This window comes from Argopecten irradians, chromosome 12 (genome assembly GCF_041381155.1).
Source record: "Argopecten irradians isolate NY chromosome 12, Ai_NY, whole genome shotgun sequence".
In the NCBI taxonomy this organism is placed as follows: Eukaryota; Metazoa; Mollusca; class Bivalvia; order Pectinida; family Pectinidae; genus Argopecten; species Argopecten irradians.
Window position 1 is genome coordinate 2756022 of NC_091145.1, and position 72089 is coordinate 2828110.

At 35.4% G+C, this 72089-nt stretch overlaps 4 protein-coding genes and 1 long non-coding RNA gene across 5 annotated transcripts in view; 2 read left to right on the top strand and 3 right to left on the bottom strand.

Annotated features, from left to right (window-relative positions):
* Positions 1-6378: 6378 nt before the first annotated feature.
* On the bottom strand, positions 6379-11111 carry LOC138336139 (transforming growth factor-beta-induced protein ig-h3-like). Its single transcript, XM_069285458.1, has 6 exons — positions 10471-11111; positions 9429-9667; positions 8875-9061; positions 7620-7721; positions 7015-7134; positions 6379-6696 (listed from the first exon to the last, which is right to left on the bottom strand). Exons 1-6 carry the CDS (start codon positions 10628-10630, stop codon positions 6581-6583), a joined length of 924 nt encoding a protein of 307 aa, XP_069141559.1. The 5' UTR covers positions 10631-11111; the 3' UTR covers positions 6379-6580.
* Positions 11112-17406: 6295 nt separating this feature from the next.
* LOC138335980 (carbohydrate sulfotransferase 1-like) lies at positions 17407-21363 on the top strand. The gene is made up of 3 exons (XM_069285207.1): positions 17407-17954; positions 18289-18529; positions 19944-21363. Exons 1-3 carry the CDS (start codon positions 17837-17839, stop codon positions 20764-20766), a joined length of 1182 nt encoding a protein of 393 aa, XP_069141308.1. The 5' UTR covers positions 17407-17836; the 3' UTR covers positions 20767-21363.
* A 61-nt stretch (positions 21364-21424) lies between these two features.
* LOC138335979 (uncharacterized) lies at positions 21425-28825 on the bottom strand. Its single transcript, XM_069285206.1, has 7 exons — positions 28197-28825; positions 27008-27266; positions 26319-26512; positions 25650-25985; positions 24321-25457; positions 23992-24083; positions 21425-22759 (listed from the first exon to the last, which is right to left on the bottom strand). Exons 1-7 carry the CDS (start codon positions 28380-28382, stop codon positions 22486-22488), a joined length of 2478 nt encoding a protein of 825 aa, XP_069141307.1. The 5' UTR covers positions 28383-28825; the 3' UTR covers positions 21425-22485.
* A 12110-nt stretch (positions 28826-40935) lies between these two features.
* The window catches only part of LOC138304687 (uncharacterized), a 32303-nt gene continuing 1149 nt past the window's right edge, over positions 40936-72089 (bottom strand). The window contains exons 2-4 of the mRNA XM_069244892.1: positions 45099-45263; positions 44557-44712; positions 40936-43879 (exon numbers count right to left, since the gene is read on the bottom strand). Of these exons, the coding sequence (XP_069100993.1) occupies positions 43776-43879; positions 44557-44712; positions 45099-45263 (425 nt within the window). The 3' untranslated portion in view covers positions 40936-43775. The remainder of the gene's footprint in view (positions 43880-44556; positions 44713-45098; positions 45264-72089) is intronic.
* Positions 59860-61880, top strand: LOC138304618 (uncharacterized). The gene is made up of 2 exons (XR_011205606.1): positions 59860-59988; positions 60733-61880. It is a non-coding gene; the product is annotated as an uncharacterized lncRNA (long non-coding RNA).

The window sequence follows — 72089 nt, forward strand, 5'->3', positions numbered from 1 at the left end:
TTTTTTCTTCAGAAAATATAACAGAACAGATTCACACAAGGCTTAATCAGTTTTGAAGTTTATTGTAACATTTAGATTATTATAGGTTACTTTCCATGTGAATACATATAATTCCTTAAAGTGAACAGTCGGAAACTGCTTTCAACTTTTCTTTATTTCAATGGTCAAAACTGGGAAACGTAAGCAGAACTTGACCGTCGTATTAATATGTGAGAACTTTTGGAAGGCCAATGAACGCATTTAGACTGGTTGTCTTTGTCCGACTATTCACTTTAAGTGGAAGGAGCGTTGACAACCCTGGAAATAACACATCAGTGGTATTGATCTTTTTAATGCGTCTACAAAGATTCGCCCGTTGTCAGTATATATAATGTGACCGGGTGGGGTGTGTTGCTTGGTGTCTTCGGCGGCATGCTTCAGTGATATAGCACTATAAAAAGGGCAACAGTTCCACTATACAAGAAGACACAACATGAATATACTGCAATATCCCAAAACACACACCTCGCACAACATACACGCAACACACCGCATACATGGGAGGCCGTCCTTACATGACCGTAGATATTGATAGGACGTTAATTAATCAAACAAACAAACAAACAAAGGTAAAATGCCGTAACGTTTATTGTTTGCACCTTGAATATTTTGACCATATCACATTTAGTAAATTGAAATATTTGCATTAATTTTATTTTTTTTTTCTGTTTTTGGAGATATAGCGAGTTATATCTCTACAACATAAACTATTTATTCAAGTTAAGACTTAAATGATACACAACACTGTAAAAAAACGTACGGACTAATGAAGACCAATCTATCTATTTATTTATAACATTGTGAGTATGACACTACTTCAATCTGCCCAGCAACTTGCTACGTGTTTGATTATTTTGTTTATTTAAAAAAAAGACAAAAGTGTACAATTAGACGTATACATATACACGTATATAGACCAGTCAAACTAGGTTTCAACGTCAAACTAATTGCAACAGAAATTATTTTTGTTGGAATGTTTTTAGATTTCGACTATAAGTAACTGGTAAAAATTCCCAAAAAATCCCATAAGGGGAAAGTGGTTAATTTTACCTATTTATAAAGCCATCTACACCGCCGGTAAATGTGTCCCGTATGGGCCGCCGTAGATAGGAAGAGTTCCACAAAGGAGGCGGAAAAGAGCTACAATGTTGGCATGAGTGGACAATTCACATAAACAAAAGCGCTGATTATTGACAATCGTGCATCATTAGCAGATTTATGATAGTGTGAGCTAAGTTCATGATTATTTTAAGTAGTATTATACATAGTACCATGTACTTCACAGATGTCTATAAGTGTTGAAATGGTTAGCGATCGGTGACGGTAACCTACCCGACGGAAGTACAATTTGACGACGACATAATATTGTATTTATGTTAAATAAAACATATCTGAATTTCGATATTTTGTCAGTGTATGCTTTAATTTATCTTTAATGAGTAATGGTTCTGTCATTACGATGTATTTAAGTTTTAAAAGTTTGCCAGTTTTGATAACCCTGTTTCATTGACGAAAAAAGTATGGAAGCCTGTTTGTACTAGCGCGATATTGATCAAAATTTCCATTTTACACATACATTTTGTATTTCCGATAAAATTCAATATTTCATACTTATTCCGAAGAGTGGTTTGGATTTTTGTGACCTCATTATTGTTTTTGTTTTGAACTGTGTATTTTATATGTACTATTTTCTTTTATTTTTGTAATTATTTTACTTTATTGCCATTTCATTTCTTAATACGTGTCATAGCTCTACATATAACAGATACTAATGGTCAGTTAGTTCCATGTATTTATTTATCTGGGGCCAGTTGTTCAAACGTCTATTAAAAGTTAATCGAGGATTAAACCTTCATTGAACCGTCATTAACTTGATGACGTCATTTCCAGAAAATATGATGTTGCACAAACGTCCATTAAAGTTAACGGAGCATAAAGCTCTAATTAAGCTTTATTAAAATCTGCGACATTTAATGGACCTATGGGGCTCCTTTAAACCACAATTAAATATTAATTTGTATGGTAAAACTTTTGTATAAACTCTTTTAGCGGAGTTCGGTTACCAAATTCACAAAGACGGTAAAACAATGTCCAATCAGAGCATTTATATATTTGAGGAAATATTTAGAAATGAAACTGGAAGAAGCAGAATTAAAAAGTGAACTTGCCGGGTTGGGGATGTACATGTATGTTTCCAATTAATCTATGTATATGATAATCAACTTCTACATGTTCTTTATGGATACATATTGAAAAATGACTTTACAGTGAAAACTAGTCATCATGTTATAGACTTTTACACCTTCTTATTAATAACAGAAACAACAATATCAAGCAAATGAAATAAATATTGTAACAAACAAATGTCAAAGGGCATATAAATGTAGCTCTGAATAAGTAGCAAATACACACAGTGATGAATAAAGTCAATATACAGTAAAACTTCCTTAACTGAGACGAATTTGCTTGATACGCATTTTTATTTATTACGGAGTAAATTCAAATCTTGGGTTTATGGCTCCTCTTTATTTATACTTCTTTGAGAAATGTATAGCGGATTTCCTTATAACGAATTATCTTTTGATAGGAGTGATATCGTGGTCCCTTCAAGAAAATGTTTGCTCTATAACAATTTTTTCCCAGAAAGTGTTGGATGTAGCATTGTTTAAAGTGAAACTTGGGGTTTAAAGAGGGAGTTAATTTATAGAAAATCAAATACGATCAAACAAGTGTACAATTAATTGTCGATAATGGAAAATCTGTCAAAGAAGACATTGTTGCTGGCTTCGGAATTAGTGAGTTAGCTTGATAACTATGTTGATCCGGGGTGCAATCGGCCTATGACTTTAACTAACTTATAGTTTCAGAAACTCTATATCAAATTTTTGTTATAACGAATTATTTCCTCTGGTCCCAAGTCTGATTGTAATAAGATTTGATTAAAGTTTATTTTAAAGTATAGATGAAAATTGAACTTCGCTTTTCTACACACATGTATATATGGAAGTCAACGTATAATGTAACCAGTGGGTTCCCGCCAAAAATATAAACTGTTCTTATTTTTTTTAGAATATCACTTTATACAACGTCAACGTAATGTTGTAGACCACAACCAATCCCCATGACACAAACCATAATATACATGCATATATGAGGCTGTATTATTTGAAGGTAAGCTATTGGTACAAGGACAATACTGCCACATCACTCCGCTAATTACATTTTAAACAATTTGACGTCATATATAGGTTCCACTTCTTAATCATTTTAGTTCTTTATATACATGCTGTATTCGCCGTAATTGGCGCCCCCTCCCCTCTTCTGGAGGAATTGATTTGTTTGTCTGTTTGTTTGTTTGCTTGCTTGTTTGTTTTATTAAATTAACGTCCTATTAACAGCTAAGATCATGTAGGGATGACCTCCCATGTATGCTGTGTGTTGTGTGTATGAAGAGCATGGTGGCAGCTTTGGGAGACAAAAAATTAGACTTGTAATTCCGTTTCCACTACGATACTCTACGTTACGCTTCAATACATAAATCGAAGTATGACGTCATTGCCAATTTTTCATTGGACTTCAAATCTAGGCCAGGGGTCATGCTGAGGTGACCCCGAACGGGGTATCGTTAGATCTTGTATTGAAGCGTAACGTAGAGTATCGTAGTGGGAGCGGAATTACAAGTCTAATTTTAATTAGATTGCTTTGGGAGACTGTTGTATATTCGTGTTGTATAGTGGAAGTCTTGGCCTTTTTATAGTGCTATATCACTGAAGCATTCCGCCGAAGACATTATACTGACGGGTGAACCAGTCGTCCCACTCCCTTAATGCTGAAGTTAATATAAATGCCCCCATCATCCAATGAATTTAACGATGTGATTGGTAGTTTGAACGATCCGAAAAGCAATTCTGGACGCTTGAACGCAGTTCACTGTACAACTGTGTGATGCTTACAGGCATCGTATTCCATGAACTTGCGAGTTTTCCACATGTGAATCATTACGTACTAATGCGTAATCAAAGGAAAGAAGGCGTATGTATGTTTACTGTGACAGATTAATGTGCCATGAGTGTGGAAAGAGTAAAAATGGGCGCTAATTACAGTGGATATGGTCATTAATAAATAGATATTCTGTAGTTGATGTTCATTTTTATGTGATTTTAGTTATCACGCCACTGAGGTCAATTATATAAACAATGACAACACAAAGATGTTCGAAGTTTATGTGCGAAAGGCTGGGAAAGATACAACCTTGGTATTAGACTACATTCATCAACGAAATGCCTTTGGCCAAAGTATAAAATATAGCAATGTCATTATGTAATTTAACCTTTTGGTCCATTGAGCCTTTTGAAATTATCAAAATCCAGCATTTCCCTCTTTAAGTCATTGTCCATATACCACAATTATAAACCAAAATTATTGCAGAAATAAATGTCAGTTCTGACATATGACAGTATTACATCACTTGCACCAAAACCTTAACCTGCCTACTTCGGCCAATTGGGCCTCTTGAAATTATCCAAATCCAGCATTGTCCTTCTTTAAATGCTTGTCCATACTTATCATAACAATTTTAATCCAAGTATATTGTAGAAATTAATGTCAGTTGTTAAAAATAGCAGTATATATTACAACACATAACCAAAACCTTAACATGGGATTTCTAACACCGACGCCGACACTGACACCAAAGTGATTCCGTAAGCTCCGAGTAGCGAGCTAACAATGTAATGGGACATTATATAGTTGCCATGGTTATATTTTGTAGTGTGTTTGAATTTATTTTTTTTGTGCAAAGATGAAAATGGTATAAGTGATATAAATGCATTATAAACCTACAAGAGAGTAAATCTGAAAGCACTGCTGGTTTTTCATCATTTTTTCACCAATTCGTCAGTTTTGACCTTTAATTGACCTTCATAATAAAATGATTTTTACAGAAACAAATATCATAACAAAGTTTAATCTATCTTTATTGTAATATTGCAAGTATATACTGTATACATATAAATACTTTCCATGAAAGAATAATTTTATTACCCTACCCCCTTAATCTACAGTGCTTATCTGCGAGGCTATATAGGTCTTAGAAAAGCTGATATTTTTCAATTTTCCCCTTTTGGGATTATTTGGGAATTTTAATACATCATTTACTACATATCAGGGAGTAAGAAAAATGCATAGTTGCTTCTGTTGCAATTAGTTTGAGGTTCAGCTATTTTTACAATTAGACGTATACATATACACGTATATGTCGCAGTCATGAAGTATTGCGTTGAATCTTAAACGTCACGCCTATTGTATGAGAGTTATCTTTCTTACTTCAATCATTCTGCTATGAGAGGAGGTAATACTATTATATGTATGTATGTTGATGTATGTATGTAAAGTTTTATGTATATACGTAGGTATATTTCTATGTATATATGTAATTTTTATGTTTGAATGAAGTGAAATGTTAAGACAGCAACAATATGTTGAAAAAAATACATGGGAATGATCAACAATGTGCTCACAGCAGTAAGCAGTAAATATTTTCTTATCTGAGTGAAAGGGAGAAATAATATTTTAACCAAACTGTTTTTATAATGATATTCATACACTTGTGTTGCTTCCGTGTCCTGATTGGAACCAAGTGGCACATAAGATGTTTGCAGCGACATTAAAAAAATTAAATGTTAAATGTCGACAATATTTTGAAAGCTTTGGCGAGCCATTTAAACAAAATAATCGCTGTTCTGCCTTGTTTGTTCCGTCGCGTGTGTACGCACTAAAGTGCAAGGAAGTAAATGATAATAAAATTCAGACAACATATTCATTTCACAACTACCAAAAAAAACTCAATTAGTCATTACAGAACTTAAAAGGGAAATACCAGACTGAAGGCACATTCCTTAAACTTGCCTGTACTTCTTAAATAAAGGCATAAACAAGAAACTTTCAAAGTCTACAAAACATGACCCAGATTGTATTGACATATGACAAAATATTTCTATATTTGATTGCATTGTATAAATGATTTAGATATTTAGATAAACAATTTGTGCCAGAAAAGGCTTAAAATATGTTGATATGACTAGCTCAATCGGAAAGTCCAGGTAATGTTTGTGACAAGCTAAACTGACTTATTTTATGAACAACATTAAGTTTTAACTGGGTGTATTTGAAGACAGTTTACTAGTCATAATCAGGGAGTGACGTTTGGATAAAGTGTTTTACTTTGAATAAAATGTCCGGTTATCATCTATTGAATAGAAAAGACCACTTTGTTACCAAAACATAACCAGCATCACCGACACATACAACAAAAGATAAAAACAACAATTGAAACAAAAGTAAAAACATCAAAAGCATCATTTAAAATATAATATCATCCGTTCACATTTTTTTTGTTTTCCTACATGCTTCTCTGAATTAAACAATACATGGAGCATGTAAAACAATTCCGGCACTTAAATGATGATCATGCTATCAGATAGGTTCAGGCATAGCGTGACATATCAATCCTCATGCTCTTCGAGAACATTTTCATGCGACGTCATGTACCATATTGACGCTTGTGAGGAAGTAAAACGGTGTCCATTCCATGCACCACACCGTTGCTGGCGTTGATGTCAGGATAGGTGATTTTGATGTTGTTTACCATGGCATAGGCTGCAAAAAGTATATGGTATAAGACGGAAGTCATCATAGTACAGCTAGATTTCTCAAGCATTCATAATACCATTCAGCTCTTGTTCTGTTAATCACAGATACGAAAACTAACGAGTTACAGTGCAATGCTGCACCTCTGGGTTTTAAGTTCGAATATCACGTGGGGTGTTGCCATATAAGGATCGTAGGTCAGTGGTTTTCTGCAGATACTCTGACTATCTCGCACCTTCTACATATGACAAGTTTTACAAGACAAAAATTTAATAGGATATGTGAACAGAACAATTACAAACGCAACATTCAAAAATATACACTTACTCTCAGTGACGTTAACGGTTACGTAACCTGTTGATAGCGTTTGAAGTCGGTCAGAGAACTGATTGGCTAGAAACCCCTGGGTAAAATGGGTTCCCACACATATGTGGTACGTTAAAACCTCTGTAAGGAAGAGACAGAGAAGTAAGATATTGTATTTTTTGTCGTTATCTCTGTATTTCCAATTATGTCGTTGACAAAAAGTCCATAGAACTATTTGTATGTATAAGGTTCATTACGTTATGAATATTATAATGATTGAGAGAGTATACCACCGTACTACTGAATGGTCCTAATGTTATTTATATTTGAAACTGTAATGTCATTATTGACATTTTATGGTTATGATGATTGCAAGAAAAATAGATATGGTCTAAGGACGCCGCCCTGAGGAATACAACGATCACGGCTAGTGATTTCAAATATTGTCTCAGTAGGTTCTGCCGTCATAACAGTATATGTGCAGTGTATTGTTAATTCGGTGTTTCTAAAATTTCTCAATATCATCACCACGTGACCACTGTATTAGTCAGTGAGAATTCTGGAAAACCAGAGCATGTCTAATTCTAAAGGTAAGTACAACTGTTTTAGGCTAGTACACTGTTTACCTTTCATAGCAGTCGTATTAGATAACAACTTTTGCAACAGATCCGCCGGAAGTTTGTTAAATGCCGCATTCGTCGGGGCAAATATCGTGAGTGGTCCATCACCTGTAATATGAGCGAATACAGATTAGGTGTTATATAGAGAGAAAACGAGAAGAGTAGTTTTATAAGTCGATATAACCGTTGAAGGGCTTTTAGTTAAGTTCATTTGAATATTGAAGGAAAAACATCTTTGTCGGAGTCGACGGAATATGGGTTAAAATAATTTATGTGATCTGTATATAGCAAAACCAATAATGAATGGAAACGCTATGTCCAAGTAAAAATTTGCTGTATTAATAATAATAAAAATTATTTTAAATTATATATAAAATAAACTGTCAATGAAGGACTTTTCTTCAAAACCCATTACTAAAGATGTCTATACATATGCAAGCAATCCGGATGCTATTATCACAATATCTCGTGTATTCATACTGCCACATTCCATCGACAACCCTGAGTAAAAAGCTAAAGACCCATTACACAAGGTACAAAAGATACGTTTATACAAAAGTAATTAACCTAAAATTAATCTATGTTGACAGATACCTGTCTGTCGAACACTTACATGCATTCCTCAATATCAAAAGGATTTTAAGATAGTTTTAAGAGTTTATAAATATTACAATAAAAGGTTATATTTTTAAGATATTCGTACTTTTTATAGCTCCCTACGCAATGTAATCGGGAGAGCTTAACCTTTGATTACGGATTATATATGCGTATTTTCCATTTTGTTCAAACGCAGCCTACACACACACTGAATATTATATATAATCTAAAATTAACACGCCATTTTATGCGTTCATATCATGAATATCACTTACACATTGCTACAAGTTTTTATTTTCTAAAAGGCATTTGGTACATATATTAATGCTTCAAAAGATAACTAGTATTTCATCTTTCGAAGATTTGCAAATGAACAACATTTCACAGAGTTTAAGGGGAACCTAACTTGTGAATGACAAATTAATAAAGAAATGTTTATAAAACAGATGAGGATAGTCATTTATCTGTGCAAAATTAAATTTGATTTTCCTCATGCGTCTCGATTGCTCTCCATAAATTAGTTTTAGTTTTAAATGTATAATTGTTGTTTAGATGACGACTATACTTTTAAATTAGTATCCTTTGTCTTGCAATCATGCTATGACCACAACGTGTCTCCGGCGACTATCATGCACTTTCCACGTGAAGTAGGTGAGCTATTTACCTTCCAGCATATCATTCAGCCCTATATCTATCAGACCTTTCGTCAGTATGCTAAGTTCCGGACATTTCCTTACTGCTGTCATTATTGTACCAGGTGGCGGGAATAAGACGCCATCAAGCACGTGCAGGATTCCATTGTCAGCCTCGTTATCAGGACTAACAACCACCTTCCCGCAGACTGTCGTAACCTTAGGTAAATAGGGAAATATATTCAGTTAGATCGTGAGGGCAGAATAAATATAGTATAGTTGTCATCTTCTTAAGGCGCTTTCCGGTTACTTCCTTTTTATATTCTATATTTTGAATTTGTATTGAATCCAAATAAACATATAACTATCGCGGCTTTTTAATCTTCTAAACTATCTTGCTGATTGATCTCCTAACTTGATAAAGCATGATTTAAAAAGTATAAAAAACATGATAAGCGTAGTATATCAACTTATATTCATCATGGCATAAAAGATGTCACATTTTAAAGTCATCATCGTCATGACCTACATACGCGTACATTTACTTAAAGTTGTATGTTATGGAAACATTACTCGTATAACCTACGTTATGGGTGAATTTTCTGTTTTTGTACACGGGGTATACGTTGATCCGGATTGACGGTCCAGCCAGGGTACCAACCAACATATCGTTTTCTGTGTTATTGTCAATCCTCAGCTCCTCATTCAACACGTGGTATAATATCACATTGACAATCTCTGTAGTATTAGTGTCCAGTAACTTTATCACAGCAGGTGACAGTTTAGAAAAGGCGCTGTTATTGGGAGCAAACATTGTCATGGGGCCTGAAACAAACAAGTTTCTCGTCAGTTTGAGATGAATTCAATGATGTTTTGCAACCAAAAGAAAATCAGAACAGTAAATTTGAAGCAAATCTGGCAAAAATAAAAAACAAAATAATTTACATTTTGGCTCGAATCATAATAATACCGGTGACTAATCTATTGAGAGTGGAGATGTATTTCGATCGATCATTTCTAGTATCTACATAATGTACATAACCGGAAGTGGAAAGTGTATCTGATGTCAATAGGTAACCACAGACACGCTTTAGTACGTCAATCGTGGAACCATTAAAGGCTCAATATACGTAATAGGTGGTTAGGATTTTAGTGAGAATACATCTATAACATCCTTTTAACCTATCTTTTGAAAAATAAAAAAAGCTTCACTGTTTGAACTGAAGTTTACACACTGACATAGGATTATTTTATCCGATTGCAGATTGTAAAGTAAACCTTAATGTATTTGTGGTGCTTTAAGGAGATACCAGCAAAATGCTGACTTACTACAATGTGTTGTGACTTTTGGAATTGTCTGTCAAAAACGTGACACGGTCACTAGTCGTTTGGTCTCATTTCGGCAAGGATATTAATAGTAGTTTAAACTATTTTTATTGAATTGTATTGGAACCAGGAGTGAAATCAAACGATAAGCCTGTCTCAATCTCACAAATATATTTCAATCTTAAACTCACTAAAACTAACACTCCTTCAATTTATTCAGATATTCACTGAACATGATATCGCTACAGAGATATTACAAATACTTGATGTAACTGACCAGATAGGTCAGTTAGGATACTTACCAGGCGAAGAAAGTGGCTGGCCAAGACTGGAGTTGTAAATGAATTCAGCAAAGATCGTAGCACCAAGCTTGGCCGCAAGATCAGGCAAATACACATCGTATTGTCCATACGAGAAGGGCAATAAACAGAGAGTCAGAAATACAATAGACCGTGTGGCCATGATGATAGGCTAGTCTATACAGATATACAATACTCATATATAGATAAGAATGATGCCATTTACATAGTTATCAGTAGTTGTTCCATTTACATGGTTTGATAAGTTACTGACCGACCTTCTTATTATATCTAGAAAAATATAGATTTCGATACGAAAACAACCATTCTAAGCTTAGTAATACCTTATAAAAACACTTTTTTCCTGATATCATATATTTAAAATCATTTGAGTGACCATTAAGAAATACAGTCCAGAAGAACAAATGATATAGGGACGATATTAAAGTATGCTGTGTTATAGTCCAAACACGCGTTATATATGTACTTACTACACTATATAGCGGAAAATAGGCCAAACCCATAGAATGTGTGCTGGATGGTGGATTTTTTAATAATGCATGCATTCAAATATACAAGAGCTGTATTTGAATGGTAATTTTGTTTACCATTTTGTTTGATAATTACATAATTCCAACAGTATTTTTTTTTAAACTCACCAACCCTTCTGACCTGTTACGGAGGATATGGTAATATACCTAAGCGATCCACCATGAGACAACCGGAAGTCAACCGGAGTGCAATGGAAGAATCTACTTACTGATCACTGTATCCGCAACACAACAGTAGAGCCAATACAATGGGGACAACCTACGTCACAGGAAGTGAGATATCGGGCACACAAAAAACATTGAAAAAACGCCCGCTTCAAGATGAAAATCGGCTGAAATTATGACATAAAAGCAACGCATCTTCTAAATCTATCTCGCGTCAAAGACAGTGTATTGTTAGAGACTCTGTGAAATTATTAGATATCGTCAAACTAGCTCAGATTATGCAAACACCTCGACACAATATTTTCCGACAGCAGGGATATCGGTCACATTTTATTCACTAAAACGTTATAAATTTCAAATAAATAAATTTTGCTGCCACAAAACTGTCCCGTTTACTAATATGTAATATATGACGGTTGGAAGAAAATATTTCATTCATTATATCTGCTAGTGGAGAATTATATACGGTGCTTAATTAGAAATTATGAAAGTGATATCGGTCACACTTAGAACTTTAGGGGTAACGGTCACATCCAAAGTTATGAAAACTGTGGGTAAGACGCCAAAATACTTTTATTGAATTTATCTGATCTTGAAAGACGACTTTTTAACCCCCTCCCCTATCAGCAAATGGTTAACGAGCTATTGAAATCGCTTTTCGTCTATTGCTCATCATCCGTCCGTCTTTTTTTCCAAAGCGTGGCTATTGGTCACATTATATTCACCGAAAATATGTCAAGTGTATTTTATTTAACTTTTTTGTTATTTACTGATATAAAATACCTTATATTTCAAGTAGTAGCTATCGTTCATTTTATCCGCTACAAAAGTGACATAGCTGTATAACCTAGTTGGTGGTTTGTTGTTTTTAAAAAGGATGTCGTTCACAGGGTAACGGTCACATCCAAAGATTTTGAAATGGTTTGTCGCTTCGTAAAGATTGCTGAAATATTGCAGCGTTGTTTCCCCTAACTAATCATTCAGGTACATTCAGCACACTGATCTATAAGCTACAGAAATACGTGAATACATGATACACAGGATCACTGAGGGTTTTTAGCTGATAGCGTTAGTACGGTTCTACATGTCAATTCACTAATTATTTCTCCACAGATAACTTAACAATAATAGCACAAATGATCATATGCAAAAAAAAATATAAAAGCAAATCAATTGATAACATGCAAGAGGGCCAAGAGATATCGTGACGTTTATCATTGGATTTACAAATCGGTCAATTTAACATGTTGGTCCAATATCTTCAGCGCTTCATGTTGAATTAACAGATGTCCAGTTGGCATTCATACTCCCCTAATTGTCAACTGAATGCAATTTAATGAATATATTTTCATTTGATAACACTTATATGATAACATCCGAAGATATTTGTATCTATAAAGAAAAAAAATCAATATCGTCAAGGACGAAACAGCCATTTTCTGTGATCGATGGCACAAAAATTATGACATCAATTGAAAATAAGCGGATAGCAGATCATGCACCCCTGAATGTCAAATGCGCTTGGTAAGTATACATATTAGGGTTTCAGTGAAAAAGTAAATATATGTATATGAATGCTATAAAGCACCGTGGTAGTCAAATAATTTCAAGATAGCCAAATATTCATTATTTTGTAATCTTGTCTGTCTAAAAAAATGAGCATTAATAAATACATTCCTATCTTAAAAATGATTATCAAAATGTCTATATCGAACAAGATATTTGATAATTGTATGTCTACATGGTAACGAACTTCAAGTTGTCGACTACCGCGTTTTCCAATCGGTGCATTATACACAACAAGAGTAAAGAGAGAGAGATACATGTTGAACTTATAAAATTCCAGAAAGGTTCATTAAGTATTAAGCTCACATGTTGAATTTGAACCACAGCAACAAGTCCATCTATTAGAATCAAGAAAGATGACTTTCTAAACATGAAATTTGAAAATTATCCTTAATACTCTCTGGCAAATACATGTAACGGTATCGAAATAAATCGATTTCGGATTGATTCCGAAATATATTATACAAAACTGGATCTACATATGAAACCCCTCCAGTACTTTCAGAGAAATAACAGAAATAAAAGACGGACGGATGACGAGCAATGGGGGAAGGCTATTTTTATAGCTCGCCAACCATTTGCTGATAGTGGGGTTTAAAAGATAAATCCAATAAAAGTATTTTGACGGGGTATCCATTGGAGTTGCATGAATGCGTAAATAACGATTACATGTACAATGCTGTAATATTCAGTTTTCGCAACTTTGGATGTGACCGTTACCCCTACAGTTCTAAGTGTGACCGATATCATTTTCATAATTTCTAATTAAGAACCGTCTATGTTTCTCCACAAGCAGATATAATGAATGAAAATATTTTCTTTCAACAGTCATATATTACATATTAGTAAACGGGACAGTTTTGTGGCAGCAAAATCTATTTATTTACAACTTTTAACGTTTTAAGTGAATAAAATGTGACCGATATCCCTGCTGTCGAAAAATATTGTGTCGAGGTGTTTGCATTATCTGAGCTAGTTTGACCATATTTAATAGCTCCACAGAATCTCTAACAACACACTGTCTTTGACGCACGATAGGTTTAAAAGATGCATTGCTTGTATGTCATAATTTCAGCCGATTTTCATCTTGAAGCGGGCGTTTTTTCAATGTTTTTGTGTGCCCGATATCCCTTCCGGTGACGTAGGTTGTCCCCATTGTATTTGTTGATCAAATATTAATCAAAAATCAAGTTTTTCATAAACATTATACACGTATAAAACACTTAAATTATCTTGGAGTTATATTTAGATAAGTGAACTTAGTCCACAAAATGGGCGAAGGTCGTTTACACCATGGTGTCAAATATTCGGAAAAGAGTTATCATTCCTACCTCATTTTATTCCATTTGTGATATCCTTTAGCTAAAAAGATATGATTAAAAGTATTTGAATGTCCGCTACAAAGAGTACGAATCATTTTCAGAACGGCTATTAGTAATGTGTCTGTGTAGCTCATATGGTTGGTGCGTTGGCACTATGTGCTAAAGGTTCGGAGTTCGAATGATCACGAGGTCTGCTTTTTATTTTAATTTTTTTATTTTTTTTTTTAAAATTTTGTCATGTCAAATAGATATTAAGAAATGTATGTCAAATCAAATAAATGTACTCAAAGACAAGTGTATGAAATAAAAAAAATAATAACCGTATTTTAAAGATGTCCTTATAATAAACGAAAAAATGTAAATTGTAGACAATGTGTCACGTCAACTTTGGTAATACAATGTACAAAAATACTTTAATTTCACATGGAAATATATATCTAGTAAGTGTACCTGAGTTTGCCGTTTATTATGCGATAGGTCATGGCAATTTATTTTGGATATAGGAGATTCAAAATACGTCATATGACATTTTACCTATAGTGTATTTTTTAGCCCTAGAAACAGTTGTACTCGGCCTAGACAACGGCAGGCGGAAATTGGACATTTTGGCAATCGACGGCATCGTTACATTTAGGATATAAAGTTGTGTTGTTTTACAATACATAATTTTACCAATCACATCATAAATTATATCAGGTTTACCGGGAAACTTCAGTTTTAAACAACATGAAACGTGATCACACATTCATTAAATATAGTCTGGTTTTTACTAGATGTCGTTACAATGAGCCGTTATATTTAGTACATATTACCGAGCACTGGTCAGAATTCAGAGTGGTGATTCCGGTAAAAGAGAAATCAGTTTGGATATCGAAAAGGTCATTAGGGCGTGTAATGCGACAATAAGGTACTGGTTTGGGAGCTTTGTTTCGAGTGACAACCTAGACTGGCTACGAATATCACTCTTGGTCTTAGTACAAATTTCAATCATCTGGTACATGTAAACGACGGCATCGTTATATTTCGGATGAGTTGTGTGACCTGGTGGTGTAAGACAAATATTATTTACGGATCAAAACATTTAATTTGAAAACGTGATAAGAGACATGCAAATTAAAACCCACCTGATTCTTGGATTTCAGAAATGCTTTATAGCTAAATTACCCAAGTGTGTATGGTGGGGAATGTCACCAGAAATACAATTAGTCGTTATTATGCCCAAATTGCATGTCACATTTAAATGAGCAATTTGCATATGTAAATGACCAGTAAATTTCATTTTCATTTATCGATCACAATGATAATAAAAAAACCCATATCGAGTAAATAGGCCGTTGAAAAACGATCCTTTCTTCAATTCGCCTTGTATATATAACCCTGAGATAGATTTTAAAAAATAAAGGAATTCCTATGGATACTAACTGGAGAAATAATGAGAAAAAGTCGAAGTTGGACATGCTGTTAATAGGCAATGTTTGATAAACACATTTCATATTAAGAAAAAAGATATCATGAATAGTATATCATTGATCAATGCAGCAGGTTCAAATATGGCTATCATTCTAAGTCTCCTGAATTAAAGAGGAAGCTAAATAATTATCTTGCTTTATATATATATTACATATTATCAGAGTTTAACGGGACTCTTGAGTTTTTTAAACTAAAATAAAAAACTAAAATCCTTTTTTGATCATATAGCACATCGGAGGATAAACGTATAGCATGACACATTTTATTAAGTGTAACAAAAAGAACTTAAACCCTGTTCTCCAAAAGCGGTTCTCAAATGCTTTGGTATCGAAAAATGAGAAAAAACGTGTTTGATAAATTATTTTAATTCAATGTCCGCTAAAAAGAACATGTATCACTATCAGAACGGTTATTTGTAACGTGTCTGTGTAGCTCAGATGGTTGGGGCTTTGGCTCTATTTGCTAAGGCGGAAAGTGAAAAGTTGTGTTGTTTTACAATACACAATCTTATCATTTACATCATCCATTGTTTCAGGTTTACCGGGAAACTTTAGTTTTAAACAACATAAAACGTGATCACACATTCATAGAATATTGTCTGATTTTTACAAGATGTCGTTTTAATGAACCGTTATATCTAGTATATATCACCGAGCACTGGTCAGAATTCACAGTGGTGATACCGTTCACAGAGAAGTCAGTTTGGATATCGAAAAGGTGATAAGGGCTTCTAATAGGATAGTAAGGTACTGGTTTGGGAGCTTTGTTTCGTGCGACAGTCTAGACTTTTTTAACTTTCATAAAAAAAATTCAAATATTTAAAATAAAAACGACACAGGACATACCCATTTGGCGCCTGGTTGAACTGGACAACTGGTAACCCTGGTAATGTGCAATTACCCCACGAACTAAAATGTACAACATATACTTTTGAGTTTTCAGAAGTGCTTTATAGCTAAAATACCCAAGTGTGTATGGTGGGGGAGATGTCACCAGAAGTAAAATTAGTCGTTATTATGCCCATATTGTATGTCACTTTAATATTAGCAATTTACATATTGAATAGTGACCATATTTTTGCGATTTCCCATAATACGCAAAAATGTGTCGCACGCGAAAACTAGTTGTTTACAGCATTATCGAATGTCATAGGTCATATTACAACAACTTAAACTCTAATGTGATGACATTGAATTTCGTAGGAAATAATTAGACTAAGTTCCGTATCACTTGCATTCATTGCTGACACAAATTAAGGAGTGATTTTGAACCTCTGTATAGTTTCTAGTGCCAAAATGCCCAAGATATAATAATTTGAAACTCAACAATGATACAAGATTATAAAAACAAAATAGAATTAAAATTTCCAAAACAAAATAGAATTAAAATTTCCACCCAAATGTATCTTATCATAATCTCAAAATCTGCATTAATTATTTATGCTACTTTGTAGAAATAAGTGTATTTGATTTAACGGACATGCTAAATTGAGATGAACAACTGCTCTCGATATCGGTTGACAAAAATACATACTACATTATATTGTATGTATAGTAAGATACAAATATTTACATTTAAGACAAACTTACATATTGCAAGGACAAAAGGAGACGTCAAGCTACATGTGCATTGCAAATATTCATCATATAATTTAGATAAGGAATGATTAAAAACAATGCAGTAAATATAGACTTCACAGAGGTAGTCAGTTCGAAATCTATAATACCCGACCCCTTTTATTGAACTTAACAAAATCATTCTTTCTACGTACAAAAACCACTCGGTATCTGTCGTTTAAACCTTGATCACTGCTGATAGGCATATCTAAGGACCGTTACAGATCACTGATATAGGTCAGGCGACTCGCAAGGTATACAATATCGATACAAAATCGATACAACACGATATAACACGACAGAACCATGCTAGTCCCGCAATGTACTTGTACGTGTACTTAGTGTAAAGCTGCCAAGTGTTCAGTGAAATAAGCTTACTGACTGAAGATAGTTCTTTGAATTGTTGTTTTTGAATTTTCGCATTCTGATGGAGGAGGTGCACGAATCTGAGACAATTTTAGTGGACAATATACTAGAGTAAATTGAATTCACCTTTATAAACTAAAAGAGGATTTAGGATTTAGATTTTTACAAGTGTCTGTCGCTGAATGAAACATTACTGGTTATTAGGATGTATTTTCACATCAGCTGATGGTCAACTGATTTTAGGATTAACGTGCTACTCTATGGTCTGACAGAATAAGTGACCTATTGCAGGGCAATATTGACCAGTACAACAATGAAACGACCACGGAATGTACACGTGGTATTTTGGACGATATTCATTATATTACCTATTATTTTCATATTTACACGCTCCATTGAGTTGTTGAATAATCCAACGCACTACAAAACCCGTAAGTATCCACACGTTTTACAAACATACAATCCTGTTCTGTTAAATTATTACATTGTTGATTAAACAATAAGTATATTCTTACCATTAAATATGAATAAATATAAATTTTTACATGAAATAAATTAATATGGATTACAATAGTATATATGCAATAAATCACTGTGGATTTCTTTATCATTTTTATGAAGTTCACGAGATCGCTGAGTCACATTTAAGTTCATTTGAACATAAGAATGAGTGTATTTCCCCATTACATGTGTAAATAACATTTTAAAATCATATCATATTACATCGACTGGTAGACATTCCATTGTATTGTTTTGTTGTTTTAGGAAAACATCCGCAGCTCACGGATATTACTAATATAACCGTACCTACCCAATCACTGCGGCAACAAAAACGGGAATCTGATATCATGATAGTCGGGTACATCCGCGGAGGATCAACATTCTTAGGAGAGCTGATGGGGGTACGGGAGGGCAGCTTTTACCTGTACGAACCCTTGTACGGACTTAGCAAACTAGGTTACTTTAAACCTGGATATCATTGTAACACCATGGATACCTACTGTAGGTAAGATCAGATCATATCTGGGGACACAAGAAAAGAATAAGAAAGAACCAAGCAGATGCTTGAAAAAAAATGTTCACTACTACCCCGTTGGGTTTAAGGATATACCTTTGTCTATGCTATGTAGATTAGTCTGCACACAGGCATTATTGCCTGTCGCTAGAAATAATTCACAAAAAAACCAGAGCATTTATCTTATGAAATTGATTCATTACATTGTTTCCTCATGTGTTTCATTTTACATCCATCGAAATATTCACAAGTATATGTACAGAAGTACTGAGAATCCCCTACTAACTGCACATATATTTCATATACTCCCGTTTCTTTTGTTAAGTTTTTGTTTTGCCAATTCGGTATGGTATTGCATGCGCGCTATAAAGAACATTTATACAAACAGGAACGGGGTTGCTATTATTTTCTTTGTGATAGAATAGCTGATTATATGATAAAAGCTTTCTAGTTGAATGAATTTATATTTCAATACAATCTACATGTAGCTGTCATTTTGCACCGGGTATTACGTTAATTATGTCCCTCTCAAATTGAAAAGAACATTTTATTACTCAAAAGGTTGTTTATCTCATTATAAAGAAATATAATACTCGTTTCCCTACAAACCGGATGTACATGTTTATACATATGTATAATACACATTAACAGAAAAGGAATACAGAGGTGCAGTCAAAAATGTCCTATTATACAAACATGTATGTGTTGGAATTTTATTGAGGTCACGCCGACGCGAGAATGCTAAGCCAATAGAATTATAAAAAGGAAGTTTTCTCTTGTTATACAAAAATGTTGACTTTTGTAAAGAAACAAGGATTCGTAATTATTTCTTTTGATGGATATGATATTATGAGAATTAGAAATATCCCCATGGAGATGATTCGTTGACTAGAGTTGTCAATTAAGTACATCAAAAAATGATATTTAAAATTTTCTAGTTAGGGGATTATTTTCATTTTGATAAATAGGGTTTTTTGGTTAAAGTATCATCTGAATGCAAGCTTACTGAGATCTTGCAGGTTTAAGACAGAGCAAAATCGTGTTTAAGAAAATGTGTAAACGTCCATCTTAATTAACCGTTTAAGTTTCAAATGAAAACATGTAATGAAATATGTGCCATAATGTAACAACGATGCCAATGTATTATTAGCATGTAGTAGGGTTGATGATAGTTAACATATAATATATAGGATTAATGGCATTTTCATAGGTCTTCAATTTTTCATTTTTTATCTCCTGATTTGATTTTGAAGCCTATTGTCAGGCCTATGACAATAGTCTGTATTATTTTCCATAGACATAAATATTCCACGGTTCAAAGTTTGTTTAGTTGATTTCGTATGGTTATTTCAAAACATCATATTCACAAACTATTTATTTATTTATTTATTTATTGTCTTTCTAGTGAGGCTGTGAATATGGACATGCATGCATTGGGGTTCCTCAAGTCCATATACAGTTGTGACTTCCGGTTAATGGATGGCAAAATATCATTGTGGAGTTTTGCCAAGGGACGAGGGGACTTTAATTGGACAAAGTCACTAACGGACTGTGATGGACAACTCAAGAACTGTTTCAACAAACAGATTCTCCGGTGTAATAATGCCACTTCTATTGTTACAAAGGTTGTCAGGGTAACCGTAGGGTTAGTTGGAAGGATGCTGAGTAAGTTTCCAAATCTCAAAATCATACATTTAATGAGAGATCCGCGAGCTGTTATCAATTCCAGGATGGAAATCTGGCCTTCTAATACGAAGAACACCTTGGAGACTGCAAGAAGTATTTGTCGTAAAATGAAGGAAGACTTGATGGAATCTAAACGTTTAGAAGCACAGAATCCTAACAGAGTGCGGACGGTATTTTATGAGGATTTGGCAATGGACCCCATCAATGTCACAAAAGATTTGTACAAATTTGCAAATTATGAATTCAGTTCAGGAGACGAAATACGGATTCGTAATATGACTGGGTCTAACTTAATTATAGAAAAAGCCAAACAGAAATGGAGCTTGTTCAAGCAAAGTTCTGCTGATACTGCCAGCAAATGGAGGCAGACAATCCCGCCTTCCGTCTCGTTTCTGACCTCAATGGGATGTTCAGTAGTATACGATATAGCTCAATATCCAGAATTGAAGACGAAGAAGGATTTACGGAACTCAAGCATACCTCTTAGGCTTCCTAAAACCAGATATTCTCTGTTATATGACTATCTTGCTCAAAATGTTTAGCAGCTGTAACCTACCTGAACATTGCTAGAATGTCAGATGTTAGTGTGCACAGAATGAACTGGTTTTCAATTAAACTGATTTTTTTTTATAAAGAGATGTGTTGAATATCGCGGTATCTTCTTTAATTCGAAGATTATGCAAAATGGAATAAACTAGAAATGAAATGACTGAAGCATATTTTGTAGTGCCAGTTATAAGTAACACCGATTGATACAATACATTAACATTAGATTGTTGTTTATCGCGTGAATCGCCTAACGATTGTTGGGTAAAGGATACAACATGATATATTACTTGTACCTTCCGTACTGATAACCAATAATAAATGTCTAGGACTTGAACTGCTCAGGTATCTGAATTATATGTCTCCTTCACTTGGTTACGATTTTAATAACTAGTATATGTTATATGCTTAAACAAAACGGCAGACATAAATGAGAAAATCAGCTAAATTATCAAACTTAGACAAATGATGATGATACGTTTACAACACACATCTCACAGGACACATGGGTTATATGGTAACAAATAAATTTATTTTTAAGCAATATTATAAATAAATAAACAAGATTTAGTATTTGTAACATAATTTGTAAGTATAACAATAAATATCATAGATGTAAAGACAAACATATGTATATCTATATTGTCTTATATAGATTTCACGACTAACAAAATGTAAATGCCTCATGTTATTTCATTAATAAAATATCAAAGACGTTACGTTTAAAACATGATTAATATACACAGTATATAGAGGTTACACAACGAGTGGCTGTTGGATATGGAATTTATTCCACACGAGTGAGTTATTTTTTAAAAGTTACAAAAGACACGAGCTTTAGCGAGTGTCTTTTGTAACTTTTAAAAAATAACTTACGAGTGTGGAATAAATTCCATATCCAACACCCACGAGTCGTGTGACCTGTTTCTACCACAATAATATCCGATTTTAATCGATTGAAATGCGTGGAGAAGATAAGTACGCAATCCAACAGCAGTTTTGGCGCTAAGCGGCGATCGCAGCATAGCATGACGTCACTCGATTATTGATGACGTTGAAAAATGATGACACGACACTCAGAAAGACGTAGTTCGGTCAAAGTTCATCGTGTCAGCCAATCAGAATGCGTACAGAGTTTATACCACGTGTGGTATAAACAAATTGTTAATCAACAGCTGCATAGTTTATTTGATACCCTGAGAGTTGAATAACACTGGCTATTGTGGTAGAAAGCTTTATAATCAATTGCATTGTATCAAGTATACCCAGGATAGTGGGTATATAACAGTTTAACATCAGCCCTAGATCAGGTTACTAGAAATAAGGTCACCATCCGGAATTGTATCACAGCTAACACACATACCATTATAACAAAACATTCGATGATGTCGTGGTATCTAAATTGTTGGCGAAACTTTTCTTACACACATTTCCTTTTAAAGTTACATCGTGTTAAAATGTATAGAGTATATGACATCCTTCTTGAAAAGACAAATACGATATATTATGATAATTCATCACCTTTTACGCCAACTTAGTCTATATTGTAGTAGTACGCTGTTCAAATGTCCGATACTTGTATGGGATTGATGTTCACTCGGAAAATCGGGCTGACCACTTTAACACGTCTTGGAAGAGGGATCATTTAGATTTGGTTTTGAAAATTCCAAGAACAATGGGGTTCTTCTACAAGTTCATTTAATATTCCACTTCTTTTAAACACTTGTACGCCCCCTTGGCTGGGTAACCGGGTGAAGTAACTCAACATGCGATAGCCGCGCCATCTGACGGCTTCCCCTGGTGTTTTGTTGCTGAAGGAAGCTCCTAGATTTGCCTCCCTGGAGGGACTGTGGCTTGAGACCATTGTGTTTGTAATGGTAGAGAAGTTTGTCAAGGTCTGGAAATGTCTCGCCTTTGAAAATGAAGTATGATAACTCCCCGTTCTCTTGTGTCATGTATATTGCATAATGTATCAGTTTCCTTAGGTGACTGAAAGTAGAAAGCAAAAGGTAAAAACACAGATTAAAAACGAATGATGCTTCCGCTGTTTATATAAAATGCACTCTGATTTTGTGTTTGATATATCTCCATAAAATAAGAATATATTAAAGCTAATCCTTAAACCAAGAAAACGCATAAATTCCATTGCATTATCTATGTTTTCTTATTTATTCCTTCCTGGTTTTATCAGCATTTCTGTAATTGTCACTGAACAGTATTTAATTATGATGAATATTGTCCTATTATAACATCTAAAGACTGCCTAGTTAAAGAGCCGGTAAACCCGGCGGAAAATCACCGACCTGACGGTCAGTGCAATACAACTGTTCAATTTTGAAAATTAACTTGAAACCCAGAATTGGAGTGTTATAAGTAATATAGAAGAACACCTTAAATACTAGGTCACCGCGTTACTGTGATAAACAGGACTATCCTTGTTGTGGTTGGTAGTCTTCTTATTGACAGTGCTCGTCTCTATTACTTTACATAGAATCACAGGTTATGTAATATTCAGAGAAAAAGGAAAGGGCTTATATACGTCTTGTAAGTTTCCAGAAATTCACTCAAGCATATCACTATAATCCTAGTTCCGGTCTATTATCAAAACAAACTTTTTTTTCAAATGAGTTCATCTGTCAACCTGACACCTTCTAAGAATTCCTTCACAAAAACTCTTAGTATGTCAAATTTAAATATCAAAGAAACAGAATTTAACAAAGCATGACAATTTATTGGTTCGAGCCCTATCCGGACCTCGAACTCACGATCTACGGCACCCAATCGCCTAGCCAAACATATCTGCGCCTTCTACCACTGCGCCACATCTACGTCCCGTATAAATTATGTCAAATTTATAAATACTTGGGGCATCTTCATAGATATAAACGTATTTAACTTCAGGTAACTATGAATATTTAATATAAAGCTTACTGAAATAGTCACTAAGTATACCTTATAGTGATAAATATGTGTACCTGTAAGTTACTACAAACCCACAAATTACTGCCTCAAAACTAACATTGATCAGTCTCGCAATATGTTTTTGCTGAGTAATGTCTAGCACACTAATTTGTATTGCTATCTACATAATAAACATAGAATATTTGTCCACGAGCACAGATGATCAGCTTTAAAACATATTTAGTAATAATAAAATAATACATAGGAAACTACAATGTTTTCAAACCGAAAACACATTATTTGTAACTATAGCAACCTACCTGACAGTGAGCACAAGCGTCTTTGTGGAGGTCATGTACCACAATAGGTAATGTCCGTCAACATTAATGTAGCGTCGCATCTTGTTCTCCACCTGACGAATAAACATATCTGAACTTTTAACCTCGATTGATAATTGTGAAATACATGTATGAACATTTTGTAAATTGTGAAGATAGTTATAAATATTACATTTACAATTTAATGTTGAATGATTATTTCGTTTGTCAGATTTATATGTATAATTGATAAACAAAACATAACAAAGTTATCAGATGAAGTTACTTTAACATTGGAAATGTTTCCAATAGCATACCTTGGTACTACTCACCGTATTTTCATTTCCCCGTGGACTCCATTCTGGGTACCTCCATAACGCCTTATTAAGATGAATGAACTTAGACTCCGCTCCCCCGGACTTGCTAGGGTATGGTGTTGGCCTGTTGTTACGTGGGGGTAGCGTTGGAGGAGTATCGTGACGACTGGATGAAATCCGAGGACATCTTTCAGTGTTGTTGTCTTGTGTTGGAGATACCGTTTCCATCATCTGTGTTAACCTAGCAGGAGTATTGTCTCTGTGATCTGGCATTGTGTTAGTGTTCTCAGCGCTGAACTCAGACGTGACTGTATCTTCTCTGTCCTTACCCGCAATAGTAATATCCATATTTGATGTCCTATATTGCTTCTGCACAGATCCTCTAGACGCTGCCTTCTGTTGCATATCTATATATGAAGACAACATTCCACGACTTTTGAAACCGTCCTCCGAGTTATCACAGTGTTCTATGGGACTTCTGTGGTGAGGACTGAACACGTCACCAATTGTACCAAGATTATGCCCAGGTATTGCATGTACGTTATCAAAAGTGAATGGTCCTACATTAGTTTCTCGGTAAGTCATAGTTTCTCTGTTCAGTCGTTGGTAGCAGCCGGCCGAATCGGAAATAGAACGATTCATTTCCCGCGGCCGGACCGCCAACATGTTTTCAGTGTCATTTTCAACAGTGATATTTTCTGTGACCACTCGCACTAACTTACAGTGCGTCTGACTGTGGTACGGTGCCTTCAGGAATGTCTGTTCTTGGTCGTCTACAAACTCGCTGCAATGCTTTGGTGACACGGCCCGGTCATTACTTGTATATCCTGAAGTGTCCTCCGACGATGTCTTGCCGGTCTCTGAATCATAATTACCTAACCGTTTCACATCATCAACATCCATATCGGTGGTAGATGATACAACATTCTCGTTATCAGAATCGGCACTAAGCTTTCTCTTGGTAGTCTCAAATTCTTGTTTTGTCATGAAACACCGACCGTCTGCCCTATGCGGAGCGAGTACGGATTGTTCACTTCCTGTATTCCCAATCATCGACAGATCACATGTACAACTTCGGCAATGTAAACCGGACTGAATCTTTCGAAGAGTGCCATTATTAGACTCCTTACTCAGAGTCGTGTGAAATATTTTCTGAAATTAACAAAACATAATAGTCATTCTCCATTGCAATTGGCAATTTGTAAATATACTGAGATTATGCTACATATCGTATAAACTCTCATTAAGATTTTCACGAGTATCTAATGCTTTAAGATATAAATAAATATATTTCCTCCTTAACACATTAAAATTAGCTGATTTAATTTTCAAGAATGTATTTACCTGTGTGAAAGTTCTAAACTTGCCGCAATACAAGCATTCCTCTGAGACATAGTCTTTGTGGCCAGGACAGTCTTCAAGGCAGAGTTTATGATCACCGGCATGGGTGTTCGTAACAGGTGATATCTCCCCTTCACAATAGTCTCCTAAAATATTTCTTTCTCCATTGTTGAAATCTTTGTCCGGATAGACGTTTTTATGGTGTCCTTTCAACTGATGGTTAGGCTCGGACAGATTGTTCTGTCGTCCCTGGTTTTCGTAAATAGAGCATTCTGGGTAGGATACCATCGATGTCTCTTTCGATGAACGCTTCGTTCTACGTACGGACAGGTGCATACCCTGAAATATAAAAGTAACTGATGTCATTTTATTCAACATTTAAAATGATATTACTATACACCTCAAAGGTAAATCCATGCCCATCATTGAATGATTATTTTCTGTTCTATGGATATTCTTATTTTGTACTTAAAGAAATTCTAATATCAACTAACAAATCGTCGACATTTTACTATTATTTTTATTATTTATTTAATGATAAATCGCACTGATCAAACCCTTTTACTAAAAGGAACGAACATCTGAAACTGAACAAAGATTCCAACGGGACAGAAAAACAATCTAAGCGAATCAACTGGTATATAAATATAAAGTGATTTAAAGCTATATTACTTTAAAGCGGTGTGCCCTGTCCATCCATGAGGCGCATATCTGGTAATCCTGCAGCTCACCGCCGAACACATTCTCCAGGCTATCCTTGAGTGTCGCTTGGCAACGTGTGGGCACAGTTAGGAAATATGGTTTGACTGTGTTAGATGGGTTGGTCTCATCTGTTATCTTCAGATGGAGCTTCATTGAGAGCAAGTCTTAAAAAGAAATGTAAAATGCATTTAATAATGACCCTTAGTACCAGCGATATTCCCATAGAGTGTGTCTGAATAACGATTGAGTAGGAGTTGGTTGATAAAACACCACGCACTAAAAATAAATAAGTTACATTGCTGATTTTTGTTTTACAAAGAGCATTTCGCATTTGTTTATAGCCTCTTTGTATCTTAGATTATTGGTGTAAGAAGGTTAATCGTTGTAATCTCCATTTAACAAAAATCTTTGATACATGTCTGAAAGTCATTTCAAGGAGAAAAGACAATTATATTCACAGCCAGATAGTTTTTACACAGATAATTATGTAGAATCTTGTCGTTTTTAACCACAAGAAAGTTTACTTATCATGTAAATGGTCATTATACAGATATGATCCCTTAGGAGGTTTTGTAATAATTACCGAACCAAAAATAAGCTAATCGTACAGGTATTCTAAACCTCACGCATTGTGTAAGATATGATGTACATGCACATACTTTTCACTTCTTGTTCCAAAAACACAACACAGTCTAGACGACCGCATTGTTTCAAAGATTCCAGCAGAACGTAGATAGATCGACCTCGTTCCTGTTTCGTCCAGTCACGTAGTACTAGGTAGCCCGGTGGTTTGTATTCGGCAGCAGATTGGTGGTCAAACTCGTCAATCTTGTCCCTAGCATAGCCCAGAACTTCAGCAAGGCTTGCCCAGTTTCCTCTCGTCGTGTTCTGCAGCTTTAGTGAGAGTTGATACAATACCTAGGTAAAACAGAGCGACATTATTAAACGGTTGTTCGTGCAAAACAGAGCGTTTGGAAAAAAATTAGTTTGTGATTAGAATAAGTCATGCCTTTTGCACCATAGACTCTTTCTTTTTTTTCTAATTTTAATAAAAGTAAGTGATACATTGATTGTCATGAGTCATGCAATCAGAATTGTGATTCCTGCATACATATAATGAATTAAAAAACAACAATACAGGTTTGTTCAGTTAATTGTCCCAAAAAGGAAAGCTGATACAATATTAACTTGTAAAGAGACTTCCTGTTTCGGACGATACATTTTTTCAGTTTCTATTTTACAACTGTAAACTTTTGTTTCTATGATATGTTGACAACTATTTCGGTTTTGGTTAATATCATGCAATATTTCTCTTGTAGGAATATAAATCATTTGGGCGTTTCTTTACATTTAATCAAATCTAATTAAGTTATTCCTTGTGTGCTTACGTGATGATAATTATGCGGTATTATAATTAATTAGTGGAATTCCCTTAGTGTATTCAATGCTGGTGTAATTCAGGTCTTGTTTATGTATTGGCAAAGTGCCAATAGAATTAGAGCAAGGACTTATCATGAAATGGTTTAAGAAGAAGAAAAGTTAATATCCAGGACAAAAACAAAAAATAAAAGATTCAATGAAGCAACATAAATTCTACAAATAGTTTATCACTTTAACCAACGTAAACTGTATACTAAACAACGATTATAAGGTGTCATTTTTAAAAATAGATATCAGATACAATGTATCTGGTGTGTTATAGAGGAAAATGCAACAAGATGGATGTTATATAACTGATTAAATTAAAATAAATTAAAGATAAGTATAGTATGATTTACTGGTAGTAAGGCTTGTAGTGTAAAACACGAAAAGTAAATTGGATACATTTCAAGTCCCTTGTACCCTTACCTCACGAGATAACTCCTTGGCCGGTCTGTGCAACTCCTCATAGGTCACTTGTCCGAAGTTCAGACCACTACCAGCCAGCTGACCAACAGAGACTTGTCCTAGACCAAGCTGACCCGAATGGCCAACGTTATGTATCAAAGCATCCATGGCAGAATCTTCTGTCGGTGTCCTTTCATTCAATAACATGCACTTTGATCAAAACGTATTTCCTTGTCCAGTAGTGTAAGTTAGGTATCTTACTAGGTCATGCTCAGTATTCACAGTCATCCGTCAGATTGTAATATCAGCCCCTTAGTCTCCAGTAGCTGCATTAATTAGTATTATACAATCAAAACTCACAAAGTAAAACCATAAACACCTTCAATCTAAACAAGGCGTGATTTTGATCTCAAATCCTCGCAGATGTTGACGTTTACAGATTCAGACACCAATCCGCATGACCTAGTTCGCTTGTACATTTTTATATAAATGTCCAACATATAAGCTCACAGTCAATACAGAGGATGTCGTACTAATAATACACACTCGTGACAGTTAGAAGCTCCTCAGGTGGCTAATTACCCAATGACCGGTAGTAAATACATCTGTTGACGGAAAACCTTGTCTTGATGTATTTTACGGTCATCAATGACCTTGAGACTGTATTCTTATTGGTTACACGGCCCGTGACGTTGTGTTTTACTAGTATTTACCTGTCTGTTAACACACCAGGTAGAGTGTTCACTCATGCGAGTCTTCAGTGACAGTCACACATATACATTTATACATGTATTCAAGGGAGTAAATTCACTTTTACCTTCACATATGTAAAAACACCTGGTTTTCTAATATCATATACCATAACTTCATTTAATTAACATCGAAATTACGTCACAGAGTGTCATAATCGCGGCATTGTTATGAAACATTGCTGCACAGAATTGCTTAATGTTCATTATTAACATGTATATTAGTTATTAAAATTAGACAAGTTTTATACAATATGCTCTTCGCTCGCCTTCATCTTACATGTACATCTTTGCCCCCGGGGCCTTAAATACTGACACAGTAGGAGCGGTTTTACATCTGTTACTATACAAATATAGACTGCTTAGTCATGGTTCCTTATTGGTATCTAACAAAGCATATATATGTTAATTAATATAATATTTCATATCTGCTTGGGTTTTGCGTTTGAATTAATTTGACTTGGTTAACAATGAATCTAAGTAATGAAATGAGTTAAATAAAATAAATTCAAAGACATAAAAGGTGCTGAATGTACATGTCTTGGTGTATATGATACATGTAGCTACCTTTAGAAGACTGTTTATTCACAAACAGATTGATAGCTTATTGTAAATGGTTTAGTCTCATATGAAGATACGATCAGTGCCTTTAGGGGAATACCACCGTCAACGATAAACAAACTCGCCTATTATAGTTTAGTGAAGCACCTTCGGTTCGTCTGATCATTTCCTCTTCTCACCAATGCAGTTCTCCCATACGCTAATGTTGTATATTCTTACATTCCAATCAACCTTGAATTATTTCTAATGAAGTCCAAAAGGATCTAAACACTTTTACAACTTTGTTATTAAAAATAATATAATTCCAACTGGACAGAAAAAATGGAATAAGACTTTTGACTTTGACAATCGTACTTGGAATAATTTTTCAAACTTCCTTTCACTATCACTAAAAACATAAAACTTCAATGGTTTCAGTATAGAGTGAATCATCATATTCTTACTACAAACTCTCTACTTTTTAAATCTCATGTTGTCATTTCTCCATTATGTGTTCTCTGTAATTCTGAAACTGAGACTATCATACATGTGCTGTGGGAATGCCAAGATGTTCAAACCCTTCTTTATACTTTTGAAAATCTTTTAGATGCATTCGTCATTACCTTCAGTTTTAATAAAGAAACATATCTTTTTGGTCTTCTTTCACAGAATCTGGGAAATGATGGGATAGATAATGAAATTCCCATTATAATCAAACATTATATTTACAAGATGAGATGTCTGCATAACTCCTTAAGTGTAAATGCTTTAATCAACACTATCAAGGACCACTATAAAGTACAAAAATATATAACTACTAGTAAAGGTGATTCTGCTAAAGAAAGGAGGTTTGATAAGAATTGGAAGAAATGGGAAAAACTGGTAGCATTGTAAAAGGTATACATTATTTGCCCAGATTTCTTTTTTTTTAACGTCTCTTGTTCATTTATCTTCCTGACCTTGAATATTATTGCCACAACTAATCAAATTTTGCTTTTCTTGCAATGTTGAATATTTGATGTCTCATAGTTACACCCCACCTTTCTTTCTCTGTCTGTCTGTCTCTGTGTCCGTCTGTCTGTCTGTCTCTGTCTGCTTGTCTCTCTCTGTCTGCTTTTCTCTGTCTGTCTGTCTGTCTCTCCTTAGTTTTTGGTATGTTTGTTCTGTTTGTTTGCACACATAATCAATAAAGATATTTTTAAAAATAAAACTCATTCTTACATGTAAAAAGTACAGTGATTACCTCATACAATTATTTTTTATGAATGATGTCGTTGTGGGTGATATTATAAATGATGTTATGTTTGAGGATAAGAGGACATGTAATAACTTTGATTATGATATCAAAATATAGGATTTAAATTTATTGATTAATGATATTAAAATACATGTAGTAAGGATATTTTGACAATGATGATGATCATGGTAATGATGATGCGAACTGAGTGATAATGTTAGTGTGCAAAGCTGTAACTATAGTGATGCTCTTTACTGAGTGTGGTAATGGTAATCAAATATAATTTGCTACTGTGGGATATGGTGATTAATAAATGACGTTTTATATTGAGTGGGTATATGTATGATAATGATGATGATGATGACTGAGTGAATGAAGACTATGAATGATTTGTGTGCTGATGTCTGATGTAACATTAATTTACATCATGGAAACTTCTGAAAAATAAAATTATACAAAAAAAAATTCCTCTTCTCTCTTCCAATAAGTGCAATCCATTAAAATTTGGTAATTTAAGCATGGCTTGATATACGGGTACATCTTAACTCTCTAAGTACATAGGTAAGTCAATGTATTATTATTCACGTAATCGGAGCTTATCATTTATTCCCCAAACCATGTCATTAATTCATTAGACGTCAACGCTCTTTCTTAATTTCAAAATGAAAGATAGTTGCACATGTACAGATTTACTTCAAGTATATGTTTAATATCTGATGGTCAGGAAAACAAATAGTAAAGTTCCATTCAAGGTAGTTTATGGAACAAGGAACTTTTAAATACTGAATTTGACCCATATATGTCTCTGTTTACGAAATCTGACTTAGTGAGACTTCATGATAATTTAGTAAAATCAATAAAAAGCATGGCCTTGTATTAATAACACAACATCTTAAATAAAACCATGTGCAGCAATTATTTTTATTTCATTTGATACTATTAATGTAGGTTAAACAACTAGTGAATGCTGAGAAGAGTATTTATTTGTCTATTTGTCTTCATTTGAATATATCTATAGCTTTAATCAACGCATCTGCCACTCGCGTTTACTCAATCTAGGTCTTGTGCATTTAAACAATTAGACACAATGCCCACCACCGACTTCATGCTATATAATAATAATACATAGTTACATATATCTATTCTGACACCATACATAAAACATATACAGGAGTTTTAGGACTATGATAGTGTGATAATATAAACCAACTTTATAGTCGCGGCGACTTAATTTTGCTTTTTCGTGCATAATGACTTTTTCCCGATGATTCAGCTTCGCGATGGAGACATTATAAGTTCTACTTTTCCTGTATTTAAAACTTTTTGCAGAGATTTATTTTCGCGAATTCTTATCGTTCGTGAAAAACGGCGAAAATTGATTACACGTAGAAGTTGATTACTCGTAAAAATTGATTACATGCGAAAGTTTATTACACGTGAAAATTGATTACACGCGAAATTTGATTACACGTGAAAATTGATCAGACTCGAAAGTTGATTACACGTGGAAATTGATCAGACTCGAAAGTTGATTACACGTGGAAATTGATCAGACTCGAAAGTTGATTACACGTGGAAATTGATTAAACGTAATAGTTGATTACAGGCGAAAGTTAATCAAGAAAATTGATAACACACGAAAGATGATTACACGCGAAAATTGATTACATGTGAAAATTGATAACACGCGAAGATAAGTTGGTATACAGTTATAAGTGCATTCACAATATCACATTTAACAAAAGTGTAAAAAGGATTTTTTACATACACAACCGTATTAAAAACAACAAACATATAATATAATGTCTAGGTTAAACAAAAGATGTCATTTCTCAGTATGGCAGGTTGATTCCCGTTACAAGTGACGCTCTATCTAAATACATTTGTAGATAATATTATTGTAAAAATAATAGGATTTTGAACCACATATTTAAAGAAAATCCGCATAGCAAATCAGTATAATACTGTTTTGTTTTTAATAAAGAATATCCGAGTCTACAATACACATGTTCATGTTCAACAAGCATGTGAATAAGGATTTCTTCAAGTTGTTTGATATGTCTAAAAAGTTGATCGTTTTAGATGTTTTAGTGATTGCGTTTTTTTGTCATGTTGTTTTGTTAAATACTAACACCTTTTTAAATACTTAAAGTTTTTTTAATCAGTATGTTATCAATACCGAGAATACTGACCCATTTTCCCCATATACTTAATTTTAGATAAAGATATATATCCAATATCTGTTCCATAGAAACTCCAATGTTTCTCTCTCTTGTTAAAGAAAGAACACGTGAATACATTATTGTGTACTTTTTTGTTTTCTCATTCTTACCTATTAGAGTTACGCCCCTTCGCTTCACAGTGAAATAAATTTGCTGCGACGTCAATGACCCGAGGTCTCGGGTTAATGGATGCCCTGTTCACTTCGTCAGTATTCACACCTGGCCGAGTGCTATTCTGGAGAATATTATTTATTTAAAATGTATCTATTTATCTCTAGACATAAATGTGTGTTTAGAAATAAGTTGAGATGTGCCTTTAACGAATACACGAGACGTCAATTTGAAGAAATTGATCAATCAGGCGAAGTCGACCAAGCTCTGTTTTGGCAATTATACAAAAATAAATCAAGTAAGCCCAAATTGGTTCGAACAGAACTCAAGTACAACGGACAAGTCTTTCGTGATCCAAAAGCAATAGCAAAAGCATGGGGTTCTCATTTCAGCACACTTTTCCAAAATAAACCTTATGAATCGTTCGACACGGAATTTTCAAACCATATTCTTAATCGTGTAAAAGATATGTCTGAAAAAGCGAAACACGACAAAGATATTTTTCTAGACAGAGAATTCGGTATTAAAGAGGTTTCTGATATTTGCAAGTGTCTTAAGACAAACAAGTCTGGTGGATCAGACGGCCTTGTATATGAACATGTAAAATACTGCAAATATCTTATGTTAAAACATATCACGTTTTTATTCAACCTTATTGCAAAGTACGAATATATTCCACAATCGTGGAAAATTGGTACAAGAGTCACTTAATATAAAGGTAATCGGAAACTCAAAGACGACCCTAACAGTTATAGAGGTATTACATTAATTTCAATATTTTTCAAAATATTTGAGTCACTTTTGTCTTCCCGTTTGAGTCCAGTTTTAGAATCACGGACATTTCCTAATATATATCAATCAGCATATCGTTAAAAACTGTGTAGTTTCTGCACCTCTTTTAACCTGCAGGAAAGTATAAATTATAACCTAGATAATGGATCAGATGAACTCGTTGCTTTTTTAGATAGTAATAAGGCTTTCGATTCTGTATGGCAAGAAGGCTTATTCTATAAACTTTATCAAATGGGTATCAATGGAAAGATATGGATCATTCTAAAACAGATGTATTCCCGCTTCTCCAGTAATGTTGTCTTTAATGGTTTTATGTCAGAAAAAGTAATAATGGAAAGAGGAATCTTACAGGGTGGTTCTTAATCTGCAAAAATCTAACTCGTTTTCATCAATGACTTTTTCAATGAAGTAGAATTCAGCGGGAAAGGTTCGGTAATTAATTTATCGCGGGTAAATATACCAACCCAAGCCGACGACATATGTGTTATTAGCAATAATGTAGTTAACCTTTAATACTTACTTTCTATCTGTGAGAACTACAGTAGAAAATGGAGGTTTACATTTTCCGCTTCTAAATCGAAAATTGTCATATTTACTTCCAAAAATAAGCCAAATGTTTCTTGTAATGTTACAGTTTATGAAAATAAACTACCAATTGTTGATAGTATTGTTCATGTTGGTATAACATTGAATGGTAAAAATAACAATGTTCAACGTACAGAACGTGCTTGTTCTAAATTAAAGTGTGGTGTAATGTCTCTTATTCGTTCTGGTGCTCACCAGTGTGCCCTGAATCCGTTGACCACTGCTAAGATTATTAAATGCAAAGTTTATCCATCTGCACTCTACGGATGTGAGTTGTGGCAATTAAAGAAAAATGAAGTATACATGCTAGAAAAAGCACAAAATTTCATTGTCAAATCTATACAAGGTTTTAATATAAGAACGAGGACAGATATGTCCACATCATTGATTAGTTGGTTTTCTATTGAAGTGTATATTAGTATTAAAAAAGTGTTGTTCCTTGGTAGAATATGTTCCATGGATATAGGAGTTTTAACTCGCGAAATTTTCATAAAACGTCTTTTCGATTTTAAATTGTGCAGTTTTAACAGAGGATTTATCCCTGACATTATCCAAATTTTGAAAAAATATTATTTGTATTTTGTACTGGATGGATTTTTAAAATGTGGTACATTTCCAAAAAAAATGCAAATGGAAACGTTTAGTAAATACCCATGTTAGAAAATATGAACAGTTTCAACTTTGTGAAAGGATGAAAGCTGATAAAGATTTTTCTCTTTTTTCTCTTTTACATGAAAGAATAGAACCATATGCAATATGGAAACTTGCTTTACGTTTTCCACAGTATAGTTCATGCATTAAATGAATTGCTAAAATATGCGTAGAAATGCACGATAATGAAAATTTATATTTGTGTCATTTTTGTGGTCTAATGTATAATGATCTCATATTGCACAGTGTACTTGAATGTAGCCACACTGAGAACTTGCGAGACCAACTGTGGTGTATAATCAGTACTGTGAAAGATATAGATTTTGTTTTTTATCTCAATTCAATGTCAAAATATCATCTACTGCATATTCTTCTTGGTGGACTATTTAACTACCATTTATCTCAAAATGTACTGGAAGACATTAGACTAAATTCAATTATTATTGTTAACAAAATGTTCGTATAAAGTGGTATTCATAACTGACCTTTTTTCTTTTCTTTTTTAGGCAAATATTTGATTGTTTTAACTTCAACTGAAGTTATATGTATGCTAAATCTTGTGAACTCCAGAGTATTTGTATTATGTATGTTTTTGTGCTAGCCTTATATATAGACTTTTGATACGTATATATCTGTTATTACAAACTGTATGTATCATTTGTGATGTCTCGTCTACATATGTTTGTAGCTTATTATTATAAGCATTCTCCGCTATTAGATAATGGCGAAATGTAGTCGAATATCTAATAGTATTTTCTTGTATTGATAGCTATGTATATATGTGTGTAACGTGTGTATGTTAGAATGTTTCTTTCTTTATTTATGTATTATTTTCTGTAAACTCTTCAATATTGGAGGAAATAAAGGAAATCATAATAATAATGGCTAACTAATTATGGAAAAGATGAAGTCGTGGTAGTCGTCCTTGGGCCAACTTGTGCCTTGTGCTCAATCAGCGTATTTATTGCATATGTGTACAGTGACACACAAACCACAGTATTAATTAGTTATCCAGTGAACAAATAATCATTAAAAGATGATTCCTATGAATGGTATCAATAACAGACGGAGCATAAGTTTCACAATATACCTATGTGATTTTTAATATAATGTAGTGGCCATTTCGTATACTTTGTTTGAAACCAGGGCCACTGAATACAAGTCGGAGCAACTCATGAAGGTAAGTGGATACCAATGACCTAATCTAGTCCATACTGAGACATATGGCATATGTTTACAAAAATACTAGATTACAATGTTAAAGTCGTTGAAAAGTGCAAATTGATGGCATATCATTAATCAACTATCATCAGGCATTAACGTCCACGACGCAACTAGACACAATGTATATGAAATCCAATAACGGTAAGATAATTCTAAAACTAAAACATAAACATCTGTAATAAATAGACTCCAATATAATATGCAGTATTATTTTATCTCTAAAACCTGATATATAGTATAATTACCTTTTTGATAGGTATTTTGTAAAATAAGTACTAATACTATGAGAATTAAGAAGATCGCAAGCTTCATTCTTGATCTAGAGCTGAAATAAATGAGAGCGGCAAATTGTTACAAAATATCAAATAAACGAAATATTGTTCTAATCTATATTCTCTAATGCAAACATTATTAGTGAGGATAGAATGAAGTGTTTTGAAACCTGAAGGTCTTGAGAGAGAATCATGATATTTTCATTAAACTTCAGTCTTTTCATTAAAGTTAAGTATTTCTAATTATCTCAATAACTACTCGTTTATTTAAATATGATTAATTTGATCTTAGATGGGCTTGACAAGATATGTGGACTATTTCAGTCCGGGTGAGACAGTTTTGATAGACACAATGCAGACTAACGGGGACTAAGGGGAAGTTACTGAACTCATTCGTAAGACCAATCATTTAATCTACTTCTTAAGCAATGAGACCCGTCACACACATTTAAAGTGACCACAAGTTTCATGGATTACCAAAGAAAACCCTAGCTCGCACCTGTATTGATTCTTCCTAAACAACATGGGGGACAAAAATGTTATTTTGTTTATTTCTCTGACTGAAACTAAACAGACAACTTCCAGAATACAGGTAAGCTATAGACGTTGCTCATTTCGTGAAACAATAATGTTGTTATATAATTGAATGACAAAGTAGTAACCCCACCATGACAATCAAATGAGATAGATATGAAAATACAAAAAAAAATCCAAATTATTATTTATCTTCACTATGGCGTATCATATATAGTTTTCTAACAAATTAAATTTGATATTCTGAAAATGATAACCACATTAAAATCAAACACGGTTATAACGAATAATGTGATTTTCTTACAAAGGCTCTAAACTAACAAACAGGATAAATCTACCACGTAAAACCATCTCACCTGTTTACAAACCTACGAAATATAAACAGCATGTTCAACTATCGCTCTATTACGCAAAGCAATCCAACAAGCATTCAGGTGTGTTTTATATAATCCTTTGTATATCTATAAGTACATGTCACTTTACTCATCAAACAGGCTTTTATTTGTCCATATGTATTCAAATATGTACAAAATATGACAAACTGTACGTGTCATAAAAACAAAAAGAATCTGTGTGGATCATAAATATTACATTATATAAAAATGTCAGTATGATTTTCATAATCCACTGAACGTGAATGTCATATTGTGTGTGACATTATGTGCATGGTTTACTTTATAACTTAAAAAACGAAGACATTTACGACTACTAGTTTTCATTAACTTGGATTCTTTTGAAAATAGAAATGTAAACAGCTTAAACAATTTATTTTAATAAAGAAATGTATTTTTCACCGAACAAAATTAATTCTCGTGTTTTGTATTTTAGTTGGTGAGCTGGGGTGTTCAATCTTATCAATAGTGTATACTTTTTCTTATTTTTAATGATTCCATCAGTTTCTGTTTTTCACCATGTTCGAGTCGAGCACTTATGAATGTGACTGACTAACTGAGAATGGAGAATACACTTGTCTCATATCCATGTGTCGATAAACGTTAGAATGTGTGCTTCACAAGCACCAGATAATAGATATAAAATGGTCAATAAGTACAGTAAATAGCATATGATGATGATTTACGTTTAATTCGTTTTTTACTAGTATCAAGGATAAAGGCTATGTTATTCACCAGGGTGTTTCTCCACTTTGAATCGAAACGGGAGATGTTTCTCGGCCTATCCTTCCACAGCTTTGGCGGACGATCTTAACAATAATTTCTAAATCACCCAAGTGATTAAAAATAGAAATATTAAAAAAGGTATGACTAGTTGTAATTGAATATTTTCTTTCTTTATATATATTCGTTGTAGACGTGCACATTCCAAGAGAGAATTTCACATCATTAAAAAAATTACAAAATAACGTGATAACTGAAATATAAAAATTAAATCTTGATTTAGTCGTTCTCATGTTGTGACGGATTGAGTTTAATTTGTTTCAATTAATCAACTTAATTCATCACCCCAGAAAATCGAACAAAGTAAGATCAATCTTCAATAATTGAAAGTAATTTTAAACGACTTCAAACGTTTGGAGAATCTACTGAATAATTATATTCTTTTTTTTTTCATCGTAAAACGTAATCAATTGAATGTTGAATTCTAACTTAGGGTTATCCCCCTTTAAGTATTATATTCACGCTGAAAACGGAAATATCTTGGTATCAGTTCCAATCAGATTGCATAGTATCAGTAAATTTTCATCTCATTTGAGTCATTTAAGTCAACATACATATCGATCGTATGTGATTTTATCGCATGACCAGGAATTAACATTCATATGGAAGTTAAAACCAGAACGTGTGTTAATTTCGCAATTTTATGACCAAAATTCTTGTTATGACGACATCAATTCATCTTTTTTATAGTCTATTAAATAAAACATTTAAATATAAACAACTTCTTCATGATCATCATTCTCTTTAATTACTTACTCATCTTTTTTTGCATAAAACATGTTTATAAACAAATTCACCATTTTATCACATGTACATCATTCATTCAACATATGTTCGCAATAATAACCAAAATCAGCTACAAAATGTATATATTTTTACATCATGTTCTTTCTATCATTCTCTCATTAATATATTACAATCATACTTCATTTTATAATATTGTATTCAGTTTCCTAAGGTCCCGTCCATTCCAAATTATACATTCGTGTATTTGCTGTTCTGATCAAATTATGCTCAGTATATCTGCATATATAAATTTCATAATGATCAATGTTTTGATATTTAACAATGTGTTTTTTTTCCATATCCACCATTTTGTCGTTATTATAATAAAGCTGAAAATACTTTGCTGTTCTTTGTTGAAATCATCAATTCCTAACTGAATGTGTTGTTCTTCCAGAAGATAGTGTCGGGCTAGGTTAGATACTTATAATGACGTTTCTGATTATTGCCACCGGAAATCAAATGTTAGGCATGAATAAAATAAATCTGTTTACATAGGCCTTTTAAAAAAATCATTTGTTTAGTTAATGTTTTGTGCTGACTTTTCTTGGTATAAATTTCCGTTAGAAATCCGTACATTTTATCTGCTATTGAACATTTAATTGTCTGCTAAATAAGTTCCCAATGAATATTCAATTTATTTAAGTGTTGTTTCCATTTATTTATTTGTTTAGTTTTTTGCATTATTTTTTATACAAAATGTTTTTATAAAATTTTGAGGTCATGAGTGTGTTTATAATTTTTGTATTGCATATTAAACATAGATCAATGATCTTACAATGTAGTTCTTAAGATATGTAACCAATGTTATGGTACTATATCACTGATTAACATATTCTGAGGTGCTTCCAAGGTAATATATTCAATCTCTGTATTATTCCATAAATTTTTAATTTCAGATATTTCGCATTAACAACATTGTAGAAAGAAAAGTGGCTTGTGTTAAAACATATTTTCCTATTACCAGAAATATTCATATTCAATATGCCTTGCTGGGTGTGATTAGAAATTGTTTTGATTATGAACTGCCTGCTGAAATAAATCTTGTAGGTCTAACCGTTTTACTACAGTACATCTGGTAAAAAAGCCATCAATGTTGAAGGTTTCTTTCAGTTTTGAGTCAGTGTTTTTCTAAGATATTGCATGTCTCTGTTTCACTATGGATATGCTTGAAGTGTATCATTTTGACATTTTTTTTATTTTATCTATTATGTTTATATCCAACATATTCAGTTCTTGATTGATAACATATTTGTTGAGACTATAAATTTTGCTAAACATACATGTGATTTTTACGATGATCAATGTTTGCAAAATTGAATAAAATCAGCCGGGCGAAAATCAAATGATTTATAGTATCCATCAGTCATATGTTCGTTGAACCTTTTTTATTTGATTACACTGTATATTGTAATAGTTTACGTAACATGGCATTCATGATCTGGGCCCTGGTGTTCAATAGGTGATTCGCTTAATAATTCCATTAGTGAAATGTGTGTTCTCATTTGCTGGAAAACACGACTTATTATATATTTACTAAAATCAGTCTCGAAATACAGAATGTAGTTCTTTAAAATATTACAAAATGTTGTAAAGTAAGTATTACTAGAAATCATTTCATCTTTTTTTTAAATTGTTTGTTTGGAACATTTATAAGCCTTGGCCCTGGACTCTTCACAAAAATAAATCTCGGCTGAAACGTTTCAACAATTTCATGTTTCAAAAACAAAAATACTTATTAGACACATACCAATATTTTACAAGGTCTTTATCCTTATGAAAGTATATCTAATTCATGTCAGTACTGTAGACCACTCGGAAATAAACATTTGATCAATCTTTGATGAGTGTAACACTTGATGAATATAACACAGCAAAGGCGAAATGTCTTTTTTTCTTTTTATTAGAAAGTTACAGCACTTAGCATTACATCAATTGCATATAAATATAACCTGAACAGCAAGGACACTTCGGACACTAGTCACGGCAACTTGCCCCACCCTCTGTCTACACACGTACTCTATATAAAGTTCGAGTATAGTCTGGATGACTATATACAGACAAAATTCATAACCTGATCTTGATGGGAGGAGTAGGCCCATGTAAAGATTGTACAATATGCACTATATAGCCACACAGGCCTACTTCTTCTACATGAACTCAAGGTCAAGGTTGAAACGTCAAGGCACTCGCCCCTTTATACGAAATTTTAAGGTCACATCACTGAAGAACGATGGCTAAGCATCGATATTTGTACTCGAATACCCAGCTCATGAACATTTACTTAATATTCATACCAACTACGTAGGACCAAGGCCAGATAACCGTGACTAGAGTCGATAATGTTCATCTGACAATGGTAAATATATGGGGAAACATTGTCAACTGAACTTCGTCCTATTAAAGCACAAAGTCGATACAAAACCCTATAGAGATCGTTTTGGTAACTCAATACAAAAAAAAAATGTTATAAATTCATATCTACACCTTTCGGGAAATCATTTGGAAATTTTCCATTGTAACACATAAAAGTATTTTTTTTATTATATTCAAATAGATAAAATTTCTACCTATTCCTTTTTGCAAAATTTGATAAAACATTTTCCTATTCTATCTAGGGCATTTTATACTTTCAAACCAATAGCATTAGGTGGAAACAACTGAGCTACACTGATGGAATATTGAGTATTATGTTTCGTTAGTGCTATACATAATCCTATGTCTATATTGGGTACGCTAACATGGTGAGTATTGGCTGGTTTAAACAGTAACTATCCATTATAGCGCTACGTCACATCACCTGAAGTAATAATAGCTCTTGCGCAGAGAACCACTTACATCCATGGAATAATTTCACCGGTAGTTTATAATATCTAAATTGATTAAACTGACGTTCAAAATCCGGATTTTTGTTCTTTTTTTTTTTGTAAATGTTGTTTGTAACAATCCAACGTTCGAATCATTTTTCGACTATGTTCAAAACTGTTGCGCTGGTTTTGTTGTTGTTTCTACGACTTTATTATATATAATTGGATAGATCTGGCAGAATTCAGGTTTTGTGACGTACTCTTTAGATCACTTTTACACAATACACAAATATGCAAAAATAAATATAGAATAGAACTTATTATTTATAAACATACACATGTATTCAAAAACTGACAATAGCACACACCACGTGACCAGAGCTCTTTAAATTAAAAAGCTAATCGAAACTATTATAATGCAATCAATTAATCAGTTATACACATGAAAAGGAGAAACTTCCAGAACTTAAAAACTTGAACAACATAAACAGGCATGTCGGAAACCATAAAAGCGTTCTGAAGTGAAATAGGTCTCCTATATTGGAAGCGTTCTCAACATGAATTGAACATCCTCATTATTTACATTCACACAATTGCGCTGGCATTTACAGCAGAATTATCCATCGATTGTTGGAAAATAAAAAATTACTTACTAAAATGCGTCATGCATTGGACATTTTAACACGTGGAAACTAACACTAAGAAAAGGACCGGGTCGAATACTAGCCTTCATGGTAAATGAACGAAAATATCAGCACAAACAAGCGTTTTGCTGATCGCGACACATGACATAAACACACAGTTGATTGAGATGATGGCTTTGGGCAGTGGTGACTAGAGAATAAAAATGGACAATAAACACAAAAGATCTTACATTGTATTAAATAAAAATGGAAACAAAAGCGTTGATAAAACTAATTGCTGTACTGCCTATATACAAGTATACAAACCAATGTATATATACACGTAGTACACCCAACAGAACAATTGCTGTTTTGTTAATTTGTCCACAATTTACTCACGAAGATGAACTCGTATCCCATCTTTGGGGAAGTATACTTGTTTCTGTAAGGAATTCCTAGAATTTCCTAACGGAGCTCTCTGTTGCCAGTTTAAGAACCTATTTTTTCATTCTTACGAACATTGTGTACAATAGTTGGCGCGACATCTTACATTTAAACTACAAATAGTCTCGTTTTCATACACCATTTGAAATGAGTTTCTACATTCCCATGGTTACCACGTGACATGACAATAATTTGCACATGTCACGTGCTATGCACAATAATATCATCGTTACAATAAGGCGTATCTTTGGCTACCCCTCACAAGGAAAGACATGCGCGTTATATCCCGCCGTCTACCCATCTATTCAATATCAACATGTACAGAATGTGTACCTGTACAACATGCTATTTAGCCACTGTATGGAAATTTTGCTAAATGGCATACTGATAATTTAGTACTAATGCATTTGTCATTTTGGAACATATGATGATGATAGAATAATTTCGATATTTCTTAAAAGTCCTTATCAATGCAAATTAAAATAACACCTATATGTTATATGGCGCCTTGGAAATATCTATCAACAACCAAAATTGGATTTCTGCCTAATAGTAAGAAAAAAATTCAACCAACTCCCATCATATTTTGGTCACACTACTGGCGAAACAAGATCGCATTGGCCTCGGTCATATGTCAACATCTGCATGATGAGCATTTTTCTGTTCTAATTGGAGAAATGCGGTCAAGGACGAAATGATGCTCTACATGTTCTACTGTCCGAGCCTCGTGGTCAGTTGACCACGTGAGGTGGTAATCGCCCTGGCTTAAATACGTTAGTTATCTGTACATATCACCCGTGCATAGAGGAATGATTGAAGAATTCTGCCTGAATATCTAATTATCCTTACAATTACAACATAAGCAATGACATCACAAATGATAAAATTGACAATGCGCATGACAGGAAGCTGGTTGTGGCAGCGTTGGTTCCATCAGGTTCCGGTGTGCCAGCCTCTGCAAAGTTATAAATAACAACATTCACTTCATGGTTAAATATGCGATTACAAAAACACAAATTTTAAATAAGTATAACATCAGATATCATTAATACATTGGAATTTTGTGAGTTTAAATCTGAATGGTAAATAATTGACTGCGAAATGTATAGACCAGAACAGTCCCCAACACATCACCACGGCGACAAAAGAACTTAATACTATTACCTGGCTACTGAGAAGCTCTTCATAAAGCAGTACCGTACAGCGTGGGTACGTTCGCGAATTTACATAACGTTTTTGTGGTAACAAAAGTTTGGGGCACTAAAGTTTGGAAATTGATAAATCATTATTGTGTGCGCAAACATAACCATTTTAACCAGCTTTTCGATAATACATTCCCTTAAATGAAGAGATTATCTTTAACCAAACATGAGAGATTGCTGAATTCGAGCACTAGGTTGACTCTTAACTTTTCTCGTGATTTCGAATTATCATAGTTCTACTGTATCTTTCACCTCTCACCTACTGTTTGACATCCTTAATTTTAACTATCTATCAAATTACCACAGGTATCCTATCTACAGTCCAAGAAACGGAATAATTCATTATGGAATTTCAGGGGATGGGATGAAATGGATTAATTTCATTTGACCTTCCCGATAACAAGCTCTACTTTTTTCCATAACGACTGACCTTGTCCCCCTATGACGACGTCCACCTCAGGACTTTCTGTTTTCGGTTCTGGCTCTGGTGTAGTATCCGATTTCGGTTTTGGAGTAGGAGCAGGTTTTGGTGTCGTTGGATATGGGAGACAATTATTGGAATCTTCGAGAGGAGGACAGTCCTCAGCTACAGTGAAGGGAATAGACACATATTACCAAATACGTCAAAGATAACAGCCACTTACTTTGGTATTGTACTTATAGATACAATTACCGAATCAAACTTGATAGAATACAGTAGTTCACGGTTATAGGGGCTTCTCAAATTTTAACTTTCACCTACATTATATATATATTCGGCCACATTTTGAGAGATTAGGAAGATTGTTAATATTATTTGGAGAGATTGAGGATAATTTTGAACATTGTGGCGATATTAGGAATACTTTTGTAGACGTCTTTCTTGGAAATTTGAACACGATTTACGATACATATAAAACTATTTAATTTCTAATGACGTCATATTAATTATCTACCTTAATTTACGTATATACATGTGCATAGTATACTCACAGTCTGAGGCAACAAAGGAAGTAAGTTCAAGGCCACATAGTACTGTAAGTTCCCAAATAAAATCGGACGGGATCTCGGTGTATCGAAGCTTATAGCCCTGTCCATCTTTCTCCAGGAACATCAGGTATTTCGATTGTGACATCAATTTTGACATTGGACATGGCGCTGAAGAAAACAAGAAAAACACAAAAACATAAATAAGAGAAATAATGTGTGCAACATGCATTTCAGTCTATTACCAGCCATCATATTAAGAAATTTACGAAACATACATATGGGTATGGACACTTCAATGCAAATCATTTCCAGCAACAATGTATCAATATGGTACATTGAAGTGGGAAGATGATATTGAATAAGGATTTTAATTACGTCAGTGAATACATTAATGAAAAATATTCACTCGTTTGTATGAAATTGTAGTTGTTGTATAAGTAGTATTAGTAGTCACTGATGCTGCTGTAGGTGTTAATTCAATGAGAACTAGTGTTAATTCAAGACTATCATATAGGTTAGACTTATGGGAGATAAGACCAATTCCAAACGAAAACCAATAAACCTTTTGGCCATTCACTGACAATTGCATGATTATAAGGATTTATACTGTAATGGCACGTTAACGGCACCACTACTTTAACATAGTACAGCGGTAGTTTGTCAATATTATATTTTTGTTTGTAAATCCATTTTCTCCTTCCCGTAAAGCAATGTGTTTGTAAATATACTGACAAGTAACATATATGGCGGAAAACATAGTCTGTGTTACCAGAAAGATTTGTAAAGAAACAAGCCTATTAACACCAATTCTAAGATTCATTGGAAGCCATTTTACTTCGGGACTGGTCTTCTAACTCTATCTTTGGTAATCGATATATAGTGCGGTGTTCCTTTCGTTAAAATTATCATTTTTGTTTCGGTAACATCTTTTATTCCTCAGAATTATTACTTTAAAGATGGGTAGTCGGTAATACTAAACACGTCCAGGACGAATCGTCCGTATAACATGTTTCCCTGTATATTACGTTGGTATTGTACTTAAACGCCCCCGGAAAATATGACATACATTATATGTACATGTAATGTTGGAAAACAAACTATCCTGTCTTCCTACAGTCAGGCCAATTAATCGTTTATTCGCGAAACAAACACCAGCAAGTTACATACACGGTGACACATATCAAGGTTTTGTCATAAATAATATTTATTTCTACGGCTATATGTAGATGGAAGTAGCAACGTATTTTCGGTTGGTTCAAGAAATATCCCAAAATGTTTCAACGATCAAGAACTCTTTCTAAGCATATATGAAGTATCCGCATTAGGTAAATATGATATTTGGATATGATGTTACTGAAAAGAGACACGATTTGACAGGTGTTTTTTGTCGATCAACATGCTGATTCACCGATATTATAAGTATAAGATTTGAACACGCCGACCTTGACCTCTGGTTATCGTTTTATGTTCTATATCCTTTACAGCATTATCGCTCGTTTTTATGCTCCATTTTGTATGAATCCCCATATGACGTTATTAATACCAATGACCTATCCAATGATTGTATTGTAGATGTATTGACATCTAATATGAGAGCCCGACCTATACTCGCCCGAGTCCCCGGGGGATGGGATTTACATACGTATGTATGATGAAATGAAGGTACCATAGGAATGGGTTTTTGTCCGACCTTGACCTTACAAAACCAAAAAATATAATAAATCTAGGTAAAATGATAATGTTCGAAACTCATCTGAATGTACCTTTCTGTGAAAAGGATGCTTTCGGTGATAACTAATTACAGAGGTCATTAAGATTTGGTATCTTAGATATGAGGTCATTGGTACACTTTAGTTTACAATGTACTCCACCCAGTCAACTCCGATGGAACAGATAGCACGGAAGGAACCATCGACTATAGATTGTATAGTAGATCAGAGAGAGAAAGTTTGTACTTGCTTCCGCGATATTTCACTTTCATCATTGCCGTGTCCATCAGCAACTCCACCAAGACGTATGCCGAACAGTTTTTTTTTCTTCTTCCTCACGAAGCTTCATCAATCAAAGCCAATATCACTTGTTCAGTTGGAATTCTCAATAACCAATGTCACGAAAACCTTTGTGTAAGAAAATGGTAATTGTTTTCCGTATAGCAATTCCATTCCTTTGCTTGATGCTAAGGAATGCTTTCCTGATCTATGTCTATTTATGTTTTCTCAGTAAGTGGAGTCACATCTTGACGTCCAAGTATCTTATTGACCTGAATAGCATCACCAAAGTCAAGGATAGCAGGGACTTTCAGGTCGAGTTCAAAATTATAGTCGCAATATTTCACTTTGAATATGGCAAAGCGTATATAACGTCACATATTGATCTCAATGATAGAAGACCCAAACATATCATTTCTTCACATACAACCATATACAATTATCATTTCTTCACATACAACCATATACAATTTCAAAAATCGTGTTATGTTGATACCACAACAATAACTGGCGTAGTTATTTTTGTAATTAAATCTAGTTTTTGCTCAATTGTATCTGTTCAAACGAAGAATGAATGTAGATCAACATATGTTATTTCTAACAATGGCACTCAAATGTCAAATTAGCAATATAAAAAATAACACGGCAATGAATATTGCTCTCTAACATTGCTGAACATAGAAACAACTGCGATGTTTATATCTTCAAATGTGTTTTCATCTGTACAAAATTGTCAATTAAAAATTAAAAAAGATCTTCATTTAGATTAACTTGAATGACGTCCATTTTCCATTGTAACCTCCACTTTTAATTTGACTTTAACGTCGTGTTTGGGCGGTAATACAGCTGCCCGTGTAATGGTACCCTGTAGGTAATCCTAGAACTATTACGGTACATTAAATGTATGACCAGATAATAGAAGGTTGATTGTTTTACAGGGACCCAGTATAACTGGTATGTCTGTTGCTCGCCCATCTTACAGCACATTGAACGCCGATAATCTGTTTAACATTTCAGAGGTATTTGGAGAGGGCCACCATTGTCCCTCGCCCTCTGTTCTACAGTACGGACGATATCTTGTATGTCATCGCTACATTCCGGAGCATCGCCGCTATCTCCGGTTTGACATGAATTTTATTTGTAAATTTGAAGTTGTTTATTTTCCTTGCAGTGACTAGACATGCTGAATGTGAACCCTAAGAAAAGTTACGTTGCCTGGGTCGTTGTTGTGATAGAAACCACGGGAAGCTGTAAAGTCTCAGTCTGTCAGTCGTCGGGATTCTTATCGGAACAGGCAAAATTGTATCTTCATGAAACTGACACATTAAAACAGGTATAATTAGTCCTAAAAACAAAACCACTATTATAGTCGTGTATAAAAAGGGGTATGCGTTGTATTAACTAGCCGCCCATCGGCTGCGCGAGACAACTTTACGATTTTCAGGTTCGGGTTATATGGCTCTGGCCGAAAAACGGGGTTTGATCTAAGGCTTTGCGAGAATTCCCGAGGTAAAAAGAACAAGCAATAAATCTAGACTGATTAGTCCGTTTATTCATTTCCTCGTTCCAAGTTCATATTTTATCTCTTTTGTGATATTGTATGTCATTTGCATAGACAGTTAATATTGATGGAGCATTACCAAGGAAACGGGAGGGGAAGGTTACTACTAAATGGCAGGAGGGGGAGATGGTGATTTATTCATATTTCTAATTAATTACATTCAGCTTTTCTCATTTTATGTATGACAGGAAATGGAAGAAATACCAAAGGAACATCAGCTAAGAGTTTATAGTAGTTTTGTCGTATCCGATCGTATTACGAGGCAGAAATATCCGTTGCGTTTTAACATCAGGACTAATCGTCAAAGCGTTAGCATCTCAATAGTAATGCTTATAATTATCATAATGCATTGTCGTGGATTTTGTTTATTTCATTGTGCACATTGGCAATGAGGCCGGGCATGCAACCGGCTGGTAGTCATTCCGTTTAATTAATGGCGTTTAAGTACCAAACAAAGACTATAATCCCTAAAGGGCCGACGGAGCCCCATATAATACCCCATCAATGTCCGAAACGCATGCGACAGGGCTACAATGACCGCTTTCTTTACAGCATTGCTACTTGACCTAAAACCTCTTGGGAAAGGTCAAAGTTGACTTCAAGTTTCATCTCAACATATGTTGAATCCGACGATAGAGTTCTAGTATAGAATAGACAAACAGATACAATTACCATTGACATAACTGTGACCAACGGGGTCAAAAGTTCATCCACAAAACTGGTTTTCGTTATCAGTTAAGACAAAAGACTTATTATATTACACATGGAATGTAGCGTCTGTCAACCTATCTCTCCGTAAACCCGTTATAGACAGTGAACATATCTATCATCGGGACAACACACACACCATGATAGCGGTAAAATTCTCCGTATGGTTTTGTTTAATCAAAGAGATATCATTTTTAAAATTTGTTCCTGGTTTGTCGAAAGAGAAAGTCTGTCCTGGCGAACAATGCGGTGAGAATATGTATGCTCATACCTCGAGATATGAGAGGTGATTTTTGGAGTCTGATTGCACCATGGGGTGGGGTATACTAATGATACCATTGTATTTGGATGAGGTCGTGTTTTGTGTATAGGTGTGATGGTGATGTCTAATGTGATAGTGTGGGGTAGAGAGAGGAGGAGTAGGAGGTGTGGTAGGATATTGTTTCTGGGTCTGTTTTAGGGGGTCGATGTAGTTGGTTAACAGATGTACTGTCTTTCTCACCAACGACAGATAAAAGAAAACGTGCGACGGACGAATTCGATAAAGGGCGGGGTCCGATTCGTTCCCGATACAGCCAGCATTCGTAAGGGATAAACACGCCTGAACTAGAGAAAATAGCGAGAGCACATGTTGTTTGAAGTACAAAGGTTTTCCAAGTGACGTATGATAAGTGGACGACCTTATCGGACCAGGTATCAGGCATTGTTGCCTCCTGGTTTGAGTGTTTTGGACACCAAAGTATCCATCAAAAGATTACCGACAGCACACACCAGAAGTGACAGCTGATGGGATCTCTGCTTCCCCACCCGGCCTCCCCGATCGTCTTGATTCACGCGAGATGACTATTCAACTTGAAACCTCTTGTCACTTTCACTCGGAAGAAATGCGTTACATGAAGTATATATCAGTCAAAGGTGAAGGCCATCAGACATCAGGGGCGGTAGTACCACAGGAACAAAGGAGAGAAGGACCATAACTCGCTAGCTTCAATGACACAACAGGAATGCCCACAAAATCGTGTTTTATAGACTGTTGAAAACTTGGAGAACGCGTGTCTGTATGTTCTCGTTAACATTAGCCCAGAATCAACCGCGTTAGGCTGCAATATAATCAAATATATTTTAGCACGCACGGCACAACACTACACGTTAACGAGGATGTTTTAAACCACATTCACATGATAAACATCATAAACATGTGAATGCACCAACATGGTGCCATTCCATCCGACAACATTGCTGTTTAGCGTTGGGATATAACTCGACAAGAAAAGTCTTGTTTATTGTGGTGTGTTGTAATAGTAGTGAAAGCGGGAAGCGTTTTTAAACATATATCATACAAAACCTATGTATGCCTGTCAAAACATATCAATGTATGCTGACTCATCTTATCTTTCAAAATAGACTCAAATTTACAACTTGCTATTTTAAAATATATCTTATCATAAACAGTTCGTTGTGTAAAACATGACTACGTGCATTGTACCAGAATTTCCACTCATTCTCTGCTATAAAATCCCGTACATTCTACTCAAAAATTTCGATTTTGTGATGTTTGACAGCAAACGAGTGTAACGTTAGTGTTTATATCCAGTCCTCCTACTCTGAAAAGCCTAAAAGATGAGAGTTTGATTTTACTTTACTTCGTCATTGGTACAAATAGCTTGTAACAAAGAAGGCCATTGAACTAAAATACGTTAATTAACGACCATACATTGGTATAAATTTACACAATATGATGACCATGAAGGATTTTATACTGGTACATAGACAAAACAGATCCCACAAAAATTCAATCCTTAAGATATTTCAGATCAACGGAATATAACATTAGGCTTCTTTTCAGTTACCCAATTTCAAACCAGGTTCATCACGAAATAGGACAGCGCATGGTCATCAAAATGATAAAAGGAGTTAAGTTAATTCCGAGGCAATTGCTCATTATGAGGAAGAGGAAGGCATTTTGGGTGGAAATGAATAAATTATCGCAATATTTATGTGAATACAACAAATATGGTTTTATCACATACTAGTACAATGGTGACATAAACATATCATATGAGTTATATTTCTCTTCAGTACTGTACATATAACTTCACTCTTGTCAACATGAAATATATGTTGGCCATCGGAATGTTTGTAAGAAAACCTGGCATGTATTGGCCTTTCTATTGATAGCAAACATAACTGTGATTCTTATGCTACACTCTTACGAAAGAGCACTTAGACTTGTCCCAAGTACGACTGATGTGAGGGTAGAAGCATAGGTGTGTACGCGTAGATGCATGGCGTGGATGTGTTTTCTATTAGGCAGCTAATTGGTTTTGTTGGTGTATGAGAGCGTTTCTAATCGACAAGCCACGCGACTGCCGAACATAGCCCACAGGTAATGCATGTGCACAAACACAGTTACATTGAAACCCCCTCTGGTAAACATCGTGCAAATTTCAGCAGAGCTATGCATGCAAGTCATCCCAACTATTCCCATGTCAATGGGGGAGGGAGGGTTTCAGTACTGGGACCCTCACCCAACTTCATTAACCCAATTCTTGTTAGCAGTCTATGCTACAGGAGTGTACCGTATTGCTACTAATATATATGATAATAACTGACTGCTTATTTAAGACCTCATGACATTATATTTAATATACAGACTATAATGTGGTACTGTATATGCGTCGTAAAAGTCCAAATTTACATTATAAGAATACAGTTCAGACAGACGAGCAATGATATACTGTAATATGTGTGTTCAGCATATTTTAGCACAATCCCAAAAATGTGTTCAAATCAGTTGTTATTGAAGGTTCAACTTCGACACTTTCTGAGTATCAAGATTAAACTGAATCACAATAAGAAGGGATTAAAGACTTGGAGCTAGCCTGAAGACTGAGATATATGAGATTTAGTAATAAAGTGATTTAGTTACATTGTATATGGTAACATACCATCATCCAAAAAATTAGACCTAAAAATATCCCTACCGACCTACAATAAAAACCATTTACCCTATTTTTCAGTTGTGTAATCTGAAACATACATATATTTTGTTTTGCCTAATACGGATGTCAGCAGGCTATAAACTGGTAAAAAATGTTATTATTCATGTGCGAAACGTTGCATTTAAATTGAGATAACACAATATATGAACTTAAAGGATAAATAAGAGTTATTAAAATATCGCAATGATGTTTATTCATGAGACATTATCAGCGCTATTTTACGACTGGCATATGTCACCTCGGGCTACCAGACGACGTGACACGCTCTGTACTACTAAACCAACGCCAACGCTTGGTGTGTATGTGTAGTAGTCTATCTAGGGAAATAAACACCAGAATTTATATATTAAATATTAAATTGGCTTTCTATTTTGTGATTTATACTTTCAACCATTCCTCGACAGTGATTCCTACCCTCTAAGCCCTGCCCGACACTGATTTATACTCTCTAAGCCGTGCGATCAGGAGTGGATATATATCGAGAGTTTGAATTGGACTTGTAATTACCTCATTTCTGCCAGAACTGTTAGCCAAAATACGCGGCGCGTGTATCTATAAACAATATGTCATTATTACCCAATCTAAAGTTTTTGATATTTTAGTCTGCATCCTATCCATAGTCCATTGATTGAGTCCGTCTAGGACGGCTGATTCTGGAGATAGTGAATCCATTGGGAGACCTGGAAATAGTCGGGAATATCTGATAACACGGTCGGTCACGTGACGGCTGACGCCTTTTATGGCTATGGAACACTTAGAAAATCCATCTTAACATTTTAAATGCGCTATTCGCCCAGCAAATAAATACTGTTGAACCAGTTGCATATTTTAATTCAATCAGCAAACGGTTTAAATATGATAAATGAATTTTTAAACTACACAACTCCGAAAATCCCCTCCATGGGCCTCCCTTTGCCTGAAATGGAGTGCGTCCATCGTTTTTGAATATGACACACGTCCTGGGACGGATCAATATGAATTGTGTAACCAATTATCTCTACATTCATAGAGTCTGGCAATTCAAATGGTATGTATATGTTCAACAAACGACTTGTGGACTGTATATTCCTCCGCCGCACGGTCTACTGCCCACTCACAACCTTTCTACTATAGATCCGCCGGATCAAGTTACAATTTTAATACAATATTGTCACGGATGTCATTACACTATTATCTTTACTTGGACCACAAAGGCGCCATAACTTTAAACTGTGTACAATGCACATGGTACAAACTCATAACATTTGGTGCGGTGACAGTTCGTCTTGAGGAATACAAAGGTCGCAGAAATATATTAAGAAATAATGCATTTGAAATTGAAAACAATCGACAGCCAGGTCATTGTACTTCTATGGGATCAGATACGAGTTAGTAGCTGTCAGTTTGGTCAAATCTGAGATAACTCACACCGATGTGCGTCCTTTTATTCTGGCCGTCAGATATAGAACATACATAATTATCTTTGTCAGTGTAATCGTGTGGCCCTCTGTAATTGAAACCAAAATAAGGGTTAGAATAGCGGAATGATAGGAATGCATGTCAACCCGAGAAGTCTCTAGCAGACCCAGACTTTTATTTAGAACCCTTTATAGTTTAAAATGAATATTCGTCCCGTGGTGTAGGTTTCCCATGCCGAACGAGTTTTTTTCTTAGCAGGGTATCAACTTTCTGTCCATTTACTTCTCCGGAAAGGTTCCCTCTTTAACTCGATGTCTTCATTTGATGTGTTTCATCGGTCGGTCGTTTTTACTAGTCTATAGTTCGTCGATCGGCTGTTTCTATCCCATTTCCTGAACATACATAATGTAATTTTATATTACGACAATACACAAAAAGAGATGCATTTGACGTAGAAACAGATCATTGCTAGAAAGTATACACCACATTGTATACTTGCAGCAATAAATAAAAACGTAAACGTGTGCGTGATACTGATCAGCGACAACAAAGTAAGTACTGGTCTAAGTCCCTGTGCGCTTGGCATCAACACAGAAAAGTGTCATTATGACGCAACGTCTTCGAAGCCGACGTGAACTCTGACCCGACGTCAGGGAACGTTATCGTGATGTTAGGCAATTCCTTTGTATTGCGAGAGACAATAGATGCGGAAGCTGCAGATATCTAACACAATTACTCCACAGAGGGATTGACTAACAGGGAATGTGCTTTTATCATATATATTGAGTTTAAAAATGACAATATGAAGACTAGACGTTTTTATCGTTCGGCTAAATGAATAGTATGAATATCATTGACCAAAGTGCCAAGAAAAACATCAATATAAACCTTCTGTTTTGTATTCCATCATTCATTTTCATCTGATCACAGATCACGGTTTCGATCAATCTGCTGGAAATTAGAATACACTAAACATGTCGGTATAACTATAGCTCTGTCCACAGTACAGTTCAACATGATCTCTGAAGCACAGCTATTTACATAAACATGAAACAATACCATCCGTCTTACACAAACTGGCCAGTCATGTTACAGAATGCCAACTATACTGAGAGTTATATCTAGACACCACATTTGACTCAGTAACTTAAAATTTGTTTTGTACAACATATGGCCTCTTATACACACATCTGCATAAAAATGTAACTGAAGTTTTTCAGGAAAATGCTATGTCTTCCCAAATTAATACAATTGTCAGAAATCCAAGGTGATTAATGCTTATTTCTAAAGATTAGACATGCAAACATGTTCTTCAAGCCTAACACCAGTTTTATCCCCCACTGTTTCAAAAGTATCCAAACTACATTGTCGGCTTCACATGAGATGTCTACATTACAAGTACTTTGTACATATGAATAGCACATATGTGTATATTGTAGTACCTTCTGAAGTAGCTACGTAATCCCCACATGTTGTGTTACCTAGTAACAACATCGACTTGTCTAGCTTAACTAGGTAACACCTGTAGATAACGTTTACAAAGATTATTTATAGAAAATTAAACTGATACTATACGTAATACGCAAATAGTAACGCTTCCGCTGTCAACTGTATTGAGATACCACATTTGGTATTTATAAAATTGTAATATGCAAATAGCAAAGCTTCTACTATCAATTGTATTTTGATACCACATTTGGTATTTATAAAACAATCGTAAAATAAAGCTGGGTATTATGATTTGTATATTCGCGTTTGTAAAAAGAGCTTTTCAGAGTACTATACACCATATGGTTTTGTGAAAGTAACGACAGTGGTCAGGATTTCAATAAAATGGTGCAATGTCATTTGAACAAGAACTGTCTGTGTGTCTATATATCTACCAAGGCTAGCTCAGATACTCAAAGGTACACCGTACGACTCATTTAAGTGGGTGTTTTCGAAAATTCAGCTCATATATAAGAATGTTTATTATGACTATGTAATTGGAAGCGTCATTTCCCGATGATTGAGAATGAAACAAACAACATAATTTTCCTGAATTCTTTCCAAAAATGACTAAACATTTTGCCTAATCATCATTCAAAATCTTGGAACGGTTCCCGTTCCGATTTTTGGAACACCCCCGCTCAAAGCCAAAGAGTAATCTCGGATTCATCGAACAAACATCTATTCCTTTTGCTTCGGTACTCGCCATCCGCACCCTCACCCTAGTCCCGACACACACACATTGTTGTATAGAATAAACAGGACTAGTCCAGTACCATTCTCCCTCACGTGTAGTGCTATAGTCTACCTCATATTACGATGATGAATTCTACAGAGCCCATTACTTAACGAGCCCGTGGTAAGGTCTACTCTTTGCCAAGTATTCCCGTTATATTGTCTTGTGATATGTGCAAACCACAAAGTACGTACTGCAATAGACAGGGATCTGGGTTCTATATTTTTAACGTGGCGATGTTTATTTGTTTGAAAACTGAGCTGTCTTGTTAATTCTATTAATGACATACGATGATGTTCCGTTAATTACAAAATCAAATAAAAGTCACTTCGTCTTCAACGTTAAATGTAAGTTTATCGTCAGCAATAAGCCGCAATATGTCACAGTTAGGCAAATACAAACAAAAAACAGCTAGACTCGAAACGATGAAGCAGTTCATATTACTAAACATAATGTTCATTTCAGAGATGAACTTGTAACATGCTTTGTTGAATGATAAGTTTTTACAACATTATTATACTAATTGGAAATAACGTCCTTCTGAAGGCACATAAACCATATCCATGACAATTTACCCTTTATGTTGATGCATGTCTAAGTGTCATTTAAGGAAATGGTTCCGAACACAACGTTTAGAACAGGCAACATCATAACCAATTCTCTCTCATATCTATATGCTAAACATGAGCAAGATATTATCTAACGTTTGTGTTTCACAACGTAAGAAATCACTAGCCTAGTTTCTGTGTTTTCATAAAGCTACATTTTAACGCCCAATAGCGGGAAAACAATCACGCGCCAATGCTCCTTAATCTCGTGCATCGAGAACATCTCGTCAGGGGAAGCAATCAATGGGGTGTTATATTTGGCGCAAAATCAAAATCACCGGTACTCTCAGGCTATTGGGAAGAGAACGAGAAAGGTTCGCCGTGTTAGCTTACTTATAATGGTCTGTCAGTCACATTGTTCGCAATGATAGCGACTGATCCCGTTGGGTTAGTTATGCGTTGTTACAGATGAAGAAGAAGGACATCGATCATGGGTGAAGAATGCATCATACAGCAGAATTATGATGCAGTTCCTGACAAGAGGAGAAGATGAGGAGAGGGCCACTTATCTTGTTTGTTACTCCGGTAAACTCTTGTCTCTGGTACAGCACAACTTAGCGGAGGAATTCTCAGGTCCTCACTAAAATCAACATCGTGGAATAGTGAGGCGTGATTCGGTCAAAGGCGGCCTGAGTGTAACTCCATCACTAATATAGTTCCTCAATAAACTTTTTAAAAAAATAAGTATGCATATCAATTTCCACTTAAGTTTCACTTAGGTTTCCCTCCCTAAAAAGTCTTACCGATTTAGAACAGATCTAAGCGCCTTGTTGACTTTGATCAATGTTTTAAACGGCGATACAACACGATTGCGCATGCTTAATCCAACTAATCTCGATCAAAAGAATTTTTTACTAAGATGAGTAGTGGAAGAAGGCGGAGAACATATATTTTCATTGATAGTGTTTAACACTGCGCAATAGAAACTCAATGATACAAGAGTTCGCAATTATATATAGATTGGCAGCAGTTGGAACAGCTTCTACATCTCGTTTGGGGGGTAAAAAACTAACAAAAAATTGCAAATCGCGCAAATATTTTCCTGTTTAATATTTATTTTCGTAAATCTAGTCAACGTTTAGAAAGATATTTACTTTGAACAAGGAAGTGATTTTTTTTCTAATTGAGATAGACACCGAATGTTCTAGCCCTAGGCTACAAACTGTAAGTGATAAAGAGAGATTGTTTGAAAGCGAACAAGAGTCCCTGTGAAAAACATGAAAAGTCGATTTGATGTATTTATTCATTTGAGAAATGGGTGCCAATTTAAACATCCTCAGATCATTATCCAATCCTTTGTTGTATTTCGAAATTTGGCATTTGTTCTTGTTACTTAACATTTTTGGATATTTTGAGAAGTGCTGGCATCATTTTATGCCTCAGCAGGCTTTAGCCGACGTCGGGATATATAGATGCTCTGGATTTGCACAAGCCTGCAAGATGCCGGAGAAATGGAGTACTCTTTTAACTATGTTCAGCGTGATATATACCTGCATCCCTAGCGCTGGCGTCAAGTTTTTTACCCTTCTTTCTCGACAGCCGGAGATACACTTGGAGCACACCTGGCGTGAATAGTAAACTCTCCATGTTACAATCGCATGTTTTACATTTTAGCACCAATAAGCCCGATTAGTGTCGGCGTGTTTCGGGCTTTTTAATGTCAGACGTATAAAGAGCTTCCTTCTCAAAAACAATGGTCGTGTCTTTCGCGTAAACAACAGCTTCTTTAACGCATGATGTAGTAGTTAACTTCATTCCGTACAGGTTTAAAGTTTCGACATACCCTTGACTAGGCGGTATACCTCTTACAAAAAAAAACAAACTCATCTATATCTCTATAGACATGGTATATTGAAAGATTTGGCCCCCTTTCCATTGCAGCAGTAATGGGTACTTGGTGTAGGACATTTTACTACCAGGACGAATACAATACACTTAAAGGGTGACAATTGCATGTTTACATTCTATTCTACATTTCTAAACTTTAAGAATAATCTTTACAACATTTTTATCTTTCTTTAATGTCACTTATTCGACAGAGGATATGAAAACATCTCAGTAGGGGTCACGTTCTGGTGATCTGTTTGCTCTATATTCTTCAGTTCGATTGCTTATTCACCATCTGGGTATATCGGCTGAAAACATCATTCCATCACTGCAAGTACTTCAATTCAATATGCAATTAGAACGAATTGACGACTTACTGACGAAAACTTTTTTGTATTCTCTGAACAATTTTCGTCCTTCATGATTCTGGATGGACGACATAACGTGATCCAAGCTGATGGGGTGATGTCAGATTTTGTATCAAACGAAATGAAAAACATGGATCTGTATCTTATCGGATTGTTTGACATTGTGAACCACTTCTGATTGGTTGCTTACCAAATCATGAAATGTGTCAAGGGTTCACGGCAAATGACAGAGGCAATACGTCAGTATAACTTTACATGTGAGAACTTTTAAATACATCCATATCAAAGATAGTTATTTGCATAAAGGGTGTCATAACCAGTAAGAATTTATGGAAACCCTTTTTTTCGGACAGAGTTGGACGAAATACAGTGTAAAAACAAGTCATATGCAGGTCAGAGGCCAAAGTTCAGAAACAGAAGTGAAACATTACCGAAATGAACGCATTTGTCATTTCGTCTAAATTAATAATTTCAGAAAATAAACATGATTTTGTTCCTGTCAGTAAAATATGTAAAACAACGTGCATGAGCTGTTTGCTGCTGGCAGAATGGTCACCGGACTTATTTCGTTTTGGAGCCTACAATATGTGTATCGTTTATACAGAGTTAGTGCTAGCCTCTGACAGACCGGATAATGAGGGAGTGGTCTAAGTATACAGCGATGTTTATGTGTGATTCCGCTAATTCTGTCCTGTATGTACATCTGATACTTCATTACCATGGTCGTCCAACATACAATGCAGTGATAGGACCCGAGCCAACATTTTCGGACACAAACCCTTCTAGCCAAAAGGTCACGTGATTGGTACCCAGAGACGTAAACTTTGTATAGTTGAGGCGAACATCGTGTCGACATTTATTGTGGAGTTGTACTTGACGTTGGCAAATTATAGAGGAAGGGCAAACGAAGCCAAGTAATGTACAGAGTCAGCATGGAATTCTGGTTAATTAACAACACACAAGAATATACTCCGACTTACGCAAGGTGTCCTTCGTAACCACTACCTCACCATCCCCCCTTCCCAATCTTCAGGATCGAGCGAAGTGGTCTGTAAAACCACTACAGATGTAGAGAAGGTGGTAAAAGTCAGAAACCTCTGAAAATGTTGCTGTTAGGGACCCCCTGACACTATAACACGTGTCATACCAACCATGCTATAAAGTCATTGGTCATTAGCGCTCTTACTCTAAGCGTCAACATTTGAGAAGGTAGGAGAAATACGCATGCCGCAATTATCAAGCGCTAATTTTGGTGAAGGCAATAGAAAAAATGTTTAAAAAGCTATAAAGAAAATACAGATACGTTTTAGAAACGGTTTGGAAGGCATGCCTCATTTCATGAATACTATGGGTGTAGTTATATCTATACTAGTCTTTTAAAGAAGCGCTGTAAATGATAAATACTGCGTGTTCTTGTGGTAGAAATGTTCCTGCTAAACATTGGTTAAGCTTCCCATTATCAATATAGTATGTCACTGACGACCAGCTCTCACGAGATGTATTTGATGTTATTGTGTTTTATAGTTATTGGTTATTTCAAAGGCGCTAAAGCATAGTTAATGTCGATCATTGAAATAGTCGAGTTATACCTACTAAGAATGCCAGTTTGGGGATAAGTAGAAACAGACGGGTATATTCTGATAAGTTATTGTTTATATGTGTAGTTGAAGTATGTGCGTGTTTAGGTAGCACTACCATGTATCACGGGTGTTATTGTGGTGTTGTGTGTTTTTACCAATTGGATTCCTTCAGCTCGTAGCCTTGGTAATCGGTTTTATATTAACATCATACATTCAGTCAATCGACATTAGACTGTGCCAAATATTTAATTACAACCAGCACGCGAGCTCTGTAACAGTTGTGTCTTCACGGGTATTTATAGACTTAAACCACTCAGGTTTTCATGCGATTGTTTTCCTTGTGGAATTAACGTTCGTAATCTACTTTGTTCAGATATGGATCCAATTCATGGAAACGCTTATCCGCTAGGCTCGCCGGCCTTTCAACATAGAGCGCCCATTAGATCTAGATCGATGACACACGAGGGACCAGCTGGTTGATAAGATGGATATTAACCGTGGTAACGAAAGTCAAGTCCCATGATGTAACAATGGCAAAGTGGCCATCTACAAGATGGAGGTTACATCATTAATGAATTACAGTTGTAATTAGAGTCAGACTCGTCAACATATCGTCGGTAACAAGTTGTATTTGGCCTGAGATCAGACGCGTACACGAAATGTCACAACCTGTGAGGCAAACATGCACAGGATGTGAGTAAAAGGTAACCGCCATACCACATGTCACAGCGTCACCTATCACAGCCCCAACATCTGGTCATTGTTCCTTACAGAATCTCACACACGTGTCCAGATAAGCCTAAATGTAGTGTAATAGTAACTTATGTTACATATGAAAGATAAAACAAATTCAAAACTCAGCGTAAAAATCGGAGGATATAGCATACCGCAATTTGACTGGTCAGCATGATTCAATGCATACTATACCTATACCTGGAACATCAAACAGATACGAAGTTCAGTGTACCACATAGAAACAGTCAGCAGAAAAATAACCGTGCAAAAAGTAAGGGTGTTCGCATAGCAGGATGATACTGGTAGTCCCAGCCATGAACAAATCTGATGCGCCTTGTACTGTTTTGTATCAACACAGAATTAAACGTGATGACTTAACTGGGAGACATTTTGTCGTGATACCCCGGAGAGGAGGGCGATGGGACAATATGCATAAAAAATATGAAATTCCAGCCATTATGACGCTGTGTCCCATAAAACAGGCCTACTTTATACGGTCTGTACTACTCCGGATCGATGGATTTTAGCATCTGAATTGATCTCCATCACTGGGCTCTCACACTCACTGACAAGCTAATGCACGCAAATCCACAATCGTATATTATTCTAAAGACAGAAGTAGGTTGTTGATAAAAGTAAGATTAGTCTATAATACTAGCGTGAAACATGTCAGTTTCACTTTATCTTGCGGTAACCCGAGCCCGATTTCACAGCAGTCATTGCCTAGGTTGACATAATATAACAAAGCTCGGGGAAAACTTTTGAATAAAGTCATGTTATACAAAGGTACTTAATTTGTTTATTTCTGAACCAGAAGGAGGAAAGCGATACACGTTAATGACGCCTACAGGTGCATGCAAGCGTGACACCACCAGATTGGATGACAGTTTTGAGACACGGCGTGTTGTGTCCCGAACAGGGTGGGTGTAGCCGCTCCAATAAGGCTATAATTACTTGGTAGAAAGCAATGGAAAATGTCAACAGGTTCTAAAATTACCCACTTTTTCGTTATATACCCGGAATTCGTTAGGAAACCTACACTCGTATAAGCTTACCCAATAAATTTGTTTGCGGTAGTAGTGCTTGATATATATTGTAACATAACTCTTGCATTCCTTGTATGCTTTAAGTTTCTTACATTTTTCTTCCGTAGAAAAATAAAGAAAATAATGCATTGAAGGAAGCTGTCATAACACGCTTGAAGACAAATCACATTGCAAGATAAATGAAACAACGGCATATGCACATGCAACCAAGTCAAGCAAAGGATTGATTCATTTACAATCACGTGGCAAGTCCAAAATGAGAAACGTTTCATGGGAAGGAAGCAATTGTTTTGTAATGACTGTAAAGTATTTAGACAGAACAAGTTTTGGCACTACATTCAACGGGAATGAAAGTGGCTATATAAAAAGCATTAACTGGTAAATTGAGTGTAAAACGAGTACGGAAATAATGTTTGTTAGCCTGACAAATTGACATGGTGAACTTTTATCAATGTTAATAGCTCTCGCCTTCTCTCAATAGATTTGTAAATATATTATCATTACTTGTGTATGGAAGTCTGTGATAGGCGTTTAACAGTGTGTGACCAGCGCCAAGAACACGTGCTCACGCTCGTGAGGAACGAATTTTTTGGCGTAAGGCGCTAATTCCAGGTACACACAAAGGCAGACTCTATCAAGCAGTCGTAAGGAGCCGAGCATCTCGTTGATGTACAAACGAGTATGCTGCATTTGATGCATCAGCTGCATAACACACATGTATATCTGCGTTCAAGTGCACAAATTAAGATGTGAGAAATTATAAGGATACACCGTCAATCTATTGTGGTAATCATTTCAACGCACCAGCTTGCCTTTTCTGTTTTCGATTAATTCAACGTATTGCGTGTGCATGCCGTTAAGATGATGAGCGGACATTTTTATCGCTAATGTTCAAATTTATTTAAAAAATTCCAACAGCAAGTTTCGTTACGTCTTTACATTGATACAATAAGTGAGTCACAATTCAAACGTGTACTTATATCGATGGAGGATTCTACAAACAAACAAAAAAGATTTTGCAAGAACTCTCATGGTAATTGAGTATAAAAGCACAAGGAATGTCCACGAGATACATTTCTCTACTTATCTCTCCCATTTTACAGGATACATGTATGTCAGATTCAACTGGTTATCGTGATAGTTCTTTGATGATTTTATTAAAAACCAGTCGCACAGAACACATAAAGACGTAACAGAAAGCAAGTTAAAAATCGATCCAGTTTCACAATGACACAATCGCGCGTGAATCTCGCGAGAATGGTATCATTGGTGATCTGTGAGAATACATACCACAAATCAATGATGGAACAGTGAAGTGACTCGGACGGAGATCCGGTATCGTCACTACGGTCATTTGTAAGACCATGTAATTAACTGTTTATACCGACAACATCATATACTTAACAACCAGGTCAAATATCGATTTGTAACCGATGATTAATACCCAATTATTCATCTACCTACACATCTGAAGAGATCTTCATTTATGGAACAGTCAGCGCGAATGTTATCCTTGAAAAGCAAACCACTGAAAGCAACTCTAATGCAATCACCATGGCAATATGGACTTTCAGTAATTGTAATACTGATGTCTTCATAACGCTGTCTTTATTGTTCCAATGAAGAAACAACAATGTATTTCTGCATAGTAAGAATGCAGATAGATATCGAACAACATTTTTGTTTTGTCACCCTAAAACAGCAATTTTGTTCATTAAAAACTCTTAACGCATGAGAAAACAAACGTTTGTGTCTGTCGGTCAGGTAAACGCTTGTTGTGTGTACAAGCAGGTATGACACACGTGTCCGGTCAGTAATATAAGACTCTTTCATATGTGGATATGAAGGATAGTGATATTCTACCCGAGGGTCACAAAATGTAGTAAAACCCAAGCCGAGGGTTTTGCATCATTTTGTGATCCCGAGGGTAGAATATCCCTATCCTTCATATCCACTTATGAAAGAGTATTTGTCTTTCATACCTCGACGTTTAATTGCAATTTTACAACTATAATACCCCACCATTTTGAAATAAATTCAAAGAAATCCATGCCTGGAAGCCGATTTTCCATACATGAAAAATTAAGTGATATTTTCAGCACAAATCTTTTATAGTAAAACCAGTCATGTTTGTGAAAAACGTGTTAAAATTTTACCGAGGAAATAGAAATTTTGTTGACGCCGTGACGTCACGAGGCTTTATTGCATGGGTAGCCATGTAATACAGCCTCAGACGACATGGGTGTATTGCCCTAGACCAGCCAGTACTACACGTGTAGGTATGAAAGAAAACGCTTGTCGTGTGCACCAGCAGGTATGATAAAAGTCCATGACCGGTGAGACTTGTTTTCATCTTCCGTTGAAGTATCAGAGCTCTAAAGATAGAGTGACACTGTGAACGGACGTTTCATGTGTGCACATGATATCACAAAGTTGTCTGGTCAAATGCACATGTGCTGTGCACAGATACTATATATATACTACATAGATCAATGGCCGATGAAAGTTTTGGTACATCTAAACGTTTGTTTCGTGGCCAAACAACAGTTGTCGTGTGTAGACCTACTCGACACAGATGTTCAGTGAGACCGACATTAAAAAGGTTTGATGACTAACCCTATCTGTTTCACAATAGACGGTGAGAACCCCCTTCATTGTTCAGTCCCTGTTGCACATAAACAAGTCCCTTTACTGATGTCGTGATTAACGATCATACACTGCACACACTTGTTATTTCAGTAACTGTTTCGTACATTAAACATGTCATGTCGCAAGATTTGTTTCAAGCTTACCACGTAGTCACTTGTAGTACTCGTGCAAGCAATTTAAATGTAATTCGTGTGAACTTTAGCCGAAATTAAGATAAGGGAAATTCCGCCTATAAAAATATCGACTTTTTTAGCAACAACACTTGCGGGCGCTAGCTACACAAACTGGCGACCACTTGTTGGGCGGTATCACGGTATATCTAACAAGTTAACAGAGAAAACGGGGGGTCGATTCAGACGGAATTTAATCTCGCCTATATCACAAATTACGTAATACCACCGCCAACAACTGCTAAGCACACGGAACGCGCAATATGATAAATATAGAGAGGCATAATGAAGTGGAAAATTCTTTGTTGATTGCATTTAAATTTTGCAAGTTTTAAACAACAAGCCTCGTCAGAAAGCTACGAGTCATCGTTCTATCCTTGGTGCGTAGAGCCGTGAACCACGGGCTTCCGACGATTTTACAACAAGTTGTTGCTCTCCTCCTCCCTTGGAAGTCATATATTGTCATTATCAGTAACCACTTGTTACCGACTGTGTGATGAGCTAGCAGCAGGAGGCCACATCCGTTCCCAGGTTGTTTGTGGTCATTAGAGATGGTCAACACCAAATCGGTGGCGCGAGAACAGATGGTCAACAAACTATTTCCGGTTGGTAAGCGGTAATTAATCAGATTTCAATTTCACGAAATGGACCAAAGAGCTTCATCGGATGCGGATGCCCTTACTCTCTAACGCCAATATATGGATTTGACCTGAAACCGTATATTGCTTAAAATTGATGCGATTTTGCCGCTTATGATGCGAGAAATATAACACGTTCATACAACCCTGCAATATGACAACAGTTGTCATTTATAGGCTTATCAAATCAACAGAGAAAATACCACTTTTATAATTGGATATATCTACGATTCCAATATAATTAACAATGCATGTCTGTCTGACATTTTCTTATTTATAGATGTCATTAAAGTTGTATCGCTGTTCTCAGATACCCTTAAGTCCCGTTACCTACAACTGCACCATAAAACATTATTTTATCTATTTGTTTCATCTATGATGCGTCACAGTCGGCATATCACTATTAAACAATTATCCGGCCTTTTTCTATCACCCAGCGAGTTTATCTGTCAGCCGCTAGCCTTATATGGCAATAAATATGACTTCCACATAAATCCTGATACCGTACCACATCACCCGAGGGGAAGGTCTCGTGTATTCTCGTCCATGTCACGTTGACCGCGTGACATGCTCGGCACATCAGCCATACCACTCGAATCCGTCATCCGCGTTGTGTATTACTTTGTGCGATCAATTGGTTACTATGACAACCAGGCCATTTTAGAAAATTGATACGCAGATTGGCGACAAATTGTTGATAAGGACAAATGGACGATGTAATATACCGGCCTCCGAAGTTTATACTTTAGTCTAGATTTGCAGTCCCGCACTATTTGTGACCGTGTTCACATATATCTGATTTTCGATAACGAGCATTTCCAATCTAGTACTTTGATCTAGATTGAGTCAGTAAACCAGTCAACCGTGTGATAGGGGCCATGACTTTTAAACAAGCATGACATGGTCTCCCTTGTGTAATGTCTTTGTAGGACTAGGACGAATCGGCCTTAATAGTTCCGTGAATGATGTTGACTGTAAATCACTAAGTACAAAAGCGACAATGATGGATGCAGGCTGAGCTATAATCTCGTCGTGTGTCAACAATTAATGTTATGTCTGTATCGTAAGTGTACATGAATATGTATACCGATATGGCTACAATATAGGCGTCTTAATTTACACTATACATATACAACAATTTACATACATTTTACAGGTAAAACATTGACATACGTTTCAGCGTGTGTGAGTTTGAATGCATTTGTAGTCAAAGTTTCCACTGACTGATCTGGTGTAAAAGGTCCACAGAAGACATTGGCTACTGGTATTTTTGGGGTTGATATATAGCTGCCAACTACTTAACACGGCGATAATTAATTATCAGAATGACAGCCTAACATTCTTAATTAGCAACGTCCAGAATAACGCCTGTCCCATTGTACTACCAAACCGGTCATTACATCTGCCATTGATTCTGTGGAATTTAATAGGCGTCAAAACATTATCTAGTGTTTAAATGACCCACGGGTGGTCATCGATGGTTAGTTTAGCCCATGTATTAGCTGCTAAGTGTCATGTAGGATGTAGCTCCTGGTCATATTAGCTGGCTGACTGGACACATAAACACCTGTCTGCTGACCAGTCGCGCGTCACACCAATAAAGGAACTCCCATCATCTATGAACAAGGATGAGCAGCCCTAGAGGCCGATAGAACTTTATACAGCAAATAAAACATCCACTAAATCATACGAATGCGTGATATACATGTACTAACCACATTTCTTTTCATCATTTCACATTTCAGAGCAGAATCGCGCGGTATGCTGGGTGTAAATGGCTGCTTATTCAACATTGAAAGTGAGATCCATTGTTTACGTGAATATCCATTTTTCACGGTACATAATTGACATTTTAACGTGTCATTTTACTTATTATGATAAACTGATACACGTCTCCTGTTTTGATAGCTTGGGATATTTCAGAAGTCACTGGGGCGTCCCTGGAATGTACTGAGTCTACAATATGTATATGTTTTGTCGTGGTGTAGGATAGCTACATTTATATATGACATGGTATAATAATACAATTATTCCGTTTATACTATACAGGACATTATATAGACATAGCTATGTAGGTCTCAGGTTTTTTTTTCTCTTCTCGCCGGGGCATCTTGTGAAACTTAATGCAAATTTTGTGTACGACAGGGATCGGCTATGAATATATAATTCTACATGGCTCGGGGACCACGTCTTCATCTGAGACGTATACATCCTAGAGACAAACAATTAAAGCAGCAAACAGAAAAGAATGTGTCTGTGATGAAGTTGCCACATCTGTGACAAGAATGGATTGAAAACCGGAGAAGAAAATTGCTTCTCTGAAGTATGAGATCCAAAATGATTGAAATACTATGCAGATCTATTTAATGTTTTCCCCACAAATTATGTCTTTTAGGACAAGCCAGTGTCCAAGGTTACACTTCACGTTTCCTTTAAACTAGACAAGTATGGTATCGAATGATGCCATCGCATTCTAGACAAGGAATCGAGACAAACGACTGTACATTGCAATGGCTGAGAGCGCTGTACTGAAACCGGAAGTGGTTGTTTTGACATCGATCTGAGCGGTGTTATGGCGACAGGAGGTATCACACCTGGATTGATTTCCGATAGATGTCCGTACCAGATAAAAGATGCCGATAAATCATTGGATCACCCACCAAGTATCATTTACACGTTTTCTCGCGATGATATATGGTGTCGTCGGTTTTGAGAACCTGTACCGGATACGACGAGTATCTATAGCAGTCTGATGACAAAAAAAACTGCATTCAACGAACCAATAAGAAGATAAAGAAGTTGTTAAAAATAGAAACTTTTTCATATATAACCAAATGGTAATTTCTTCATTGATCATTACATGCATATCAAATCATCAGTGTTAAAGCTATATGAATGACAAGGTGAGAACAGCTGGCCATCTGCGTCCTTTCTCCCGTGTATTTAGCATTGATATTTGATAACCTGATGTCCTCATTGGAGTCCTAGATTGTTTTATGTAGACATTTGAAGCAGAACAAGAAGTGATGAAAATGCATATTTTATCATACTGAGACAGGGGCTCTGCCCGTTATGGTAATGATCCTTCATTAGGTCAACAACATTTGCATCTAGCCATCTACAACTTAACAGTGCTGTGATTCATGGCGATGCCATTTGTGGCATGATCCTGTTCAGACTTTAAACAGACACATATTGTTGTATTTAAATAAATACTGCAGATAATTTCACCATTATGTATCTGTTCAGAAGATGTGCATGCAGGGCGTGGTAGACTAAAAGTGTATAACGTCTTTCATCGTTTTAAGCAGATGAATTGCTCAGAGAGCAGCCATTTTCAAATAGTAGTTTCTTTCTTAATCTATGTCACCATATTGTTACTAGTCAGAGTTGGGATACCAAACAAAAACCTCGCGCGCTCGATAAGTGGCAGTGAGAGAGTATTTGTGGGACCAGGCGTTTTTGTATACAACATACATGTGTTTGGTAAGTGCTTCATTGCCAGTAAAATATGTTGTAAAACATTTTCACTGAATATTTGGACTAGCAGCAAAATGCATGGCCTTTGTGACAACTGTTACGTCACCCAAGGAAGCGACCAGTGACTCTGCACATATTTGTGGCGACGGAGGCGGGAGGGGGACTTCATGATGGATTCTAGTTTGTTATTCAATTTCCATAATAGCTTAAACGCGCGCGCATACATGTACGTGCCCGTGAGGGATATTAATTTCATTGCTTGCACGTGCCTGGGAGCCTAATATAACAGCAATGTATTCTTTAGACCAAATAAACGCCCAGATGAAAGAATTCTATTTTTTGCTGATTGTATTCGGCGATTATAATACGGTTCGTTGCCGATTTGGACGAATCTGTTAACTATGTCGTTTGGCTCTGCTGACGACAGATGTTATCTCGATTCTAATTGGTTGATTTGCTTTCAAAGTGGATCGCCTGCAACCGTGCTTTGACATGTGTTTTCGTCTCGTTAGGTCAATGCGCACGGACGCGATGACGTCATGGTATCACAATCAAGCATAATAAACAAATCAGATAAAATCTAATAACATTACAATATCAGAACAGCTTTAGTAGAGGGAGTGAAAACGGTACTGACACAGTTAATGAGCTGAATAACGGGCATTCTAGTTTAACCATTGTCAATGTACACCATACCCTTTAATTCATGTTCTGGTATACACATTTTCTTTCTTCTTCTTTTTTATCCTGTTCAGAATTGTTTTAACACAATTTGGTTCCCAGAGAAAGCATGTCGTATCGGTACACAAGTGTAATTAGTTCTGACAATTTCCATTTTGTCATGTGTTGTTGTGACATTCCTGAGGGCTAGGGATAATTCGGTAGGCGTCCATTGAAACGAACAATGCCCCCAGCCTGTAAGCCGGTCTGCGTCCTCTACCATTAACTGTACCTGTAGTTGATCCCTGTTAATTCAGACGGAATGCGATACCCCATTGTTACAAAAAAAAAAGTATAAAAAGGCTATTGAAAACAAAACTACAAATGGTTCGGTTGAAGTCAGGCAAAGTCCACACAAGTGTGAAGGATGACGAATGATATTAAAGCAGTAGACTCTGAAGGCCGACTTGAATTAGTCGGTGACACAGTCCAACGATTAGAAGGTTATTAAAATATAGTTATGTAAATGAGCGAGTAGTTATTCAACTTTTCTCTGTCGTAATTGTTGACTTCCTCTAGCATGAGAAATTGTGTGGTAATTCCACAACCCGTCAAACTTCAACAACTGCACTTAAAAAAGAATAAACTATCAGAACAATATATCATGTGTATTTAAACATGAAGATAAAAGGCATTATAAATCATTTGGAATTTGCTATAGATTTTACACACGTTTACATATCGAATCTATAAATAGATAATCTGCATTTTAAGCAGATTTATTAAAGCAATCCCGAATGTCACCAGTGGTAGGAAAGCTTGGACGTTTATGAATGACTTTGTATGGAGTTGACACACACAGGTGGTGACAGGTTACACTGCATACAAGACGAAGGCTAATGCGGATAAAACGCAAAATCTATGCACGTGCATTATATAACAGAAAATGCACGTGCGTCTGACATGTTGAAGTGTCTGTAACAAGGTAGCTGGACTCTGATTATGACAGTCCTGCATTATATTCAAGAAAAATATTTTCACTTTTGAGTAAATTTTCTTCAGTTTTACTTTCTGTGTAAAAATAAAAATTGTGTTAGTAACACATACACTATATGTACTATTTGGTATGTGTGTAATTGTTGGTGGTTCACGTGCTGTTTTCATTTGGTATCCGACTGCCATGGCGGTAACGACTTCTACAGCCTACACGATTCACGTGCATTCATCGCCTTGACATGCTTTTGTTATTTTTGGTATGTGCGGGTACGCCCATTGTTCTAAACCAATGCTTATTTACTCTGAAGTACGGGATCTACACATATGGTATAAATTCCACAGCCCTAGACTTTGGTAGGATGGAATATGTCGACAAGAATGGGGACTCCTATGAGTTTTGTGGATTTTTTCCATTAAAATAGCACTATGGTGTGGAAAGTAAGCCTTGTCAATTCCTCAGCGTCAAAGCTCCCGTGAAGCACGTGGTTTTCATTATCTACACGACTTCCCGTTAGAATTATTTAGGCTAAATAGTACACCAAGCATTCTATTGTTTCCGTAAAAATAGGAACTTGTTGAGATTCTAATGGTAAGTTTCCTTTCACTTCCGGTTTTCATTGAGGGTCGTTTCGGTACATTTAGTTGCCAGTCAAGCGATGTAGGAGACCCCCACAGTTAACTAAAACAGACCTTAATGTAATAAAACTCCTTAACTTTCACAACTCATCACAAGTCACAGATGGGCTGAAGCGCGCGTGAAGTCGTTAGAAGGGCAGCGTCGTGTGTCGAATTCTCCAAACACAATAACAACTCTGCTCTAATCAAGGTTGGGGTTTAATTTGACGAATATGTGATAATGGTATTACAATTCACAACCGACTCGAACTGGGACGATAACGGCACCGAATAACACTGTTGTGGGAAAATCTCTTATCTTTTATCTGTCTCCATGTGACCTTGAGAATTCCGCACGTGGTCAGGCTGTGACCCGATTTACAAAAGATTGAAACTGTTTTATGTGCCTCGTATAATGAAGTCACTGATGCATAACAAATTAACAGAACGTCTTTATTGGATCTCTTAGTTAAACAGATTTCACTCTCTGTCATATACATGCACGAAATGTAACTCGACATGTTTCAAATGTTCTTGAGGCCACGTAACGTTTCTACATGTACCTGTCATATATCAAGCTCGAACGAAGCACAAGCCTGTCGTACAATATGAAATGCTAGACATGCATAATTGTGGGATTGTAGACACTTAATCATTACTCCATAGACCGTAACAGGGTTTTAACTGTATTAATTACACACGAGAAGACGCGCGCGCCACATAAATGTCCCGACTGTACAT

Coding starts and splice junctions, on each gene's coding strand:
- LOC138335980 (XM_069285207.1), top strand. CDS start 17,837: ATGAAACGACCACGGAATGTACACGTGGTATTTTGGACGATATTCATT. Junction 17,955..18,288: donor TCCAACGCACTACAAAACCC/GTAAGTATCCAC, acceptor TTGTTGTTTTAG/GAAAACATCCGCAGCTCACG. Junction 18,530..19,943: donor ACCATGGATACCTACTGTAG/GTAAGATCAGAT, acceptor TTGTCTTTCTAG/TGAGGCTGTGAATATGGACA.
- LOC138335979 (XM_069285206.1), bottom strand. CDS start 28,382: ATGTTATTGAATGAAAGGACACCGACAGAAGATTCTGCCATGGATGCT. Junction 25,986..26,318: donor ACAGGGCACACCGCTTTAAA/GTAATATAGCTT, acceptor TTTATATTTCAG/GGTATGCACCTGTCCGTACG. Junction 24,084..24,320: donor CACGGGGAAATGAAAATACG/GTGAGTAGTACC, acceptor TTTATTCGTCAG/GTGGAGAACAAGATGCGACG.
- LOC138336139 (XM_069285458.1), bottom strand. CDS start 10,630: ATGGCCACACGGTCTATTGTATTTCTGACTCTCTGTTTATTGCCCTTC. Junction 7,722..8,874: donor GCTGAATGATATGCTGGAAG/GTAAATAGCTCA, acceptor CTCATATTACAG/GTGATGGACCACTCACGATA. Junction 7,135..7,619: donor TAATACGACTGCTATGAAAG/GTAAACAGTGTA, acceptor TCTTCCTTACAG/AGGTTTTAACGTACCACATA.